Source organism: Medicago sativa, chromosome 6, assembly GCF_051527215.1.
Source record: "Medicago sativa cultivar Bolivia chromosome 6, Bolivia_mono, whole genome shotgun sequence".
NCBI lineage: Eukaryota > Viridiplantae > Streptophyta > Magnoliopsida > Fabales > Fabaceae > Medicago > Medicago sativa.
Window position 1 is genome coordinate 63,501,570 of NC_140754.1, and position 72,089 is coordinate 63,573,658.

At 33.1% G+C, this 72,089-nt stretch overlaps 4 protein-coding genes and 4 pseudogenes across 5 annotated transcripts; 2 read left to right on the plus strand and 6 right to left on the minus strand.

The window, feature by feature from the left end:
* The first annotated feature begins 3,413 nt into the window (after positions 1-3,413).
* LOC146916231 (CEN-like protein 1) lies at positions 3,414-5,634 on the plus strand. The gene is made up of 4 exons (XM_085718346.1): positions 3,414-3,658; positions 4,187-4,248; positions 4,346-4,386; positions 4,776-5,634. The coding sequence occupies exons 1-4, from the start codon at positions 3,461-3,463 to the stop codon at positions 4,991-4,993; spliced, it is 519 nt and encodes a 172-aa protein (XP_085574472.1). The 5' UTR covers positions 3,414-3,460; the 3' UTR covers positions 4,994-5,634.
* Positions 5,635-8,326: 2,692 nt separating this feature from the next.
* Positions 8,327-15,136, minus strand: LOC146916232 (E3 ubiquitin-protein ligase XBAT33-like). 2 transcript variants are annotated; one of them, XM_085718349.1, is made up of 11 exons: positions 14,642-15,136; positions 14,463-14,522; positions 13,455-13,526; positions 12,634-12,818; positions 11,868-12,028; positions 11,717-11,775; positions 11,351-11,397; positions 11,124-11,267; positions 10,237-10,328; positions 8,828-9,384; positions 8,327-8,726 (listed from the first exon to the last, which is right to left on the minus strand). In XM_085718349.1, exons 1-10 carry the CDS (start codon positions 14,816-14,818, stop codon positions 8,840-8,842), a joined length of 1,542 nt encoding a protein of 513 aa, XP_085574475.1. In that variant the 5' UTR covers positions 14,819-15,136; the 3' UTR covers positions 8,327-8,726; positions 8,828-8,839. The 2 variants fall into 2 exon arrangements, with proteins under 2 accessions (XP_085574475.1, XP_085574474.1); XM_085718348.1 differs by having other exon boundaries at positions 8,824-9,384.
* Positions 15,137-27,107: 11,971 nt separating this feature from the next.
* On the minus strand, positions 27,108-29,350 carry RPD1 (Ubiquitin carboxyl-terminal hydrolase family protein). Its single transcript, XM_085718350.1, is given in 2 exon segments — positions 27,108-27,842; positions 27,844-29,350. Coding segments are annotated over 2 exon segments (1,434 nt in total). The 5' UTR covers positions 29,254-29,350; the 3' UTR covers positions 27,108-27,818.
* A 727-nt stretch (positions 29,351-30,077) lies between these two features.
* Positions 30,078-32,839, plus strand: LOC146916234 (uncharacterized). The gene is made up of 3 exons (XM_085721581.1): positions 30,078-30,279; positions 30,600-30,918; positions 31,563-32,839. Exons 1-3 carry the CDS (start codon positions 30,078-30,080, stop codon positions 32,686-32,688), a joined length of 1,647 nt encoding a protein of 548 aa, XP_085577707.1. The 3' UTR covers positions 32,689-32,839.
* Positions 32,840-33,311: 472 nt separating this feature from the next.
* LOC146916235 (small ubiquitin-related modifier 2 pseudogene) lies at positions 33,312-34,861 on the minus strand (annotated as a pseudogene).
* A 5,684-nt stretch (positions 34,862-40,545) lies between these two features.
* On the minus strand, positions 40,546-42,281 carry LOC146916236 (small ubiquitin-related modifier 2 pseudogene; annotated as a pseudogene).
* A 5,674-nt stretch (positions 42,282-47,955) lies between these two features.
* On the minus strand, positions 47,956-49,691 carry LOC146916237 (small ubiquitin-related modifier 2 pseudogene; annotated as a pseudogene).
* Positions 49,692-55,363: 5,672 nt separating this feature from the next.
* LOC146916238 (small ubiquitin-related modifier 2 pseudogene) lies at positions 55,364-57,100 on the minus strand (annotated as a pseudogene).
* Between the last annotated feature and the right edge of the window lie 14,989 nt (positions 57,101-72,089).

The window sequence follows — 72,089 nt, forward strand, 5'->3', positions numbered from 1 at the left end:
GGAGATTTTCATATAAAACTGTTTCGTAATTATTTTACTTTTTTTTTAATTAAAGTGAATCTCAATACTTTAAAATAGAAATATTTATTTTATTTCTTTTTTATTTAATTTCTTAAAATGATTTCCGGTATTAAAGAGTTTTCTCATTATATTCATAATTAATTATTATATTCATAATCTTTATGAGTTTTGTTATTCATTGTCGTCTAATTTAAGAGACTAGTCTCTACAATTGTGTGCAGGCAATGGATGAAAAAAAGAATGATTATAACTTCCAAATTATCGTCAAGACTATTAGTGAATGGTTGGAAACTATCAATGCATCAGAAATGGCTTCAAGACCTTATGAAGGTAAAATAAAATAAAAAATTGAAGTCATGAACAATATTGTTGTTTCTATTAAGACTATGATTTTTTTTAATGGCTCAAAGAGTGATAAGTTAAATATATCTTCATCTTTTTTCAGAATCGGTTGAATATGTTTGTGATTTGATTGAGAGTGGTATGATTTTAATTGATGGACCTGTTCTTGAGAGTCTTGAGGATAGTTCTTTGGAGGATGGATGTATGGAAGAAAATGTGCCAGATTTGATCCCTTTGGACTTGAAATACTCAAATGATCATGGTTCGAGTGCTGGTGTCTTTGGGAAATTTAACTGGTTAACGGTTGACGATTTGGGCAAGGACTTGAAATACTCTGATGATTGTGGTTGCTTTGATGACATTTAAGTTTTGTGTTATGATAACAGTTAAGGTTGTTAAAATTTCAAGTTAACTCTAGAATCGTACAATTCCATAGGTCTAGGTTTTAATTTTGAATTGGTTCGAGTTAACTTCACTCGTAGTGACTTGGTATACTCTAGTAGCTTTTTATTTTCATCTCAATTTTTACATTTGGTTCATTTTTAGCTTGATTTTGTTAGTCTTTTTTTTTTTTTTTACTTGTAATTTACAGAAATTTCAAATTATTTATACATTTATTGTATTATATGTTATGATATTAGGTAAATTAGTACAATCAATTTTACATGGTAAAACGAGTTTGCTTAAGCTCTAAACTTTAACAAATGTGATAACAATGACATATATATCTTCCAGATTTTAATTTTGATGACTCTGGTGCTTAATCTTCTGATGACGATGAGATTGCTAGTTAGATTAAAGAACAATATATAGTGCATTAGTGCCCATAAATTTTGCAGCTGAGTAATTAAAAAAATACTTATAACAAGTTTTGTGGTATTGCGATATTTTTCTTGATCTTCATTACTTAATAAAACTCGTGAGTAGCTTTTTATTTATTTTGTTGCTGGAGAGAATTATTTTTTTTTTTTTTAGGGATGTTGCTGGAGAGAAATATAAAATCAAATTGAGCTAAAAGATAATATACATGAGTCAGCATTAGTTGATACCAGGTGTGATAGTTTTCGTTGATTTTATTTGATCCAAAGACTAATATTTGTTCACTTAAGACTAAAATATGCACTTTTTTCTTCTTCTTCTTAATCTTATGCTATTCAAGATGGCCTCTTGTTTTTTGTAATTATATGTGCAAATTAAAAAAGATAGAACGAAAAACAATTTAAAAATTAATATGACACAGATCATGCCACTTGCAACTTCAAATATTAAGGATAGGAAAATGGCAACAAAATATCCCTTTGATTTTGAGAAGAGAGAAACCAGTAGAACAAATTAAGAAAGAAAAACCACAATAAGATATGGTGCATGATAGTCTTAAGTGGACAAATATTAATCTTCGGATCAAATAAAATCAACGGATAATATTTGGTGTCAACGGATCATGCTCTATATATATATAAACATAAACACACGTAAAATCACTAGAAATATTGCTATCATCATACTCTAATGTTTGCTTCGAAATATAGATATCCCGAAAGAAAAACAAATATAAACATAAACACACGTAAAATCACTAGAAATATTGCTATCATCATACTCTAATGTTTGCTTCGAAATATAGATATCCCGAAAGAAAAACAAAAATTGATTGAAATAGATATTTAGAGTTTTTTTTTTGGATAAATCCGATGACATTCTAACTAGATTGACACCTCCCAAAAACTACCATCGTTTGCGGCCTATTCATAAAAATATTATTAAGAAATCAGAAAAATAATTACAAGAGAAAAGATCAAAGCCTAATCCCTTGGAGATAGAGAAGAGAAAGAAAAAGAAATGAAAAGAAAAGCTGACAAACATAATATGAGAATTACTGAAGAGATATTTAGAGTTCGATTTATGTTGACATTTAATTTATATTGGTATGAGTTTAATGGTGGTGGGTTATCAGTCCAAAACAATTTTGTACGCACAACCAATCAAAACATTTTATTGGTATTTTATATTGTATTTATTTTTATGCTTTTGTGGTGCACTCTCATATCTATTTCTCGCACGCCTTGTTCTTAGGTGCAGAGATTCAATATATTTTGTCTTTTAAAAACACTTTGTTTTTTTTATTAAAAAAAATTAGTGCATTTAATTTATAATAATAATAGAGATACAAAATAGAATCTTAATATGAATACGGAAACTAGCATGACACGGAGCCAACCTTGCTAAACTATGACCGGCTTCGTTGACTTGTCTCCTAATGAACCTAACATCAGAGGTTACTAAATCAGAAGTTATCAGGCGTCTACGATCATTAATCACTACACTATAATTAGTAACATCACTTTTCCTGCCATAGAGACTATTCACCACAGTGTTGGAATCAATCTCAAAGTCCACAATACCTAAATGAGTGAATGAATATTAACCTGGTTTTAGCAAATTTAGCACCTTACCATAAAGTTGAATTCACATTTGCGAAAGATATATTATTTAATAGTGAAGCAAAATTCTTCATTCTCACCTATCCAATACGACATAGACAAGTTGAAGATTCTTCCATTAAAATCATACATAAAAATTGATATGTTATAAACATCAAGCATTCTATTTCCAATATAGTATCTAACTTGTTCCCCTTAACAATGTTGAATAATACAAATTTGATACTTTAAATGGACATCCTTTCCCAAAATAGGAAAAACATGTATGGAATCTTTCTTTATGCTTCTAAAACCAAGCCAAGTTCATTATCCCCCTTATTACTCCCTCCGTCCCGGAATATCTGACCCATTTTCTAAAAAAAAGTGTCCCAAAATAACTGAGTCATTTCAATTTTCAATACAACTTTCATCATTCCCAATACAATATAACTCTAATTAATACTACTTTCATCATTCCCAATACAATATATTCCACTTTCCCCTTTATTTATATATTTTTCTTAATCTGTGTGAAAAACCAAACTGGCTTAGATAAAACGGGACCGAGGGAGTAAAATATTCTTATGTTATTTGTGCTTATAAATTACTTCAAAAACTCACTTCACAAATATACACAAAAAAATTATTATCTTTGCAACATCTCATTGTGAGTTATCATGTCTAGGCCATTGGAACCACTTTCTGTGGGAAGAGTAATAGGAGAAGTTGTTGACATTTTCAATCCAAGTGTAAGAATGAATGTGACATATTCAACCAAGCAAGTTGCAAATGGTCATGAGTTAATGCCTTCCCTTGTTATGAACAAACCAAGGGTTGATATTGGTGGTGATGACATGAGATCTGCTTATACTTTGGTAAGTTACTCACTCATTCATATGTTTCAAAATATAAGGTTTCAATTATTTTGTTTACCATATGTTACATTAGCGAAGTATCTATCGGCTTTGATGATTTGGAAAACCTAACTAACTACCTTTATTAGTATATTTATTTCCAAATCATGTTTTTTATCATTGTTCTTTTCAAATCAGATTGAAGATCAAACTAATGAGACCTTCAAGTAAAAAAACTAAATAAATGAATAAATAAAATATTTTAAAAGTAAAAAAAATAATAACAAAAGGCAAAGATGAGAACCGGTTGAACCAACTGCGGTTTAACCTGGTTAAATCCAGTTCAATGAGAATAAGGTATAATCGTAATCAAATCAAACCGAGGAACTTACTGCTTCCCGCTTAATTGTTTGAACTAACTGGTTCGGTCCGATTTCTAAAACATTTGTTATAGTGGCTAGAACATGAGACATGAATGCATACATATATATATGTTTTTATATATTGATAATAACATAGGATTAATATACCAAATGATGGAACTTGTAGATCATGACAGACCCAGATGCTCCTAGTCCTAGTGATCCACATTTAAGGGAACATCTCCACTGGTTTGTATAATAAAACTCTCTTTTTCATCTCTTTATTTATTTATTTTTTTGTATCAATTTATTCCCTCTTATCAACTTGGTGTTATCAATTTGCCAGGATGGTTACAGATATTCCAGGTACCACAGATGTCTCTTTTGGTTAGTCCCTCTCTCTATCCTAGGATCAATATAACCTTAATTAATTATTCTCTATATTTGTTAATCTAAGGATTATTACTTTTAGATATACTTTTACCACTAAGAACTTGAGGATTTAAACAACTTGAGTTCAATTGGAAAATCAACCATGAGGATTTTAACATTTTCATAATTTATTACATATGTGCATGGATATGAAACTAGTCTCAAAATAATGTGACATAATTAAGTCTTCAATTTATATAATAAAAATCATTGAATTAGAATTGTTCATTTATCAAACCTTTTTACAACCATACATGTAAATTGCATCACACAAAATGTAACTTAATTAAAAGAATGGTAATTATAATTTAATTTTTTAACAAAGGGAATTAACTTTGATGCAGGAAATGAGATTGTGGAGTATGAGAATCCAAAGCCAGTGATTGGAATCCATAGATATGTCTTCATCTTGTTCAAGCAGAGAAGGAGACAAACAGTGAGATCCCCATCTTCTAGAGACAATTTCAACACAAGGAGATTCTCACAGGAGAATAACCTTGGTTTACCTGTTGCTGCAGTTTACTTCAATGCTCAAAGAGAAACTGCAGCAAGAAGAAGGTGATCAATGAAAAAATGGGACATGCACCGTTGGTGTAAACTAATTTTAAACTGACGTCCAATGAGAATCCAACGGATACAAAGTGGAGTTACATTACGTGGCAATAATGTGAGTTCTCGTTGGATGTCGGTGTGAAACTATATTTTACGCCAACAGTGCATCTCTATTAAACTTGTTATCAATTAGTGAAGCTGAAAGGATGTGGTGAATAAAACTTGTTTCGGTTTAATATATTTTCTTAGGGTTTGTCATTGTTGAAATAAGGATATAGATTTTTGTTGAAATCTATACTCCACTCTATTTTTTTGTCTATTTCTTAGGGTTTGCGAAGTGGTTTGAGGTTACGATTGGGACTGCTGCATCAAAGTTTTCGATGTTTATGTATTGTGGTCGCAACTATAATCGCAAATTTATATTCGACGATAAGTTAACTATATGTAATATTAAGAATTGTGACGTGGTTGCGATCGCGATAGTTCACAAGGAACCTTAGAGCTAGCTGGTGTTTAAAATGTGGCACATATTTTTGATGTACTTTGTAGTTTGTACTGCTTGTAAGTTATTGAATTTGTGGACCAAACAATGCCTTAAATTTGTTTATTTCTGGAAATTAGCTTATAAAACAAATCTTCTTGGAAAAGAAACATCAGAATTATTCTATTTTTGTTGCAGATGTTGAAAGCTGGACTTATTTTGTAATGTTTGCTTTTTACTAAGAATAAGAAATAGAGAATACAAGAGATATTCTAACTTATGAAGAAAAAAAATTATAAGTTTTGGTACAAATGATAAAATTAGTACACTAATCTAAGAAAGAGTTTCCGACCTATATTTCCACCTCTATATTCAAATCATTCGCATCAAACTATTTTAATCTTAGCAACCAAGTCTTCACAATCTTGTGATAAGTTTCTATTGCAACCATCTCGAACCGTCACTCCTCGTTCTCCTCTGACGAATACCACAACCCTACTCCATCACGACAGGGTTGCGAAATTGCAAAACCTTGAACAACCTTTGTGGGAGCGGATGAACGAATATAAGATCTAGGATTCTCCTTTTGCTCAAAATGACTCGGAGAAGGGTGAGTTAATGACGATTTCAAAAAGGGAAAGGTATGGTGGCGAATGTCCATTTTTCATTCAATGAGATCGTTAGAATGTCTCAACTTTTTAGCCAAATTCATACTATTAAGTATCAACTAAAATTTTACAATCGAGATAAAAAAACAATCTGATTATAGTATGCACTACATTGAAGAACCGTCTATCAAGAATGAGAAAAAAAGATCGAGGGGGCCTTCATTATGATCCATACCATCTTTGGGTTTAAAGTGTGAGTCATTTTGTCCTACATCGCACGTGAATATGGGTAAATATATAACAGTGGTGACTCATTAATCTAATGTCTTAAGATTTTTGATGGAGATATATGTATAATGTATCCATCTGTTGTGGTCCTGAAGCATTGGGTTTGATGTTTCTCCCGTCGCCTGGCGACTCCCCAACAACTCACACTCAAATAGTGCATCTTCCAATGAAGGAAGTCTCTATCATTCTGGAGACACGTGCCCCAACAAGAGGTTTAAAACTATCGTTGATAACACTCAAAATCATGGTTAATTACGTTAAGCAGATGGTTAAAGAGACACTTGTTATATCCATTAATCATTCGTTGAATGTAATTAACAATAGGAGAATCTTAACCATTTAAATTTTTTGTCAAATTTTCATGTCAAATGTATGCGTCAAAACAACACAACTTTATTAAAATGGAACAATCGTACGTCCAGGTTAAGGAGAATTCCAGATGAATAAAAAAGTGTATTCCTCTGTATTGTGAGTATAAATGGAAATGAAGCACATGTATATGATTGCTGAATTATATTCTGTCTTACATGTCTTCAAAAAGTGTGACTTAGATGTGAATATATTCTGTACAAAATCATAGAAAGAAAAAAAAAAAAAACTAAAGCTAAGGAAGGGACAGAACACAAGCAAAATACCTAATAATGCCCTTAAAGGAAAGGTACGTGTCTACTTTTCCATGGATACAGATAACAAACGTGCCAACATATAATTAGTTGGATTTGATTGCTAATAATTTGTGAGAGCAAAGAATTTTTCCAATCCCTGAGAAATTGGACAATATTGATAGTAAGACTAAGTAACATGTGGGGTAGTATCCAACTAGCCATACATGATTCAGCATAATATACTTCTCCATGGCATAAACATGAACATGCACTCTGATTGATCACAGAAAAAAGTAAGGTAATTTTTTGTTTGGTAGTAGAAAAAAATGAAATTTCTTTAATTTTACTTAGTGTCTATTTGCTACAACGTTTGCAAAACGGTGTTTGATGGAAAAATCACGTTAACGAAAAAACTAGTATTTAGAGCTTCTTAAAATTGCGGCAAAAAGTATTAGGAAGCATGCAAACGTACTCTTGTGTGTTGCAAACGGGAAACCAAACACACACTTATTAGTCTAAATAGCGAAGGACACACACACTCGAGAGTTTTCATTACAAACAACTACAATTGCCACATATAATTAGACCTTCAAATCACACGCAAGAAAATGGAGATGAACTTAACTCATTAGAACGAGTTAAGATCTCCCCATTTCCTCTCTTCATTTATCCTCTCCATTACTATAGTTCTTAAATGTTTGCGAGTGTATAAAAAAATTTGGACTCATTTAATGCACACTTTGCATTTATATTTCCAAAACTATAGCAATGGAGACAGAGGAAAAGGGAGAGGATCTTAATCCCCAATTATATTATAACGATGGAACAAATGGAGACAAAAGAAAATGGAGAGAATCTTAACCCGTTGGTGAATCTCCTTGACCATGCATAAGAGTGTTTCCCCTAATAAAAAATTTATTTCATAAAAAAAATGTTCATTAGCCATGATTCTAAAATGCAGTCCTTAATTGCAGCCACACTATGATCACAAACAACTGCAGTAATCACATTAAAGAGTGCCTCAGGGGCACTCGTTAGCAAGACCCTATTAAAAATCACTACATAATAGCAAGAAATATTGATATATAGGCAAGAAATATCACTGCAATTGAATGGTGGCAGCTACTTTTCTATCTTTCAGTTCATTTTCACAGATTAAAAGGTGTAAAAAGTGAAATAAACTCTGCATGGTTTTATCTTCTATGGTGTTAATTCCATCTTGAACTTAATTAAGTTTCCCACAGCCATTTCCATGCAGACTATAAGCATAAGTTACTGAAGAAACAAGCTAAAACAAATGAAAAAAAAAAAATGTACTACAAAGCTAAAAAATTGTATGGAAAAACTCACGAACACAACAATTTAGTACTCAAATTTGTTCTTTATAAACCTATAAAAATTCATGATAAACAAAATATACAGAACCTCCTACTAATCTGATAAATATGCTAAAACAGAAAGGTACTTTAGTTTTTGCACTCACCCAGTCACCACCTAAAACCTATCTTTTATATTGCAAAATGAAATCCAATTGCAATAACAACTAATTTTACAATTTCTCTCTAAATATCATAACTGATAAATAAAAAAGAGGAATGCTGAAACGCAAGAATATTATCTTTCACCAAGTATGCAGACTTTGCAGTAAAACAGAAGCAAAGAAGCTTGGTTTCTTCTTGGTATATGCATCCACTAGATTTCACTATTTGAGGTTGCATAATAAGACAACTGTGGACTTCACTGTTGATCTAAGACGGTAAACTGCATCCACACATGATGAGAAGAGTTAAATATGTTTGAAGTCATAATTTTATAAGTGCCTAAAAACATATTTAACCATAAGAGAACGATCATATACTTGCCTATTGAATCAATCATGCATTTATTTCTGAATTACATTGGTTCTCCCTGCTGCAACTTCTTCTACCCCAAAACATACTTGAACATGTTGTTTTCACCAGTTTTGGTCCTTCCATTTTATCCTGATCTGTTGCCGAAGCTTGTGAGTCACGAGGTGATTCGTCTTGTGTTTCATCTTCACCGGGTTCAAATGGCGGACAAGGACCATCATTGCAAGTACATAGAGGAATTGCTACAGATGGAAATGGTGTACAGGTGACAGGGCAAAGCATCTCGGAAGAAACAGAAGCAACCCGGTTTTTTCGAATTTCCGATGTATTATGAGAAAGAGAGGATTGATCTATGTCACGTGGATGCTGTATGCATGGTGTACACATGCTGAGAGACGCGTGCAATTTATTTTCTTTTGGTTGGAAACTTGGTAACTTGACGAAAGAGATAATTCCATGTCGACAAAGGGGACAAGGGACAGAACCAGGAGGGCCATGCATTTCAGAAGAAACGTTGGCTGTAGAGCAAAGATAGAGTGCACATCTTACACAAAGCTCATGCATGCATCCTGCATGGAAAAAGTCTTGAGATCAGTTACACTAAGCATGATGTTTAAATGTAAGACAAATGACTGTTAGCATTTAGGTAGATAAGTCGGCGCATGACATAAAAAATATGAATTTAGGTCTATGTTTGGTACATATTAAAAGTAGAACATATAATAGGATATAAGCTTTATAAAAAATAAAAAATAAAACTAAGGTGGAACAAATAAAAACTAATATATAACATGGTCTCCCATTCCGTTAGGTCCATGTGTAAAATATTAGCTTAGCATCTCATAAAATACGTTTTCCGTTTAGTTTAATAATTCTTCAAATTTGGATTGGACCTAACTCAATGTCTCCCTATTACAAACCGGCTTGTAAGGTGAGGAACGTCTCCCACTCATAAACTCATTTACAAGTCATATTTCATCAAATGCGGGACTCTTAATACTCCCTCAAATTAAAGACTAGACATCTAGAGTGTAACCTGATAGTGGATGACTAGACATCTACAGTGGATAAGCTTTGATATCATCTTAAAATTTAAACTAGGCCTAACTCGTCCTTTCAAAACCAGATTTACCCTGTTTTCATAAGCTCATTTTTAGAAGTCTCCCACTAATAAACTCAGTTTTAAGTCATATCTAATCCAATGTGGGACACTTTAACAATAATATCAAAAACTCAGCTTCCCGTTCTCAAAGAGAATGAGAACCCTCCTATCTCTCTCTCAAAACATGGGATTATAACATTATGGGATGATATATCTGACAACGCATTTTACTCATTTTAAGAGAACTGCAGTTCATTGAATATTTTCATGTAGATAAGCAACAAAATATACAGATATTCAAAAGTTTAGAATCCAGTACCTTCTGCGGCCACTGTACATGGCCTCTCCAGGCAGACAGCACAGAAGTCGATCTCATTAGCTGAGGTTGTAGGAGAATGCAATCCACATTCCCTGCAGTAATCCAAATCAATCTTATTTCCATTTGCATCAGGAGAAGATAACAGAAATATTTAGGATCAGACAACATCAAGAATCATATAACAGGGAAAATAATTGTGCTTCGAGAATCATATAATAGGATTACACAAATTCTATGATTTTCCGGAACTCTAGACGTTCCCAATAATATTTCTGGAACGTAATCTGAGAAGATCGCATATCCTAAATGAAGTTTTTTTTTTTTTAGACTTCTAACTCTATCTCAGCATTTCTTCCTAACCAAAAACAAATCCCTTATCATTTCTATTGTGTGCCAGTTTCACCGGTTCTCATCTTCAACATTGCTCCCTGGTGCAGTGCTGGTGCTTTCTCTTCCTTGGTTCATTGTTATACAACAACTAAAGGCTAGTTTGGAAGAAATGACTTGTAGATATAAGTTTTAGGGGGTTTTAACCCAAAAAGTGGGTTTCAGAGACAGGCGTGAAACCTGGGCTATGAACTACAGCTGCTACGTACACAAAGTGGGAGTGCAAAATCACAAAAATCACATTTTTAAGGTATTGAGTGGCAAACCGATTCTGCACAGGTACAGACTCGGGTGTAGCCACCAAGATCAGAAAATTGTACGATCCTACATGCTGGATCCCGATTTTGACTACCATGATGCACGTCTATTTTTCACATCATCCCAAAACTATTTCGTTGTTTTTTTTTATGATAATTACAGTTCCCAATATTTTGCAACATTATTTCGATAGCTATTCCCGTTTGTAATTTTTATTATAGATTTATTGACTATAAAAATACCTGGCTATGTTGAGCACACTCATGAGGGGCAAAGACAAATAATTTGAAGTAGGGAATGATGATATGATGGTATCAGAACTCGGTGCCAGTAATGGTTCAAGCCAGTGACGCCCCCACATCCTAGCAACATCAAGTGGAAGCCACCTGAGGGGAAAAATTAAATTCGTATCATTTATGTTATAGAGCTAGAAAAAAATCTGCTTCAATTTCCATTCACAATATCTTACCCATTGCAGTTCAAAGCCATCCGAGTTGCACCTTTTGAAAGCAGGATCTGAGAAAATAAGAGCATCGTTAAAAGATTTGGGGCCTGTTTGGATTAGGTTATTTGAGCTTATCTACTAATATAAACACTTATGAAACTATTTGGGAATTGGGAGAACTAATGGAAACAGTTTATGACATGTCTATAAGCAGTTTTCAGCTTATTTCCACAGGCTCTTTAGGATAGCTTATGAAAACATCTTATAACTTATATGATTCAGTTTGACTTTATTTTATCTTTAGCTATAGGAATAGTTTATGCATAAGCACTTATGCTGAAAGTGCTTAATTAGGCTAATATAAGAGGAAAACCTTAAAGAAACTCTTACCTGACAGCATTTTAAATTTCCGCCACAAGCAGCATAATGCAATGGAGTGCTTCCAGCACCTATATTAATCATAGCACATCGGTAATTTTCTGGTAGGAGGGAAGAAAAAAAAAAAACACATGCTTATCATCATCTTCAACAAAAGATTTACCTATTAAATCCATTGATGTTCCATAATGATATGTTGCAGCTGATGCATTTGCATTAAGATCAAGTAGCAGTTGTACACAATCGAAATACCCGTTCAATGCAGCCATATGAAGTGCAGTAATACCTGCATCTGCTGTCTTGTTTACAAACTTGGACAATTCACTGCACCGGCATGAAGTAAATAAATAGCAAGAATATAATATCGAAACACTATTCACTGCACCAGCATGAAGTAAATAAATAGCAAGAAATTATTGAAACACTATTTATAGTCAACATGGTTTTAAATTGTTGTCCGTAACCGCAATAGTGTCTGTAGTATAAAATACTTTGAGAACTCTAACTGCAATTTTAACTGCATCGGTCATATTTCTCCGTATTTCGCTGAAACATAAAAGTTCACAGCATAACCGCAACCACAATTTAAAACCATGATAGTCGGGCTTTAAATCATTAATATAAACTAAATCTAAAAGAAGATCAATGTAATGAAGACTCGAAGAAAAATTAAGCATGGCTTTTGCAAATAGTATTTTTATCAAATAATTGTTACTTGTTACTGTAGTAACTAAATGTGTGAATGCATATGCGTAAAAATGTAGAAGAAAAAAACATGAATGTACTAAATGTTAAGTTTATTGAAATGAAAATAAAGATCATTTTATGATAAGCATGTCAAAAACAGTGAAAGTATATAAGTCATACAACACTATCAGCTAAACATAAAATATAGGATGAAATTTACACGATGAAGAGGAATGGCAGACCTTTGTTCGTTTTTTCTTTTTGTATTTGATCCATCACCAACATCAGCATCCAGACGAGCATGTAGAGTTTCATAAGGAGCACTCGGGACCAAGTCAGCCACCACAAGTCTAATGCATCTTACATGCCCACTAACAGCTGCAAAGTGAAGAGCTGTCCTCCCACTTAGATAATCTGCTTTCATAACCTGTAATTTAATCTAGTTATTTTTGACACACGGTCATCACAATACGCCCTATCTCAACTCAATCAAAATTGAACCCAATCGATACGAATTTCTAGTGTGTGTGTGTGTGTGTGTGTGTGTCTATTTTGGACATGAATCTCATCTTGAATCAGATTCATTACAATGAAAACACGATTCACTTTGATGAATTTTCATACATTCTAATGAATCACTATTCACTACCAAAACTTGGTGTGGCCAGCCTTTTATTTGTCAGATTTCTATATACAGTCACTTTTCTTTTGTCCTTTACTTTATGACTTGAACCGTGAATAATTTTGAGATTTGTAGATGAAATCAGCTTATAATTTTTCTGTGTCAAGTAGTTTTACTTAATAATAGAATTTTATTGGTAATTTATCTTACGATTCACAATAAGATTCAATTCACGATTCAGAAAATAGGTAATCCAATTCACAATTTGAATCTTGATTTGATAACCATGATTCTCAGAATGAAATTTTGACCATGTAAATATGAAAATATACTTAAACACGAAAATCCAAATCCCACCCAACACATGCTTTCAACCTTCAACTTGTATTGTTCATCAGATATTATAACTGAAAGACTGAGAAAAGGGACGGTAATACTCACATTACATCTGTAGAGCATAAGGGTTTGTACAACTTCCCAATGACCATGTCTACAAGCTTGCATCAAAGCTGTCTATAAATAAAGGATCAAATTAAACCGAAATTAAAATCTCATTTAGCAAATCATATTCTTAGGCAATCATATATATGTAACAAAAAGGAGATTAAGCATTGAAAGAATTTTTTTGAAACCTTCACATTATCATGCTGACATGTTTTGAACAAGAACCAGATCCACTGATCTGTCAAGAATCATAATGCACACACCAATATGATACTCTAAGACAAGGTAGGAAAAAATTCTCTTAAAAATGTAACTAGCCAATTTTAGGACCAAGACAATGGATATATTTCCAAAAAGTCGAAAACTAAGTGATAAGGGTTTTGTGAAATCTTCTAGTTGAACAGTAATCACAATTGATCGCCATTATCCCTTTAATTGCAAGAACTAGGGATAAGAAATGACACGGCGTTACTCCATTTTTCAACACTGGAATTCACCAACCAGTATTAATCATATCCAGGTTAAAATAAAGGTCTCCGACCACGACTTATGCCACAATATAATGGTTTTTTTACGTTGCCAAGACTGCAATGCAATCGGGATTAGGGCCACATCAAACTACAATTCTCCGCAATATCAAAGATCGTGACGACCGACTTTCAAACCGTTATCATATCATGAAAATTAGTCAAATCAAACTCAATAACAATAAAACTTAAATCAATCAAACCACCATATATAAAAGAAAACCGAGATATGATGGAAATTAGTCCAAAATATAATGGTTTTAATGTAGCCAAAACCGCAATGCGACCTGGATTGGAGCCGCATCGGCTGCATTTGCCTACAACTCTCCTCAATATCAAAGATCGTGACGACCAACTTGAAACCATAATCATATCATGAAAATCAATCAAATCAAACACAATAACCATAAAACTTAAATCAATCAAACCACCATATATAAAATCAAACAAAAAGTGCCACAAAAAATTAAAATTTTACCTGCCCACAATAGTTCCTTGAATTCACATCAGCTCCTTTTTCAAGCAACAATGCCACAATCTAACAAACACACCAAAACATTAAAGAATCAAAAAGGGTGTTAATCAAAATGGTAAAATTAAAAACATAAACTTTAAGACATGAAAAGACAAAGAAATCAAAAGGGTATATTCAAAAACCTCATTATGACCCTTAGAAGCTGCAAAATGAAGAGGTGAATTAAGACCACCAAAAGTTGAGTATTTTGCAAGACAGGGATTGAATTCCAAAAGCATCTTTGCTTCAACCAAATCACCATCTCTTGCTGCAGATACCAACCTCTCACCAGAAGCTGAACAACCAAAAGAATTTCCCATCTTTCTGATGAAAAAATCTTCTATGCAAAACAATAGGGTCAATAAATATGCAAAAAAAATTAATGGGGTGTTTTTAATTTGAATAAAAATGAAAACTTTATAAGCAAAAAAGTTAATGGGGTGTTTTTGATTTGATGAAAAATGAAAAGTTTGATGTGTGAGAGTGATGTGGCAACACAGAAAGAAACAGAGACAGTTGTGTCTTTTACTGATGGATACAAAAAATGAAGGTGAAACTGAAAGGTTTGGAACTTGGAAATTGGAATGTGTGGGTTATTGTTTGTTAATGGTGTTTTTTGTGTGAAGGAAAAAAACAAAGAGGGAAAGAGAATGAAGGTTCACTTTACCTTCTTTTCTTCTGTTTCTGTGTTCTTTGACTTTCTTGTACTATTGTGTTTCAATTTGGCCTCTGCTTTTGTAAATTATGCTTAAATTTTCATTGATTCTATTAATATTTCAAAATAATCTCTGTAATGGTTTTCAATTGAATCTTTGTCTTTATGTAAGAAACTTTTGACAAAAACAAACAGTATTTTGAAATATGGGTTAATGGTGTTTTATCCTCCTGTAAAGGTTTTACATTCTGTAAAATAATTTTTTTTATTACCCCCGTAAAATATTTTTGTTTTGATTTCCCCCCTAATAGGTCATTCAAAAACCTGAATTTCTGAAGAAAAAAAATAAAAAAATTGGTTTTTGAATGACCTATTAGGGGGGGCAAATCAAAACAAAAATATTTTACAAAGGGGTAAATCAAAAAAAAAAATATTTTACAAGGTGTAAAACCGGAAATGACTATATTACAGGGGGTAAAGCACTATTAACCCTTGAAATATTAATAAAGTCGGGAACTAATTTGAGAGTGACTTACAAATACAAAAGACTAATTTGGTGGTTTACTCTTTTTCTTCTCTCTTTGTTTTAAATGGACGATTATGCAATTAGACGATGAAATTGAACTTTGAATTAGTCGATTTTTGAATTGGATATATTTTGTTAAAACAAAAGTCTGTGTTTTCTTTGTTTTAAAATGAGTGATTTTGTTTGACTATAAATATTATTTGTTTAACATATTTTGAGAATATTTTGTATTAATATAGAAAGACAAATGGTAGTATATAAGATGTTGGATTGGTATTGATGATTATTGTTAAAATATCAACTTTTTGTAATTTTTTCTATAAATAGTTAAAGATAATAAAGGTTAAAATTGAGTATTAGCGTATGTAAAACAATCAACAAGGTCGTTTTGGAACGGAGAAAATATTTGGTTGGATTTTGTTTTAGGTCACACTAACACGTGTTTTAAAGACATCGATTAATGAAATTAAAAGTAAAGCTTTTCATTGGAAATATCGATTTTGGAAATATCACTATTTTAACTTTAAAAAAGTTGAATACACATTTTCCAAAATTATTGGTTTTTTTTAGGTAATGTACATTATTGCATTTCTTTTCGAACATTCATTACTCCCTCCGTCCCATAATACTTGACACAGTTGACCTTATTACGCATGCCAATGCAGAACTTTGAGCTTAAATATCTTGAATAATATATTTGAAAAAATTATGAAAATTTGATATTTCGAAAATACTCATCGAGACGAATCTAACGACATCTTATATGATATTATTTATCTTTGTATATTAGTAGAAAAATACGGTCAAAGTAAGTTAGATCAAAATTGCACATTTTCAAATGGGTCATCTATTGCGGGACGGAGGGAGTAGTATTTTCATTTTTATTTATATGAAGAAAAAAAAATTACTCCCTCCGTTTCTAATTATAAGCAAATTTAACTTTTTAGTTTTATTCAATTAATGATGTATGTGGTTCATATTGTGGACCACATACATCATTAATTGGATGAACCTAAAAAGTTAAATTTGTTTATAATTAGAAACGGAGGGAGTAAGTGATACTCCCTCCGTCCCTGTATATAAGCTCTCAATGACTTTTTTCATATTTCTTAAGAAAAATTGTTAGTGCAATTAATGTGTCTATTTTGTGTGTTAATATTATTAAATTGTCCTTTGTTTGTATATGTATTTAATTTGACTTTTCATATTTCAAGACATGTTAATAGTATTAATCAGGAGTATGCTTAGGAAAATGATAATAAATACATCTATTAATTTGTAAAGGGGTTTATATACTTTTCGGACATTCATTTGCACTTTTATTTTTATTCATAATAAATGAAAATTTTAACAAGTGCATTTACCATATTGTTTAAGGAGTCAAAATAATAAACTTTTTCATAGAAAATTGTATATTTATATCAATGGCAAATGTTTGACTTGTATTTGCAATAAAAAAAAAATATCCTTTTATAAATTCTTTAAATAGATCTCTTAAAGCATTTGTTAGTGTGACCAGGACCATAGGGATAAAATAATGGTGTTTCAAGATAAAGCTTCAATGGTATTTGCTAGACTCGAAGTCCAAAACATGTACTTTTATACTTAGAGTTGTTTTTGTTTTTTTTTTTTTAACTAAAATTAATATTCATTCAAATATACATTGGAAATTAATACAAATTCAACATCGTTAAAAATGAAAAGCCTAAATCTGTGAATAAACTTACAACAAGATAAAAACATGAAACAACACAATGTTCACAAATAATGTCATAACGTCAAAGATACCAACGACCTTACTTGAACAAGATATGTTCTAACAGGAAAGTGCTCGCAAAACACATGTCTTTGAATATGCAATTTTGACATTGAAGTTGTTGATTGAAATTGTAATTGATTGAGGTTGATTTGATAATCTAAACCAAACAAACATTGCAATAGGACGGGAAATTTAGCAACTCCCCACCAAAATGGCGACCAACATAATGTCGCACTCAAACGACAAAATCACTAGAGAAAAAAAAAAGAGAATAGATGATGTATGTGAAAATTAGTTATTTAGATTACAATAATAGAAAAATAAACATGTAAAAGGGTTATTTCAGATCGAAACAAGACCTCAAAAGAGAAGCAGATAGGTGTACTAAAAGATTTGTATTTGAAAAATACTTTAGGTGCAAGCTCACCGGTAAAAACCTAGTCATGTAACATCGAGGTATCGAGTTTAGAATGTTTTAATGGCAGTTGTAAAATGGTCATTAGTGTCATTTTATTTAAAAAATAATTCTTCTTTTTTTTGTTTAAAGAACAATGCTTATATAAAATTGAAATAAACAATAAATTTGATTTAAACAAAAACAGGGTAAAAAAAAAAATCTCAAATTCAATAGAATGATAAAAGCTTTTTTTTTTCTTCCTTTTTTCAAATTATTAAAACGAAACTAATTTAAAACTTCATTTCAACGTACAACATGATCTCATGATCTCCCTGAAAAAAAAAAAAAGAAGTTATGATCTTAGAAGCATACCAAACCTTGCTCAAAAGTTTAGATTTCAAATGGCAGATTTAAAATCTTCCTGGTGACTATTATAAAATGGGCAATATATATATATATATATATATATATATTCAAAAAATATGATTAGCCTAGCTTAATAAAATTTAATAATTCAAAAAATATATATATTCAAATCAAATATGTTAAAATCAAGCTTATGTTATCACAATTATGTTTTTGTCAACTGAATCCAAAAATGAAATTATGATTAACCAAATATGTTTAAATTTTACAAAACAGTTAAAAAAGTTAAATTCAAATATATTGAAATCAAATTTGTTAAAATAATACAATTATTGTTTTTTCAACTGAATCCAAAAATGAAATAAATATTACCTATTTTTTGTCTTTTACAAAATATAGCAATTTTTACAAAACTTGAATACATTTATGTTATTCCGGAGGTAATTTCAACAAAGGATTTTGTTTTTTCTATTGTTTGAAATATAACACTTATTTAAACAAATTTCCATATTGAATTAAATTCTATTAATATATATATATGTGTGTGTGTGTGTGTGTGTGTCAATTTAAGGAAAAAGAAAATTAAAACCTTATAAATCATGAAGGATGCACACCGATTTTGTTTTTGGGTTACACATGCACAATCTTGTTTTGTTAAAAGTATGAAAGATAATTATCTATAAATTGTCACAAAATTGTATAAATATCATTTCACTTTTTTTCTTTGTTTTATTATCTTTTTGGTACAAAAGAGAGATCATGTTGTTTTTTTTTTTTTTTTGAGGGAAAGAGAGATCATGTTGTTGTTCTTAATTATATTTAAAGTAGGATCATTCGTTATCAAAAAAGAAAAACAAGATTCAATCATTCTGCTTAAATATTTTGCATTCACAAATCACATGGATGATAGACCATGAGTATCATGAATCATGCTCACCTTTTTTTCCCACCTCAATATAATATATGGAGTATTACTTTAATTTTCTTCACAAAGATATAATTGGCTTCGATTTTACACCCCAAATAAAAAATGGGTTAAATATGTTTTTGGTCCCTATAAAATTGCGACCTTCTAAGTTTAGTCCTTACATAATTTTAATAGCTTTTTTAATCCCTACAAAAAAAAATTTACTTATAATTTTAGTCCCTGCTAAAATAAATTTTGTTTAATTATCCTTAAACTCTTAAATTTTTTAACGATTCTTTTTATACAAGTTTAGAACACTATGAAAGGTTCATTTACTAAAATCTATAATTTTTTAACATGAAATAAATTAAATATGAATTTTTTAAAACGACAAAAGTTTAAGATATAAGTACCAAAAATATGGACGTAGAAATCAAATTTTTGCGATATTTTTTTCGGAGGACCTTTTAATAACGTTCTTAACACGCCTGTAAAAAATTGTTGAAAAACTTAAGAGTTTAAGCATAAATTAAACAAATTTGGATTGAGTAAGGACTAGTATTGAGTGCAGAAATTTTTTGTAGGGATTAAAAATGCTATTAAAATTAAGTAAGGACTAAACTTACAAGGTCGCAATTTTGTAGGGACCAAAAACATAATTAACCCATAAAAAATTCATATACGTCCAAACATATTGTACGTGGTGGCCTTAATTAAATTAATATAGATTCGATTGCTTTCGTTTTTTTTACAAATAAAAATAGATTTCATTGCTAATTAACATGGTTGGAACTTGGAACTCATTTGGAGTTGATCTAAAGGTTGATTTGAGATCTTGGAGTGTGTTTCAATTAAAGTTTTAGGTTGGATTCTCCTGATGTTGATTTCGGTAAACTAAGTTCAGCTATGCTCTTGCTTTAAATGAGGGTCCTACCAGGGCCGGCCCACTGGCCGTCGAGGCTGGGCTACGCCACTGGGCCTCCCAATTTTTGGGGCCCATAATATTTTTTTTTATATATAAGACCAAAACAAAATCCATTATATATCAATAAAGAGAATAAATAGACAGTTTCGCAACACTGGTTCGGTGGTAAAGCCTCATGCATTTTTCTTCATTAATGTCTGCGGTTCAACACTTGCTAGTCTTATTTTTCTTATTTTTTTTTAAACAATTAATTTTCTCTACTATTCCTTACTTTTTTTTGGGGCCATGCTTTTATTTTAAAAAAAGCCTTTCATGTTTTTTTCTTGGGTTACCAAGCCTTGCATCTTTAAGTATCAGTAAAATTTTGATGTTATTTTTAGTTTACATAAAAAAATTGTTTTTTTCTTGCGGCTTTTATCAGTGGGCCAACTTCTAAAATTAAAACGGGGCCTTCAAAATTGTTAAGACGGCCCTGGGTCCTACAAATGGACGGTGAGATTTATCCCTTCATATTAGTCGATTTTTAAATCGAATACCGAGTTTTAAAAAAAAAAAAAAATTTAACATGGTTGGAAGCTAGTCAATTATACTAAGTTTTTCAAAGGACATTATTTTCCTCAAGCTTCATCTTGAATCCCTATTGGTTCAAATCTCACAAGCATGGGAAAACAACCTAACTATAGAAAGAGGAAGGTCCTTAATTAAGATTCGTTAGAGATTGAGACAAGAAGAAGCCACCAAATATTTTATGATGAATAGCTCATAGCTTGTTTTTAACACAAGTTGCAAAGTTCCTTAAAAAAAACACAAGTTGCATAGTGTAAAAGTCAAACTGCATGTGATCATTTTATATTCGTTATATATTTTTTTGCAATGTCACTAAGTCAAGCACTAATTAAAAAAATGGTTGGGATAAGTCACTAATCTGCCAAAAACTACCTTATACTATTATAGTATCAAGCTATACATTCAATTAGTACTGCAATTTCTTCAACTACTCCATCTTCATTGCAAGTTATTGGTTCTGAGTAAATTTGTAGCTACTTCGGATATTACGTGTATGGTTGCTAAGAGCATTATTAATAGTGGAGCTTTGCCAAATAATTTTGACCAGTCATAACTTGACCAATTCGAGTTGAGGTAATCATTTGGATTGGAGTTTAAAGCTTAATGTTGCATTTGACCACGTTGTCGAACTTGAAAATTAGCTAAGTGATCGACTGATAGCTCTCAATTGCAATTCTCTTTGTGCTTTAAGTAATTTTCCTGATGAAAGAAATTTGTCCCTCAGCTATGAGTTTGTTAAACTCCTACATATTAAGTACGAGATTGTTTTTTTTTTAGCTACCATTCTAAAAAAATGAATAAGTAAAATGTAAAACACGAATTGTCTATTGTGGTGTCAAATGATCACTACTTTGTGTGGGATGAAAATAAGCTTGAAATGTACAAGTGTGGTGTTTATATGGAAAAACTAAACTAGTGTGGTGTTTATATGGAAAAACTAGCTATATTGGCCAAAATATCGTGGTCCACCAACCTTGCTTGGCTATTTTCACGAGTAGTCAAGGCCGGCCCAAAGCCCGTCGAGGCTGGGCTATGACACTGGGCCTCGAATTTTTGGGGGCCCAAAATACTTTTTTTTTTTTTTGTTTTGAAGGACACTCAAATAATTGTTAAATAGAAAGAAAGCGAAAATATTTCAAATAATTCAATGTACTTCAGTGGTGCGGATGTGAGTTTGTGAGCGAAGGGACTTCGGTTCAAGTCCTACCAGACCAGTGTGCATTTTTTTTATAATTTTTCTTTTTAATTTCAAGTCCTACCAGAGTGCATTTTTTTATAATTTTTCTTTTTAGTGTCTTATTTATTTTTTTGGGGCCCAAAATTAAAATTTGTGAACATCCCTCACTAGATTAAAACCGGGCCTACGAATTTGTTGAGACGGCCCTGCGAGTAGTGCTTGATTCTTCTTCTTCATGTTGGTGGGAATATGTGGCACCCTAGGTTTGACCCGTTTTTCCCTCTTTCACGACATTTTATGTTTCTTCTAGCCGCGCGTGCACCCCCTATGGAATGTGCCTCTGCGTAAGTAGTTGCTCCGATTACAATATAAACATGGACAACGAGTAAAACCTAAAGTTTTTTTTTGAAAGGAATAAAACAAAAAGTTGTCAAGTTTCACTTTAACTGCTTCTAACACCTCCACAACCTTCCTAAACTTCTATGAACTTGATAAAGACTTGCCTATCTCATATTGAGTTGTTTTATACACCCTGCGGTCACTATTATAAGCAAAAGTTTACATTTCACATTCATTCAATTAATGATGTATATGGTATTTATTATAGACCACATACAACATTTAATGAATGAGTCTAAAATGTTAACTTTTGCTTATATTAGTGACCGGATAGTGTATTCGATTAGACTTCCTTCGAGTAAAAGGAACTTAGTTACTATTAAATGTAAACCGACTACAATTACTTTTTGACAACAAAACTACTATCCTTCAAACATATAATTTCTTCGTCATTTTAACAACTAAGTAGTCTTCATGAAAAAAAAAATAATATAGTTTCTTCTTGTTAAAATACTATTCTCCGGTAACAAAAAAATAATATTAATACATTTTTTTGAAAGAGAAAATATTAATACATTTATATGGATATTTATGAAAAATGGTATTTTAGTAATTTTATTAATTTACTAACAAATATGGATATTTATGTATATATAGATACATCATTTATTTATTTTGACAAAATATATCATTTATTGTATCCTCGACTATCGGTTAAACTACCTGCATTCTATCCATCACGGATTTAATATGTCGAGTCGAACTATTTTTTTTTTTGAAGGAAAGGTTGCTTATAGCATTTCATTAAAAATAATCGTTTCAATACAATTTGGGATTACATAATAAGTGGTGGGACTAGCTAAGGAAACGACTTCTCTTGCGAGAGCATGAGCAGCCGAATTCGTTTGTCGCCTAACAAACTCTACCCGGGAGTTTTGGAAAGAAAGAGAGAACAACTCTCTACAAGCCGCAATGATGCTTCCAAATTCTGTAACATCGCTATGGTGTGAATGGAATGCATCCCGTGTAACCTTGGAGTCAAGCTCAAAATCAATAGAATCAAAACGCATGTCTTACAGCCATTGTAGAGCGTGAAACAGCCCCACAGCTTCACCAACTGCTACGGGATAAAGATGATTGAAATGTAACGTCTTAGCTAGCACAAAGGTTCCGGCCTCATCTCGAAGGCAGACACCAATGCCTGTCCGCTGAAATTGATCCAAAAAGGCCGCGTAAATATTGCATTTATATCTCCTAGGACTCGGTGGCAGCCATTGAAGCGTGACAACACCTGTTTGAGGGTGGTGTTGATGCGTGACTTGCAGCAGATGCGTGGCATTCTGCCCCTGCTGTCCATGTGTGTGCAGCAACATGTTTGAAGGCATAGAGTTCGCATTCTCCCAGTCTGCAATCAGCGAACAGGCCCTGTCCACAACAGCAACACTTACCTCATCAGAATCCTCCCAAACTTTCAGGTTGCGGTGCTTCCATATGCTCCAACAAAATGCAGCAAAACGTTGTTGATGGCTCGTGGACAAATTGTGCAGCAGATAGAATATTGCTTCGACTGCAGAATTATTATGAACTGCTGCGTTTTGAACTTCGTACGATATCCCAGCTGAGAGCCAAACCTGTATAGCAAAAGAACATTCAAAGAAAATGTGATTTAAGTCCTCATGATTCGAACTGCAGCTAACACATCGCGTCGGGCATGTTACACCCTTGTCTTGCAACCGAACTCTAGTAGGAAGACAGCCGATGCACATGCGCCACATCAAGTGTTTGACTTTTGCTGGCACCTTCAGACGCCAGATATCTTTCCAATTGCCCGGTCGACGAAGATGAGTGACATCAATCAATTCCTCCACACATAATCTGTACGCACTTCGAACAGAGTAGCAGCCATTCCGTTCTGCTTTCCAAACCAAATGATCCGTCTGAACTTGTTCGAAAAGAAGGGTATTTAGAATACTATCAGCAACATCATGAGTGAAAACCTGTTGAACCAGAGGCGTATTCCACTCTTTCCTGTTTGCAGACATCAAACTCTGAACCGTAAATCCTTGAACAAAATGACCTCCCACAATGTTCTCATCAATACACGCACCATTAGACAACCAGGGCGCTCCAAGAATAGGAATCATCTCACCAGAGCCTATGCTACATCGTGCTCCACCACGAACAATGAATCGGGCACGAAGAATGCTGCGCCATACATAGCTCGGATTATGGCCAATGGATGCATTGAGAAAGGATTTCGTTGGAAAGTACTTAGCCTTGAAAATACGAGATACAAGAGTATTAGGTTCCGTGAGAAACTTCCAACCTTGCTTACCTAACATCGATAGATTGAAAGCTGAGAGGTCCTTAAACCCCATGCCACCATGTGTTTTATGCATTGATAACTTTTCCCAACTCAGCCAATTAATACCTCGGTGATTAGTTCGAACTATTTTATGATCCTTTAGTTAGTATGCTTTCATAAAATATAATGAAAAGATTCAATTCTTGTTCATTGAAAAAAAATAGGTCAAATTTTGCTTATATTTTGTTACACTTAATTAATAGTTTGTTTATCTGAATAAACGTTTTTAGGACCCGACATTAAAATGTGAGCAACTTTAAAATGAAATATGAGTAACATGATAAATCAAAGGTAAATATTATAAGTACGTAATAATAAATTATAACTTTGTTATAATATACTATCTCTTAAGTTTCTTACTTTAGATTTGTAAAAAAAAAAAAAAAAAAAAATTCTTACTTTAGACTTTCCTCATTTTTAAGGCTGACCTAAACCACGTAAGATAAATCAAATGTAGGCTAGACCTAATATACTTTGTCCCATGGTTCAATATCTTTCCACAGATTAATTAATCTTAATAATTTAAATCCTGAATCCTACGTGTCATGTAAGCATGCAATGCAACCAGTTTTAATGAATTAAAATTATGTTAAGTACGAATTCATTAGAAAACAATGTTTGTTTGACCTAATCACAGAAGTTAAGGATAAGGATGGGTAGGAAAACACATTGGTGTATTGTTTGATATATGTACTAGTCATTAAATTATTATTTTTTTGTCCAGGTTCGAACCCCAGAACTTGCATATATTATCCATTGTCTTTACGAACTGAGCTAAGCTCGTGACAGTCATTCAATTATCTAATGACATGTTATTTCTTTATAATTTATTTCAAAATAAAACTGAAATTTAACCGAGTTTTGTCTACACGATAGTGGTATCCAACCAAACTTCAGGATACATGCGAATTTACCTTATTTAAAATGCAAGTGAGAAAATTGTGTTTTATACCGTCAAATAAAAAGAGACAATAGTTGTAAATTGAAAAGGCAATAAAATAATGTAAACTTCATATCCAACATCCAATATAATATATAATTCTACATAATCAACATCAAGTGCTTATCAAAGTCCAACAAATAAATTCAAATTGGTTAGAGGACTAGGACAAAGTGATCATTTGTCACTTTTTTTAATTTTTTTTTTTAACAACTGATGACTTACATTCTATGTTGAGTGCCTCAGTTGATTAGTGATTGTTCAAATTATTCAAATTGGGTCGGAGTCTCAATTCATAATTTCTTCTCTACAATTTACAGACGATACATTAATCTTGAGTGAGAAAAAGTGGCGAGGTTGTCAATCAAGGATCACATGCTTTGTTGCATTCTCTAAAGTGCAGCAAAAAGAAGAGGTTGTAAGAAATTCTTCTACAAAAATGAAGGGATTTTCTTTATCAGCTGGAGCATCTCCTTCAGTTAATAATGATAATTGGAAAAATTGGATGATACTTCATGTTAATTTTGAGGTGGCGGTAGAGGATGCTTGTGGCGTAGGCAAGTCCAATGAGGTGAAGTTTAAGGGGATAACTCTTAACATGTTTAATGTTTATCAAAATTTGAAGGTAGAGGTCAGTAGAGAGAGGAGGAAGGTAGGTCATGGGAGCCCCTAATATAATCCCTAGACAATTTCTTTTTCCATCCTATGTCATTTTCGTGCGTCCTGTATTTTTTTCAAAAATGCCCCTGTGATTTTCAGATTTAGAATCCGAGCTGAGTTTTTCCTTTGTTATAGGGTGAAAAAACAAGTTTTTGACCAATTCGGATTTTATAATCCGAAAACATCAAAAAATAGGGCGCGTTCCTTATTTTTTCAAATTATAGAATCCGAACACCACCTAAACACCCTTTTTAAGGGAAAAACAGTTCAAATTATATAATCCGAACTGTATCAGCACAAATTCTAAGGACAATATTTTTTTGAACAATTCCAAAGACAATATTAATCTTCCTAACTCTCATCATTCTAAAATCTGAAAATCACAGGGGCATTTTTGGAAAAAAAACAAAGGGCGCGCGAGAATGATATAGGGTGGAAAAAGTAATCGTGTAATCCCTATCTAATAGTAAACTAACAAGTACAGATTACCTGCAACAATGGATCGAATTTGTAATATTTCCAATGCCCAGAAATTTTAAGATCTTTTATGCCTCCAAAAAATATATATAGCATCTTTCTCTCTACAACTGAAACCATTCTTAGTACCATAATACCAACGAATAAAAACATCCGAATAAAGAAATAATACAAAGAATAAGAACAATAAGAAAATGCAGAGACAATAAAAAGGAAAGAAATTATATTCAATGGCCATGTGTGTCATCTCCATCGATCACACACAGGCCACAGCTACAACAGCGCCACCACCACAAGTGTTATCACATGCCAAGTAGTTTTGGTTGGAACACCGAATGATTATACGTAGAAGTTTTATGGTTCAGTTCCTGCAACTAACATTCACGACCCTTCTAACAAACTAACTACTAATATTCACCTTACAAGTTAAAAACCTTTCGATGTTTCGACTTGATTTTTTCACTTATACTATCAGCCCTATATTTTGACATGAGAAATTCCAAACTAAGGATCAAAATTCAGCCATTCAAGAATTTGGTGACAAACACAGACAGAAAACTAGAGGATTTTGTTTTGGATACCAAATTAATAATGAAAATCCAGCAAAAAATATATACAGTACATACATCATAGGGTATCCAATACAGTTTCTTGAAGGAAAATTTCCTCCTGTAGTAAAAATTAGTATCAAAATTGAATAGTACAGTGATTTAATGAAGTGACTGATATGTAAGAAAATCCAGATGAGTTGCCTTACTTGATTAGAGTTGAATATCCTAGTGTGAGGCCCTTGATTTTCTAACAGTGTTAGCGCTTCAAGAATAAAGATATTATTTGTTTACACGGTGTTTTCTTCTACAAAAAATGGTTCCAGTATGTTCAGATAAAGCGATGGAGGCAAAGGAGTTCATGACTGAATTGAAACCTTCACTTCCAAGTTACTACTTTACTCTGGAAATAATAAGGCAACAAAACGTTTCTATTCTACGTTGAAAATCTAAGTTCACGTCAGATATCACCCTCAATATAATCTTCAAGGAAAACCACTCGCATTTTTTCAGAGTTAACCTTGCAGTGTACTCCCCAAATCCACAGTCGACACAACGGCCAATCAATCACATCAAAAATCTCATTTCAGTTAAGTGGCAGTAGAAACAAGAACCTGCTGCATTCAAAGTCGATTCCCATTGTGAAAATTCCCATGGAGAGAGTCGATTCCCTTGGAAAAACTCCTAGATCCAAAATATTCCGGCAACACTCTCACTCAAGAGATTTCCTTTTCATTTGACACACTATCATCAAAATCATCATCCTCATTTGCAGAATCAACATCAGAACCAATATCTGATGACAAACCATCTTCTTCATCATCACCTTGCTCTACACGATCTCCACCCTTAAAATCTTCACAAGCATCCTCAACATACGCTCTTGTTACTTTCCCCATTTCATCATCTAACTTGCTCCTCCTATACCCAACCAATTCCCTGTCAACCCTAGCTTTCCGGGGACTTAACAACACAAGCTCGGCAAGCTTCCTTCGTGCCAAATACAAATCATTAGGCTCAACCAACTCACCTTTCCTATAAGCCTCCCTAAGAAAAACAGTATGAAGCTTCCCATGATTCCCTCTGGTAGAAACATAGAAAATCCCCTGATGTTGAAGCAAAAAGTCCTTCAACTTCTTCGGCAAGTTCATCGCCATCCGAAAATGCGCAATCCTCTCCAACGTAATCTTCTTCTCAACAGTCAATGACAACAATTCATGAATCGTGGCAACAGCCCTTTTCTCCATTCTCTTCTGCGCCTCAATCGACCTCAAATCATACCCCGAAACATCCTCATAAGGTGACCAATAAGGTAACCTCTGCCATTTCCACATTGCAATCCTAAAATACTTACTAATCTTAAATCCCGGTGGAAAATCAATCAAAAACGAAAACCTAATATCTTCAGCTTCACTACCTCTCTCTCTATAAACTCTCTCCCTAGCATCTTCAATTGCACATGTAGCTAACTTAGGATCAAATTCAACAAGCTCAATATACTTATTCCTAGTTTCTTTAGCATCAACTAATCGAAAAAACTCCGGATACCTCAAAACAACCGAATACTCAAAATCATCCGGTAAACCCAACGCAGACCGCGCAATCCTCACATGCTCGAGGCGTAATCTAAGCCCATTCGACATCATAATCATCTTCCGGAGACACGTGACAGCGCGTTCAACCTGATCAGCAAGTGCCAGCCGCTCCTGTTCAATCTGGAGAATCGCCTTTCGGGTTAACCTGCAAAAGAGTATCCTCTGAACCGGGTGCTCGAAGATTTCAAAAACATGGGGGAATTTGAGTATAAACGCGCTGGCTTCATGGCGCGTGAAGCCAATTCGATGAGCTTGGGTTTCGAGACGAGGAATTGGGATTGATTGATTGGGTTCAGAAAGGATCAAGTTCTGAAATTTGAGAACTTTTCGGGTTTTCTTCTCGATTTCCATGTAATTGTCGTAACCATGGTCACGAATTCGTTGCTGTTTTTTGGGGATTGAGGTGGATTGTGAAAATTCTCTGATTGAATTGAAATTGAAATTGAAATTGAAATTGAAATTGGGATTGGGATTGGGATTGTGTTGATGGTGATGAATCAATTGGGGATTTTGTTTGAAGAAATTTGAGATTCGAAAAACGAAGATTCGCATTTTCAGGGTTTTGGGGATTTAGGGTTTATGTGAAGATTTCGGCTATGGAAGATGTGAAGTGAGGTTGGAGAGTAGTGTTGGAACGGAAAGAGGTGTTTGGTGAAATAGTTAGAAGTAAAAGGGGTTTAATGAAAATATTTTAAGTTTGGGGGTAGATTGTAAATAATCTAGATATATGAAAATAATGGGATTTATTTCTTAGAAAAGAGTTTTTTTTTATACGGAAATGATATTTGAACAATCACTTTATAACAACTTTTGTGACAATTTTCTTTCTCGCCCTCACATTATATTTTTATTGTCTTTTTCTATTACTTTGATTTTTGTGCTAATACATACTTTTCTTTATTAAAATATGGTTGTCCATTTGGTTGTCAAACAAATAGATGTTCAAATAACATTACTTTTTTTTAATAATATTTTTAACGTGTTTGTAAAAAATCATTCAAAACTTTTGAAGTTTAAGCATAATTAAAAAAAATTTAATTTAATAATGACTAAAATTGTGTGATGCAAAATTTTATTAGGACTAAAACATTCTAATTTTTTTATCGGAATTAAAAACAAAATTTGTTATATTTATATGGATACAAAATTTATTTAACCTTTAATTAAAGTTGGAAAAAGTAATCATGAGTAAAAAGTATTTTTGAAAAAAAAATGAGCGCTCTGGAGATTAGGAGAGTGAGAGATGGCGGTGGTTCTAGGCCTGGCCAGGGGCAACCGCGCCGGCACCTTTCGTCGGAAGTGAGGCACATCGGGGGGGATCGGGGTCCAAGCAGGGTGCCACCGAATGGGGGAATTAGGGAGATTGGTTTGATGTGATGCCGAGATGTCGGAAAGCGCAGGAACAGGGTGATCGAGGACAGGACAGACGACTTGGGAATCAGCAGCGCAGAGGAGGGAGTGATCAGAGGTATGGCAAGGCTAGGGTTTCAGCGGCAGGAGAAGTGCAACAACAGGACAAGCGTTTGGCTTCAGTGGTGGTCCGCGACCAGCAACATGTAAAACCGTCACCAAACGCGGGTTACCCTAGCTGGAAAACGAACTGTTGTTGGGGATGTTGAGGTGCGCAGACATGGTTTTGATGACGGTGGTATAGAGACAGAAGATGGGGGCGCAAGGAAGTTTGTGACCTTCTATTTCACAAACTTTTCGAAACGTGCCAATTACTGGTTTTTACGTAACGGATTCGAGGTGTGTGGGATTTTGGATGACATATATGTGGCTCCGAGGTGTAATGCGAGGGCTCAAGCATACGGTTTTGTGCGGTTCCTCAAGGTTCGGGACATTGACAAACTGGTTCAAGCATTGAACAATATTTGGTTTGGTGACTTTCGTATCAGAAAAATATTCTGTTTGTTCTGTTTATGATATGTTGACTACAAGTGGTAATTCTACTGTTGATGAGGCTTCAAATTTGGTGTGGCACAAACATGTTCTGCTAAAGGTTTTTATTCTTGCTTGGAGGCTTCTTCAGAATCGGTTGCCAACTAAGACTAACTTGTTGGTTCATGGAATCATGGTTCAGGATGCGCATCTGTGTGTGTCTGGATGTGGGGAGGTGGAGACAGTTCAACATTTATTTGTTTCCTGCCCTATATTTAGAGACTTATGGCAGTATGTTCGAGCATGGATTGGAGTCACTGGGGTCGACCCTTTTGGGTATAGGGTAGTTGTTTTTGTTCTTTTGTTTTTGAGCCTTTGACTGAACTCTATTGTAATTATGCTTGATTCCTTCTAGCACTCCTTGTGCGGAAGGAACGAAGCTTTTGTTGTTAATATATGTTTCATTTTGCCTCTTCAAAAAAAAAGTTGGAAAAAAATCAGAATAATCAATTGCACAAAACTCAACCTTAATTAAATTTCATTTCTCATCATTACAAAGTCGGATAATTTTTTCGATGAAAACTACTATACTGCAAACCATACAAAGAAAAAAATTTGAGAAGATACAAATTAATAGTATATGTTTGATTGGAAAACAATTTGTATATTTCTTCAGATTTTATGTCATAATATTATAGTGCTACAATATATGTAAAAAGTAACTTCACCAAATAACACATGAATTAAAAAAATATAGTTAATTTTGTATAAGACTTGTAAACAGTTAAAAGTATAATGCAAAAACCAAAGTTAATATTTCATTAATATAGTAAAACAACATATAAAATGGATCAAGGTTTTCTCTAAAAAAAAAATGGATCAAGGTTTAACTAGGTTGATTAGTATTATGAGACAAATTAATGTAGTGTTAATAAACACTCAATTCAATCAATCATAGTATTAACATATTTTATTATTAGTATATGGGCAGCAGGTTCTTGGAATCTCAAACCAGGTATTCTTCGTCTCTCTAAATGGTCTTCAGATTTTAGCATTCGCAATCATAATCAAACTCATGTGCAAGTCTGGATTAGATTGATAGATCTCCCTCAAGAGTATTGGAGACATACAACTTTGTTTGAAATTGCTAATGGGGTAGGAACCCCTATAACTTTAGATAATGCGACTAAGAATCACACTTTTGGCCATTTTGCAAGGATCTTGGTTGATCTTGACCTCTCTAAAAGAATTTTTAATGAAATCATGGTTGAACGTGAAAGGTTTTCCTTTTATGTTGAAATTCAATATGAACGGCTTCCTGATTACTGTAACAATTATGCTACAATCGGTCATTCCATTGGTCAATGCAAGTGGTTGCATAACAATTATAATGCCTCCAACGAAGTTGTTAATAAACAAAAAGAGAATGCTCATAAGGGTGAGGCTTCTGATATTGTGAAACACCCCATTCCTCAAGAGGCTGGACAACATGAGGTTGAAAAAACTGATGCTATTGGGCAATCTTCAGGAGGCAGCAAAATCATTATAGATGAGGATCCACTTATTATTGATATTATAAGGTCTAGAGAGATGACAACTACAATACATGTAGGAGATGCTATTAAGTTTGTGGAAGAGACATCTTCCATTTCTGTTGAAACTCCTCATGTGCATTTTGTGCAGGTGGAAGACACCTTAGCTCTGACTAAGACACATAATGGGAACAAACAGAGCAATTCTTTTGCTGATATGCGTATCACTGGCCCTTGGTGTGATGCGGTGACTGATATGGATTACGGTAATGATCATAATCTCGATAACTTTGAGCAGGAATTGGGAACAAATAATTCTGTAGTTGGGACAGACCTTAACTTGTCAAACTTTAGTGCAAATGTTATTCATGATATGCAAGTTTTAGGACTTGTTCCTACTGTGGCTCAACAAACTATGGATTTTTTGAGTGATTCTTGGACTAACATGGGTCAGAAAGATGACCAACCTTTTCAACTTGTGGTCCCAAGAAAGAAGAAGAGCAAGAAGCAGCAGTCTAAAGCAAGCAAAGGTTTCAAGGTTGGTTCTTCTAGCCGTTCGCAATCGCATTACTAGCTCTTTTGCGGGTCTCTTTCCTCTTGTTTTTTGGATTTTCTTTTTCGTTTCCGCTTTTAATTTTCTTGAGGGTTTTGGTTTTGTCCCCCCTCACTCTTTGTACTTCTTCTTTTTTATATATGATTAGGGTTCTGCAGCAGGAGACCCCTCTGCACCCCTTCTTTTGCTTAAAAAAAATATATTTTATTATTGAATTAATCTTTCAAAAATTAAGTTGTTATTTTTATATTATCATATTATAGCGTGCTGATAAAAACTATTTTGGGTTTTTATTTTTGTTAGGGTTCAATTTGAATGTTTACTTCAAAGACAAACTTGGTAAACAATTCTCACAAGACGCAAAATTATACACACTGTTATTTCTAAACAATTCTCATGTGTGTTGTGTTAACAGAAAAGACAAAGCTATCTCAAGACAAAATTATAAGTTCAAAAAGGTCAAAATATAAATATAATACTCCATGTTTTATAGAGGATGTCACGAGCATATCAAATTACTCAAGAAAAGTCAACAATAAAGATGTGTATCACAACTTTCACATTTTAAAACCATAAGGTACATACACCCAAATAAATACTCCTTATTGATGCATTAAAGTTTTCAAAAGAAACAATAGAATATCTTAAACTAATGGGGCTCCACCAGTTTGGTGCAACATGGCATCGATCTCATCAGCATCCTCCATTTCTAGCTGAAAAGTTATACATAAAAATTTTAATGCTATAATTTCGGTTTGTTATGTATTTCTAGCGTAAAAAAATATAGTAAAGTAGAGAGAAATACCTCATCAGGAGTTTGTTCAGCCCTGATTTTGCGGCCATCAAATAGGAAAACAATCACGTTTATGTCCACAGATACACGATGACAATAGGAACTCATCAAACTCTTCAGTTGGACGTTTTTCTTTATTTTAAAGACTATATCACTCCCATCCTACAATCATATAAAAATTACTCTTATACCATGGACTCACTCAGGTGTAACCAAATATGATATAGTCCGTATAAAGTACAACATCAAATAAGTCATATGACTATCATATCACATTTAAAATCATCATATCAAGAAAATGACACAGTGTTGTCTATTAGAGACACAATATTAGAATGTTGAAATGTTATTTTGAGATTTTAAGCATACATATTGTTAACCAATGTTACTTAAAAAATGTTAAAAGTGCAAAAGATGTCAGGTGACATAACAATGATATTAAATAAATATGACTTTTAAAGGGAAGAGGTTGGAGTGGTGAAGGGCACAAAAGTAAGGCAAGACAGATGATATAAACAACTATTTTTGGTTGCAATAACCTAAATCATTAATTGTCATACAAAAAACAAATAATTTACACTTACATATACAAAATATTGTAACTACGATTAGAATAAAGTTGCTAAAGTCTCAACAAAAACATGTCTATCTCCAGAATGGAGAGTAACCCAATTTTTAATTGATGAACAAGGCCTCTAAATTGTTTATGATGACCACGTTGTTACCTTACGAATAGTTTAGACAATATAAAGAAAATCTAATTAATTAATGAATTGTCTAACCAACTACTTATGTTGTTTCCCAATTACTATTCTTCCACTGCACCCTTGCATTGAAATTTTATTTTTTATCCCTATCCTAAGAACACTATCATTATCCTAATTATAGCCTAAAAAAACCAAATGATGAAGGTGAACTCCTCTCCATGTCAAAAATTGAAGTGAAAAAATTGGCACATGCAAATTAATCGATAGATCAAAGAACCGTGAACTTGTAATAATTATCCAATTTGAGGTTTTCTTGGGGCTTGGCCTAATTATCTGATTGTGCATTGAATTTTAAAACTTAAAAAAAACTGAAACTACAAAAAAATTATAAACCCCTAACTTTTTTTAACTTATATTCTCATACTCAAATACAATACTCTTCTATATCTAACAAAAAACATTAAATATACATAAATTTCCAGGATTACGCTAGTGAGAGGAATCAAAACAATAATGAAAACAAAAAGGAACAAAAATTCATAAATCGTAAAATTAAACACAAAATTAATATACACAAAGAAAAGGAAAAACGAACCTGGCCTTTGACCTTCAATTCGATATGTGAGGAGATCTCGGGTTTCTTGTCTTCCTCAACATTAGAAGCAGAAGTTATAGTGGAAGCTGCGCAAGACATCGTTCTTTGTATTTTGCGTTTTCTTCTCTGAAAAATTAGGGCTATATTCGAATATGAGTTCATCTTATTTCAATTGGTACTTTTATTATGTTTAATTAATGGGCTAACTTTGTATATCGGACTGGAGCATACCAGTTTATAAATAAATGTTCGACTCAATCAAAAACAAATGTGGAGAGAATCCTATTTGCACTCTAATTGGTAAATATACACCCTATCCCCCTATATTCCATTTTTTTTATTAATATACCACCTTCTAAAATATTGATTTTATTATATGAAAGAGTTTTAGGATATATGTTATCATTTTAAAACAGTTTATAAACTAGTGTTTGATTAGAGTTTTTTTGGCCATTTTACCACACTCATGTATGTGTATTTTAATTTTTATTGTTAAAACTGAACATAACAGAGATTTCTTATTGATAGTCAGTGCAAAATATGTTTACAGTGTACGAGCTCTTCCTTTAACTCAATATGAAAATATGAGAAATAAATTTCCAAACTATAAAAATGGGTAGCTTATAGGATGGACAATCTAAGATGTGGTTTATGGGTGTACAACAAGTATTTATCCTTAGATTTATTATTAAAATATTTGAAAAGTTCAGATTAAAATTTGGTAACGATTCAACACATCAACAAAATTGTAATTAACTTTTTTTTTTTGTCCATATCTCTTTCATGCCACCCCACCACCACCACCACCACCAAGAGAATAATCTAATTTGAATATTAAGAAATGTCAAAAATCTACTTACAAGAAAATATGGTTCGGCTATGGTGGGACGAAAGGGGAGAAGCGTGGAAGTGGAGGAGTAGTTTGTTTGCTTGGGAAGAGAAGAGTGTTAGGGGATGTTGTTCTTTGCTTCATAACATTGTTTTGCAGGCTTACATTCTTGACAATTGGAAGTGGTTACTTGATCATATCAAAGGCTACTCTGTTAGTTGGGTATATCATCTCTTTACGGCTGCAGAAAACCCTATTGACAAAGGGTTGGTCAATAATGTTTGGCATAAACAGGTTCCGTTAAAGGTCTCCTTGTTTTCTTGGTGTCTTCTCCGCAACACTACCAACTAAAGGCATTCTGGTGCGAATAAGGGTTCTTCAAGTTGGAGATAATATTTGTGTTGGTGGGTGAGGCTCATTGGTGACATCTGATCATCTATTTTTAGGCTGTAATTTCTTTGGTGGGTTATGGCCCCTAGTGTGGAAGTGGTTACACATTTACTTGTTTGATTATGGTGCTCTTTGAGATTTTTTTGTTGTTGTTTGGTCAGTTAGCAGGTTTACAACGATCATCTCATTCTTTCATGAAGTTGATTTGGCCTGTATGTGTTTGAGGAAGGAACCACTATAAATTGCTTTGTGTCTTTCCTCTCTCTCTCTCTCTCTCTCTCTCTCTCTCTCTCTCTCTCTCTCTCTACTTATCCGCTGCATTTAGACTCTGAACATCACTTCAGAAGCTGAACTCTATCAGGTTCTAAATAGTGACTTCAGTTTTAGGAGAAGAAAAAGAAACCACAATTCACCCCCCCCTCTCTTCCCTGTGTTTTTCTCACCTTCGTATACTTCCCGATACGTATCAGGAGAGTATCCGAAAATTTAATTTAATTTTTAAAAAGAACAATTATCCGATACTTTTATGATATACTGGGATATGAAGGATAGGCGGTGGAAACCCGAAATGTGAGGGCTACCTGATGTTTCTATTATATTTGGTATATGATGTTTTCTATTTAAGATATATCATATATGTAACTAACTAATTCTTGCTTGCTTTATTATCAATATTACTTACATTTATATTTCTATTGTTGTCGTCGTTTGTTTTGTGTCTCTTTCATGTGTGTCTTTGGGATGGTTGTCAACATTTGGATCAACTTGTTTCTCTCTTATGTGATCAAATAATTCATAAAATGATTGTAGCATGAAAGTGAAATTTCAAAGATTCAAAACATTTTTTTGCTATAGAAAAGAACATATTCAGTTTATATTGACTTTCTTTTCTTGCTATGATCAATAGGTATTTGGTTGTGTGGAAGAACCTGAACGGTAAGGATACCCGACCTCGGGAGGAAGAAGATGAGTGTGATATGCTTTTCTCTTAAGATTCCCCACATTAACAATTAAACGAATAAATGAGAGCCATTCAGATCAAAACAAAGAAATGTTAGGATTTGGTGCCAACGTGTGTGTGTGGGGGGGGGGGGGGGGGGGTGTTTAATTAGATATGATGTATCCTTCAAAAAAAAAATTAGATATGATGTATATTGGATTTATTTCCTAATCTTTAAAGTGCTATCACCCTTAGGAATGTTCAATTAATTTCAAGTAAAACTGGATTTTTTCAAGATCATGGACTAAATTGAAGTTATTGAACCGGTGCAAGTGTTCCTTAAATCGGTTCAAAATATCAAGTCATGAAAAAAATGTTGAGTGCCATCGTTAAACTTAAACCGGTGCAGGCCGACCTTACTTGGAATGGTACAAGTTGTCTTGGCTTTGAAATTTTTCTTGTCCATATTGAAACTTGAACGATACGAGTTCTGCTCAAACCGGTTTAAGATGCAACATTTTCATAAAATTGTGAAAAACTTTTCTAAAATTTTATTGGAAATTTTTCTCACTCTAATCTTATTTTAAACACATAAATAATCATTCATGTATCCTTTTCAACATAAGAAAGTTCATAAACATATAAACCTTTCTTTCATCATATTTTCACTCTAAACACACAATTTTCAAACACATAACAAATTGAAAATGGATGTTAGATTAGATTGGTAGATGAAGTCCAATTTAAGAAATTATAATCTGATAAATTAGGTTGAGAGAACTTGGGGAATTGTCAACAAAACCTAGGTTTTTCCTCGCAAAATTTGAGAATTGATTTTGGAGGTTTTGTCACGAATTAGGTTAACGAATTCAGACATAGCGAAAACTTTGAAAATTTGAGCCTTACAAATGAGTATCACGCAGAGCATCGTCGAGAAATTCGGGTCTTGATCTTTGGAGAAGATCAATGGAAGAAGAAGAATCTCATCTTCGTATATAATGGACTGTATCTACAATTGATTTTTAGTTTATTGTTTATTTTTCTTCTTGTAATCAAATACTTTGCAAAAGTAATTTAATATCTCAATTCCAATTTTTTTAATTGGTGGCAGACGTAAACCAAAGAAAGCAGGGGCGGATTCACCATCCAGCTAGTCCGAGCACACGCCCGGGCTCAACTCAAACTTTCTTTGTATTGCTACAAGAAATTTGACTTCCAGTGACAGACAAAATCCGTCACTATAGAGAAAATTTTCGTAGCTAAATCTGTCTGTCATTGCCAAATGGTTGTCATTGCATGTTTTACACCTTTACCTACGGACAAAACGTAGGTAATTCTAAGGAGACCATTTTAAAAACATTATGGACTTCTATTTACGGTTTTGGCTATCATTAAAACTTATCATTGTTTTATTTTATTTATTATATTTTCTATTTAACTATAAATTCTAAAAATGAATAATTCATAAAATTGCCACTAAAATTAGTTTAATCAATATAATAAAATATTATAATCAATATCATTGGAATTTGAAATTGATTACTATAATCAATTTTTTGAATAAATTCTTGAAGTGACTTACCTAGAATAATTCTCCCTAACTGTGAACTATTATATCATTCACCCAAACCAATACTCACAAAAATACTCAATACTAACATAAATCAAAATCTATATACACTCCGTTGTTCATTTAATTTTTGGTAACAAAATTTGAATCACTATTCATAATAGCTTATTAGACAAAATGACATAATATCAAGTTACAACTTACACTCACTTCATACCTAAAAAAACTTGCAATCACTTCTTCAACAGGGCATAATAAATCATATTTTAACTTCTAATTTGTGGATCTTCAACAATAACGGCACCAAAACTATTACCAACATCAATAAAAGTTAGAAGTCCACCCCTTATCAAACCCTGTAAATAAGCTAGTAAAATAATCTTATAAGCCCGTGAGAAATAATTGTTACCAACAAGATCAACGATGTGTGGTTCAATGACTTGATGATATGTCACACCGGGCGGGAGATATTCAAATCACTTGATTATGTTGATATTATTCGAACATTCATCGCAAAGAGGTCTCGGAAAGGGCATTTGCCTCCTAATTTTATTTTGCTCATTATTGACAGGTTATGTTTCATCTTTCTTGTTTCAAATTGTACTTTTATCGGCAAAATGACGAGCCTATTTTATTTCGATTTATGACTATTTATATATTACGTCACATTTGAATTTGCGATCAAAATTTTTCCCATGTTCGATAAAATTCTTGGTTCCGCCAATGAAAGAGAGGATGAATGAGAAACTTCCTAAACAAATCATTGTGTTCATCTTCTTCTCTTTATCACTTTTAATTTTGGTTTGTTATAGTTGTGTAAAAATTATTTTGCAAAAACAGACAATTTTATAGGCTGCGTTAAGTTTCATAAACTTGTGTTAAGTGATTTGAGCCACAAACACAAAGATTTAATCTTTAGATGAAATTTCTATCCAAATACTTTGCATAAATAAAGTGATAAGATTTCTATACTTGTAACTTATGGAGAAATTGAATCTTTGAAGGTTGAATCACACATGGGTCAAATTTCACACAAGGTGTTTGTGAAATTGACTAAACCATATCTTTTGTCTTTTAGGCTCTGTTTGGATTAGTGGTCTGGGATGGAATGGAATGGAATGGGATGGAATGGAATGATATTCCATTGTTTGGATTTTTTAAAAATGGGATGGAACGGGATGGAACATGATGTGATCTATACCATTCCATTCCATCATCTCCTCTTATTTTTCTTCCCCTCCAATTTGGGAGGTATTGGATGGAATCACTCATTGTAATTAGTTTATCACTAACATATCCTTTCAATTTTTCACATCACACATTTCTCTTTCGTTGCTCTCTATCATCTTTCCATTGACCTGCACATAACACCCTCGTATCATTGAATTACCTTTATTAATTTACAGCACTGGAATTTTTAGGATAATATTAAGGGGATTTTATTTGATGACACTAAACAACCTGCATAAAAACAAAATATTTTTCAATTTCTACTTTTTCGTTTGTTAAAAACCTATGCATGTAAATTGATAGATAAAAGAATACAAGGTTATTAGTTGCTTTTATAATTAAGCAAGTTAAATTACTTTTTATTGATAAAAAATAATTTATATATAATATTAATGTTTTTATGTTGTATTTATCAATTTAAAATAAGGGTAAAATAAAAAATAAACAAGTTATATAATTCACTATATTCTCTCAATTTTAATGTTAATTCACTATATTTTTGTTAGGATTCAATTTGAGGTAAACAATTCTCACAAGACACAAAATTATACACATTATTATTTCTAAACAATTCTAACGTGTGTTGTGTTAACAGAAAAGACAAGGCTATCTCAAGACAAAATTATAAGTTCAAAAAGGTCAAAATATAAATATAATACTCCATGTTTTATAGAGGATGTCACGAGCATATCAGACTATTCAAGAAAAGTCTACAATAAAGATGTCTATCACAACTTTCACGTTTTAAAACCATAAGGTACATACACCCAAATAAATCCTCCTCATTGATGCATTAAAGTTTTCACTAGAAACAATAGAATATCTTAAACTAATGGGGCTCCACCAGTTTGATGCAACATGGCATCGATCTCATCAGCATCCTCCATTTCTAGCTGAAAAGTTATGCATAAAAATTTTAATGCTATAATTTCGGTTTGTTATGTATTTCTAGCGTAAAAAAATAGTCAAGTAGAGAGAAATACCTCATCAGGAGTTTGTTCAGCACTGATTTTGCGGCCATCAAATAGGAAAACAATCACGTTTATGTCCACAGATACTCGATGACAATAGGAACTCATCAAACTCTTCAGTTGGACGTTTTTCTTTATGTTAAAGACTATTTCATTCCCATCCTACAATCATATAAAAATTACTCTTATACCATGGACTCACTCAGGTGTAACCAAATATGATATAGTCCGTATAAAGTACAACATCAAATAAGTCATATGACTATCATATTACATTTAAAATCATCATATCAAGGAAATGGCACAGTGTTGTCTATTAGAGACACAATATTAGAATGTTGAAATGTTATTTTGAGATTTTAAGCATACATATTGTTAACCAATGTTACTTAAAAAATGTTAAAAGTGCAAAAGATGTCAGGTGACATAACAATGATATTAAATAAATATGACTTTTAAAGGGAAGAGGTTGGAGTGGTGAAGGGCACAAAAGTAAGGCAAGACAGATGATATAAACAACTATTTTTGGTTGCAATAACCTAAATCACTAATTGTCATACAAAAAACAAATAAGGGTAGTGTAAACTTGTGCCCTCAGGGCACATGTTAAGAATCTAAAAATGGAATTAAATAATAAATTTTGTCTTGAAAAGATAAAATTTCAAATTTCAAGAATATTGAATGCACAATTTCCAACAAAATATTTCTATCTTTGGCTACTTAACTTGTGCCTTGAGGGCACAAGATAACATTTCCCATATTTTAAACTTACATGTACAAAATATTGTAACTACGATTAGAATAAAGTTGCTAAAGTCTCAACAAAAACATGTCTATCTCCAGAATGGAGAGTAACCCAATTTTTAATGGTTGAACAAGGCCTCTAAATTGTTTATGATGACCACGTTGTTACCTTACGAATAGTTTAGACAGTATAAAGAAAATCTAATTAATTAATGAATTGTCTAACCAACTACTTATGTTGTTTCCCAATTATTTTTTTACTATTCTTTCACTGCACCCTTGCATTGAAATTTTATTTTTTATCCCTATCCTAAGAACACTATCATTATCCTAATTATAGCCTAAAAAAACCAAATGATAAAGATAAACTCCTCTCCATCTCAAAAATTGAAGTGAAAAAATTGACACATGCAAATGAATCGATAGATCAAAGAACCGTGAACTTGTAATAATTATCCAATTTGAGGTTTTCTTAGGGCTTTCGCCTAATTATCTGATTGTGCATTGAATTTTAAAACTTAAAAAAAAACTGAAACTACAAAAAAATTATAAACCCCTAACTTATATTCTCATACTCAAATACAATACTCTTCTATATCTAACAAAAAACATTAAATATACATAAATTTCCAGGATTATGCTAGTGAGAGGAATCAAAACAATAATGAAAACAAAAAGGAACAAAAAATCATAAATCGTAAAATTAAACACAAAATTAATATACACAAAGAAAAGGAAAAACGAACCTGGCCTTTGACCTTCAATTCGATGTGTGAGGAGATCTCGGGTTTCTTTTCTTCCTCAACATTAGAAGCAGAAGTTATATTAGAAGCTGCGCAAGACATCGTTCTTTGTATTTTGCGTTTTCTTCTCTGAAAAATTAGGGCTATATTCGAATATGAGTTCATCTTATTTCAATTGGTACTTTTTATTATGTTTAATTAATGGGCTAACTTTGTATATCGGACTGGAGCATACCAGTTTATAAATAAATGTTCGACTCAATCAAAAACAAATGTGGAGAGAATCCTATTTGCACTCTAATTGGTAAATATACACCCTATCCCCCTATATTCCATTTTTTTTATTAATATACCACATTCTAAAATATTGATTTTATTATATGAAAGAGTTTTAGGATATATGTTATCATTTTAAAACAGTTTATAAACTAGTGTTTGATTAGAGTTTTTTTGGCCATTTTACCACACTCATGTATGTGTATTTTAATTTTTATTGTTAAAACTGAACATAACAGAGATTTCTTATTGATAGTCAGTGCAAAATATGTTTACAGTGTACGAGCTCTTCCTTTAACTCAATATGAAAATATGAGAAATAAATTTCCAAACTATAAAAATGGGTAGCTTATAGGATGGACAATCTAAGATGTGGTTTATGGGTGTACAACAAGTATTTATCCTTAGATTTATTATTAAAATATTTGAAAAGTTCAGATTAAAATTTGGTAACGATTCAACACATCAACAAAATTGTAATTAACTTTTTTTTTTGTCCATATCTCTTTCATGCCACCCCACCACCACCACCACCACCAAGAGAATAATCTAATTTGAATATTAAGAAATGTCAAAAATCTACTTACAAGAAAATATGGTTCGGCTATGGTGGGACGAAAGGGGAGAAGCGTGGAAGTGGAGGAGTAGTTTGTTTGCTTGGGAAGAGAAGAGTGTTAGGGGATGTTGTTCTTTGCTTCATAACATTGTTTTGCAGGCTTACATTCTTGACAATTGGAAGTGGTTACTTGATCATATCAAAGGCTACTCTGTTAGTTGGGTATATCATCTCTTTACGGCTGCAGAAAACCCTATTGACAAAGGGTTGGTCAATAATGTTTGGCATAAACAGGTTCCGTTAAAGGTCTCCTTGTTTTCTTGGTGTCTTCTCCGCAACACTACCAACTAAAGGCATTCTGGTGCGAATAAAGGTTCTTCAAGTTGGAGATAATATTTGTGTTGGTGGGTGAGGCTCATTGGTGACATCTGATCATCTATTTTTAGGCTGTAATTTCTTTGGTGGGTTATGGCCCCTAGTGTGGAAGTGGTTACACATTTACTTGTTTGATTATGGTGCTCTTTGAGATTTTTTTGTTGTTGTTTGGTCAGTTAGCAGGTTTACAACGATCATCTCATTCTTTCATGAAGTTGATTTGGCCTGTATGTGTTTGAGGAAGGAACCACTATAAATTGCTTTGTGTCTTCCTCTCTCTCTCTCTCTCTCTCTCTCTCTCTCTCTCTCTCTCTCTCTACTTATCCGCTGCATTTAGACTCTGAACATCACTTCAGAAGCTGAACTCTATCAGGTTCTAAATAGTGACTTCAGTTTTAGGAGAAGAAAAAGAAACCACAATTCACCCCCCCCTCTCTTCCCTGTGTTTTTCTCACCTTCGTATACTTCCCGATACGTATCAGGAGAGTATCCGAAAATTTAATTTAATTTTTAAAAAGAACAATTATCCGATACTTTTATGATATACTGGGATATGAAGGATAGGCGGTGGAAACCCGAAATGTGAGGGCTACCTGATGTTTCTATTATATTTGGTATATGATGTTTTCTATTTAAGATATATCATATATGTAACTAACTAATTCTTGCTTGCTTTATTATCAATATTACTTACATTTATATTTCTATTGTTGTCGTCGTTTGTTTTGTGTCTCTTTCATGTGTGTCTTTGGGATGGTTGTCAACATTTGGATCAACTTGTTTCTCTCTTATGTGATCAAATAATTCATAAAATGATTGTAGCATGAAAGTGAAATTTCAAAGATTCAAAACATTTTTTTGCTATAGAAAAGAACATATTCAGTTTATATTGACTTTCTTTTCTTGCTATGATCAATAGGTATTTGGTTGTGTGGAAGAACCTGAACGGTAAGGATACCCGACCTCGGGAGGAAGAAGATGAGTGTGATATGCTTTTCTCTTAAGATTCCCCACATTAACAATTAAACGAATAAATGAGAGCCATTCAGATCAAAACAAAGAAATGTTAGGATTTGGTGCCAACGTGTGTGTGTGTGTGTGTGTGGGGGGGGGGGGGGGGTGTTTAATTAGATATGATGTATCCTTCAAAAAAAAAATTAGATATGATGTATATTGGATTTATTTCCTAATCTTTAAAGTGCTATCACCCGTAGGAATGTTCAATTAATTTCAAGTAAAACTGGATTTTTTCGAGATCATGGACTAAATTGAAGTTATTGAACCGGTGCAAGTGTTCCATAAATCGGTTCAAAATATCAAGTCATGAAAAAAATGTTGAGTGCCATCGTTAAACTTAAACCGGTGCAGGCCGACCTTACTTGGAATGGTACAAGTTGTCTTGGCTTTGAAATTTTTCTTGTCCATATTGAAACTTGAACGATACGAGTTCTGCTCAAACCGGTTTAAGATGCAACATTTTCATAAAATTGTGAAAAACTTTTCTAAAATTTTATTGGAAATTTTTCTCACTCTAATCTTATTTTAAACACATAAATAATCATTCATGTATCCTTTTCAACATAAGAAAGTTCATAAACATATAAACCTTTCTTTCATCATATTTTCACTCTAAACACACAATTTTCAAACACATAACAAATTGAAAATGGATGTTAGATTAGATTGGTAGATGAAGTCCAATTTAAGAAATTATAATCTGATAAATTAGGTTGAGAGAACTTGGGGAATTGTCAACAAAACCTAGGTTTTTCCTCGCAAAATTTGAGAATTGATTTTGGAGGTTTTGTCACGAATTAGGTTAACGAATTCAGACATAGCGAAAACTTTGAAAATTTGAGCCTTACAAATGAGTATCACGCAGAGCATCGTCGAGAAATTCGGGTCTTGATCTTTGGAGAAGATCAATGGAAGAAGAAGAATCTCATCTTCGTATATAATGGACTGTATCTACAATTGATTTTTAGTTTATTGTTTATTTTTCTTCTTGTAATCAAATACTTTGCAAAAGTAATTTAATATCTCAATTCCAATTTTTTTAATTGGTGGCAGACGTAAACCAAAGAAAGCAGGGGCGGATTCACCATCCAGCTAGTCCGAGCACACGCCCGGGCTCAACTCAAACTTTCTTTGTATTGCTACAAGAAATTTGACTTATAGTGACAGACAAAATCCGTCACTATAGAGAAAATTTTCGTAGCTAAATCTGTCTGTCATTGCCAAATGGTTGTCATTGCATGTTTTACACCTTTACCTACGGACAAAACGTAGGTAATTCTAAGGAGACCATTTTAAAAACATTATGGACTTCTATTTACGGTTTTGGCTATCATTAAAACTTATCATTGTTTTATTTTATTTATTATATTTTCTATTTAACTATAAATTCTAAAAATGAATAATTCATAAAATTGCCACTAAAATTAGTTTAATCAATATAATAAAATATTATAATCAATATCATTGGAATTTGAAATTGATTACTATAATCAATTTTTTGAATAAATTCTTGAAGTGACTTACCTAGAATAATTCTCCCTAACTGTGAACTATTATATCATTCACCCAAACCAATACTCACAAAAATACTCAATACTAACATAAATCAAAATCTATATACACTCCGTTGTTCATTTAATTTTTGGTAACAAAATTTGAATCACTATTCATAATAGCTTATTAGACAAAATGACATAATATCAAGTTACAACTTACACTCACTTCATACCTAAAAAAACTTGCAATCACTTCTTCAACAGGGCATAATAAATCATATTTTAACTTCTAATTTGTGGATCTTCAACAATAACGGCACCAAAACTATTACCAACATCAATAAAAGTTAGAAGTCCACCCCTTATCAAACCCTGTAAATAAGCTAGTAAAATAATCTTATAAGCCCGTGAGAAATAATTGTTACCAACAAGATCAACGATGTGTGGTTCAATGACTTGATGATATGTCACACCGGACGGGAGATATTCAAATCACTTGATTATGTTGATATTATTCGAACATTCATCGCAAAGAGGTCTCGGAAAGGGCATTTGCCTCCTAATTTTATTTTGCTCATTATTGACAGGTTATGTTTCATCTTTCTTGTTTCAAATTGTACTTTTATCGGCAAAATGACGAGCCTATTTTATTTCGATTTATGACTATTTATATATTACGTCACATTTGAATTTGCGATCAAAATTTTTCCCATGTTCGATAAAATTCTTGGTTCCGCCAATGAAAGAGAGGATGAATGAGAAACTTCCTAAACAAATCATTGTGTTCATCTTCTTCTCTTTATCACTTTTAATTTTGGTTTGTTATAGTTGTGTAAAAATTATTTTGCAAAAACAGACAATTTTATAGGCTGCGTTAAGTTTCATAAACTTGTGTTAAGTGATTTGAGCCACAAACACAAAGATTTAATCTTTAGATGAAATTTCTATCCAAATACTTTGCATAAATAAAGTGATAAGATTTCTATACTTGTAACTTATGGAGAAATTGAATCTTTGAAGGTTGAATCACACATGGGTCAAATTTCACACAAGGTGTTTGTGAAATTGACTAAACCATATCTTTTGTCTTTTAGGCTCTGTTTGGATTAGTGGTCTGGGATGGAATGGAATGGAATGGGATGGAATGGATTTGGATTTTTTAAAAATGGGATGGAACGGGATGGAACATGATGTGATCTATACCATTCCATTCCATCATCTCCTCTTATTTTTCTTCCCCTCCAATTTGGGAGGTATTGGATGGAATCACTCATTGTAATTAGTTTATCACTAACATATCCTTTCAATTTTTCACATCACACATTTCTCTTTCGTTGCTCTCTATCATCTTTCCATTGACCTGCACATAACACCCTCGTATCATTGAATTACCTTTATTAATTTACAGCACTGGAATTTTTAGGATAATATTAAGGGGATTTTATTTGATGACACTAAACAACCTGCATAAAAACAAAATATTTTTCAATTTCTACTTTTTCGTTTGTTAAAAACCTATGCATGTAAATTGATAGATAAAAGAATACAAGGTTATTAGTTGCTTTTATAATTAAGCAAGTTAAATTACTTTTTATTGATAAAAAATAATTTATATATAATATTAATGTTTTTATGTTGTATTTATCAATTTAAAATAAGGGTAAAATAAAAAATAAACAAGTTATATAATTCACTATATTCTCTCAATTTTAATGTTAATTCACTATATTTTTGTTAGGATTCAATTTGAGGTAAACAATTCTCACAAGACACAAAATTATACACATTATTATTTCTAAACAATTCTAACGTGTGTTGTGTTAACAGAAAAGACAAGGCTATCTCAAGACAAAATTATAAGTTCAAAAAGGTCAAAATATAAATATAATACTCCATGTTTTATAGAGGATGTCACGAGCATATCAGACTATTCAAGAAAAGTCTACAATAAAGATGTCTATCACAACTTTCACGTTTTAAAACCATAAGGTACATACACCCAAATAAATCCTCCTCATTGATGCATTAAAGTTTTCACTAGAAACAATAGAATATCTTAAACTAATGGGGCTCCACCAGTTTGATGCAACATGGCATCGATCTCATCAGCATCCTCCATTTCTAGCTGAAAAGTTATGCATAAAAATTTTAATGCTATAATTTCGGTTTGTTATGTATTTCTAGCGTAAAAAAATAGTCAAGTAGAGAGAAATACCTCATCAGGAGTTTGTTCAGCACTGATTTTGCGGCCATCAAATAGGAAAACAATCACGTTTATGTCCACAGATACTCGATGACAATAGGAACTCATCAAACTCTTCAGTTGGACGTTTTTCTTTATGTTAAAGACTATTTCATTCCCATCCTACAATCATATAAAAATTACTCTTATACCATGGACTCACTCAGGTGTAACCAAATATGATATAGTCCGTATAAAGTACAACATCAAATAAGTCATATGACTATCATATTACATTTAAAATCATCATATCAAGGAAATGGCACAGTGTTGTCTATTAGAGACACAATATTAGAATGTTGAAATGTTATTTTGAGATTTTAAGCATACATATTGTTAACCAATGTTACTTAAAAAATGTTAAAAGTGCAAAAGATGTCAGGTGACATAACAATGATATTAAATAAATATGACTTTTAAAGGGAAGAGGTTGGAGTGGTGAAGGGCACAAAAGTAAGGCAAGACAGATGATATAAACAACTATTTTTGGTTGCAATAACCTAAATCACTAATTGTCATACAAAAAACAAATAAGGGTAGTGTAAACTTGTGCCCTCAGGGCACATGTTAAGAATCTAAAAATGGAATTAAATAATAAATTTTGTCTTGAAAAGATAAAATTTCAAATTTCAAGAATATTGAATGCACAATTTCCAACAAAATATTTCTATCTTTGGCTACTTAACTTGTGCCTTGAGGGCACAAGATAACATTTCCCATATTTTAAACTTACATGTACAAAATATTGTAACTACGATTAGAATAAAGTTGCTAAAGTCTCAACAAAAACATGTCTATCTTCAGAATGGAGAGTAACCCAATTTTTAATGGTTGAACAAGGCCTCTAAATTGTTTATGATGACCACGTTGTTACCTTACGAATAGTTTAGACAGTATAAAGAAAATCTAATTAATTAATGAATTGTCTAACCAACTACTTATGTTGTTTCCCAATTATTTTTTTACTATTCTTTCACTGCACCCTTGCATTGAAATTTTATTTTTTATCCCTATCCTAAGAACACTATCATTATCCTAATTATAGCCTAAAAAAACCAAATGATAAAGATAAACTCCTCTCCATCTCAAAAATTGAAGTGAAAAAATTGACACATGCAAATGAATCGATAGATCAAAGAACCGTGAACTTGTAATAATTATCCAATTTGAGGTTTTCTTAGGGCTTTCGCCTAATTATCTGATTGTGCATTGAATTTTAAAACTTAAAAAAAAACTGAAACTACAAAAAAATTATAAACCCCTAACTTATATTCTCATACTCAAATACAATACTCTTCTATATCTAACAAAAAACATTAAATATACATAAATTTCCAGGATTATGCTAGTGAGAGGAATCAAAACAATAATGAAAACAAAAAGGAACAAAAAATCATAAATCGTAAAATTAAACACAAAATTAATATACACAAAGAAAAGGAAAAACGAACCTGGCCTTTGACCTTCAATTCGATGTGTGAGGAGATCTCGGGTTTCTTTTCTTCCTCAACATTAGAAGCAGAAGTTATATTAGAAGCTGCGCAAGACATCGTTCTTTGTATTTTGCGTTTTCTTCTCTGAAAAATTAGGGCTATATTCGAATATGAGTTCATCTTATTTCAATTGGTACTTTTTATTATGTTTAATTAATGGGCTAACTTTGTATATCGGACTGGAGCATACCAGTTTATAAATAAATGTTCGACTCAATCAAAAACAAATGTGGAGAGAATCCTATTTGCACTCTAATTGGTAAATATACACCCTATCCCCCTATATTCCATTTTTTTTATTAATATACCACCTTCTAAAATATTGATTTTATTATATGAAAGAGTTTTAGGATATATGTTATCATTTTAAAACAGTTTATAAACTAGTGTTTGATTAGAGTTTTTTTGGCCATTTTACCACACTCATGTATGTGTATTTTAATTTTTATTGTTAAAACTGAACATAACAGAGATTTCTTATTGATAGTCAGTGCAAAATATGTTTACAGTGTACGAGCTCTTCCTTTAACTCAATATGAAAATATGAGAAATAAATTTCCAAACTATAAAAATGGGTAGCTTATAGGATGGACAATCTAAGATGTGGTTTATGGGTGTACAACAAGTATTTATCCTTAGATTTATTATTAAAATATTTGAAAAGTTCAGATTAAAATTTGGTAACGATTCAACACATCAACAAAATTGTAATTAACTTTTTTTTTTGTCCATATCTCTTTCATGCCACCCCACCACCACCACCACCACCAAGAGAATAATCTAATTTGAATATTAAGAAATGTCAAAAATCTACTTACAAGAAAATATGGTTCGGCTATGGTGGGACGAAAGGGGAGAAGCGTGGAAGTGGAGGAGTAGTTTGTTTGCTTGGGAAGAGAAGAGTGTTAGGGGATGTTGTTCTTTGCTTCATAACATTGTTTTGCAGGCTTACATTCTTGACAATTGGAAGTGGTTACTTGATCATATCAAAGGCTACTCTGTTAGTTGGGTATATCATCTCTTTACGGCTGCAGAAAACCCTATTGACAAAGGGTTGGTCAATAATGTTTGGCATAAACAGGTTCCGTTAAAGGTCTCCTTGTTTTCTTGGTGTCTTCTCCGCAACACTACCAACTAAAGGCATTCTGGTGCGAATAAGGGTTCTTCAATTTGGAGATAATATTTGTGTTGGTGGGTGAGGCTCATTGGTGACATCTGATCATCTATTTTTAGGCTGTAATTTCTTTGGTGGGTTATGGCCCCTAGTGTGGAAGTGGTTACACATTTACTTGTTTGATTATGGTGCTCTTTGAGATTTTTTTGTTGTTGTTTGGTCAGTTAGCAGGTTTACAACGATCATCTCATTCTTTCATGAAGTTGATTTGGCCTGTATGTGTTTGAGGAAGGAACCACTATAAATTGCTTTGTGTCTTTCCTCTCTCTCTCTCTCTCTCTCTCTCTCTCTCTACTTATCCGCTGCATTTAGACTCTGAACATCACTTCAGAAGCTGAACTCTATCAGGTTCTAAATAGTGACTTCAGTTTTAGGAGAAGAAAAAGAAACCACAATTCACCCCCCCCCCCCCCTCTCTTCCTTGTGTTTTTCTCACCTTCGTATACTTCCCGATACGTATCAGGAGAGTATCCGAAAATTTAATTTAATTTTTAAAAAGAACAATTATCCGATACTTTTATGATATACTGGGATATGAAGGATAGGCGGTGGAAACCCGAAATGTGAGGGCTACCTGATGTTTCTATTATATTTGGTATATGATGTTTTCTATTTAAGATATATCATATATGTAACTAACTAATTCTTGCTTGCTTTATTATCAATATTACTTACATTTATATTTCTATTGTTGTCGTCGTTTGTTTTGTGTCTCTTTCATGTGTGTCTTTGGGATGGTTGTCAACATTTGGATCAACTTGTTTCTCTCTTATGTGATCAAATAATTCATAAAATGATTGTAGCATGAAAGTGAAATTTCAAAGATTCAAAACATTTTTTTGCTATAGAAAAGAACATATTCAGTTTATATTGACTTTCTTTTCTTGCTATGATCAATAGGTATTTGGTTGTGTGGAAGAACCTGAACGGTAAGGATACCCGACCTCGGGAGGAAGAAGATGAGTGTGATATGCTTTTCTCTTAAGATTCCCCACATTAACAATTAAATGAATAAATGAGAGCCATTCAGATCAAAACAAAGAAATGTTAGGATTTGGTGCCAACGTGTGTGTGTGTGTGTGGGGGGGGGGGTGTTTAATTAGATATGATGTATCCTTCAAAAAAAAAATTAGATATGATGTATATTGGATTTATTTCCTAATCTTTAAAGTGCTATCACCCTTAGGAATGTTCAATTAATTTCAAGTAAAACTGGATTTTTTCGAGATCATGGACTAAATTGAAGTTATTGAACCGGTGCAAGTGTTCCTTAAATCGGTTCAAAATATCAAGTCATGAAAAAAATGTTGAGTGCCATCGTTAAACTTAAACCGGTGCAGGCCGACCCTACTTGGAATGGTACAAGTTGTCTTGGCTTTGAAATTTTTCTTGTCCATATTGAAACTTGAACGATACGAGTTCTGCTCAAACCGGTTTAAGATGCAACATTTTCATAAAATTGTGAAAAACTTTTCTAAAATTTTATTGGAAATTTTTCTCACTCTAATCTTATTTTAAACACATAAATAATCATTCATGTATCCTTTTCAACATAAGAAAGTTCATAAACATATAAACCTTTCTTTCATCATATTTTCACTCTAAACACACAATTTTCAAACACATAACAAATTGAAAATGGATGTTAGATTAGATTGGTAGATGAAGTCCAATTTAAGAAATTATAATCTGATAAATTAGGTTGAGAGAACTTGGGGAATTGTCAACAAAACCTAGGTTTTTCCTCGCAAAATTTGAGAATTGATTTTGGAGGTTTTGTCACGAATTAGGTTAACGAATTCAGACATAGCGAAAACTTTGAAAATTTGAGCCTTACAAATGAGTATCACGCAGAGCATCGTCGAGAAATTCGGGTCTTGATCTTTGGAGAAGATCAATGGAAGAAGAAGAATCTCATCTTCGTATATAATGGACTGTATCTACAATTGATTTTTAGTTTATTGTTTATTTTTCTTCTTGTAATCAAATACTTTGCAAAAGTAATTTAATATCTCAATTCCAATTTTTTTAATTGGTGGCAAACGTAAACCAAAGAAAGCAGGGGCGGATTCACCATCCAGCTAGTCCGAGCACACGCCCGGGCTCAACTCAAACTTTCTTTGTATTGCTACAAGAAATTTGACTTATAGTGACAGACAAAATCCGTCACTATAGAGAAAATTTTCGTAGCTAAATCTGTCTGTCATTGCCAAATGGTTGTCATTGCATGTTTTACACCTTTACCTACGGACAAAACGTAGGTAATTCTAAGGAGACCATTTTAAAAACATTATGGACTTCTATTTACGGTTTTGGCTATCATTAAAACTTATCATTGTTTTATTTTATTTATTATATTTTCTATTTAACTATAAATTCTAAAAATGAATAATTCATAAAATTGCCACTAAAATTAGTTTAATCAATATAATAAAATATTATAATCAATATCATTGGAATTTGAAATTGATTACTATAATCAATTTTTTGAATAAATTCTTGAAGTGACTTACCTAGAATAATTCTCCCTAACTGTGAACTATTATATCATTCACCCAAACCAATACTCACAAAAATACTCAATACTAACATAAATCAAAATCTATATACACTCCGTTGTTCATTTAATTTTTGGTAACAAAATTTGAATCACTATTCATAATAGCTTATTAGACAAAATGACATAATATCAAGTTACAACTTACACTCACTTCATACCTAAAAAAACTTGCAATCACTTCTTCAACAGGGCATAATAAATCATATTTTAACTTCTAATTTGTGGATCTTCAACAATAACGGCACCAAAACTATTACCAACATCAATAAAAGTTAGAAGTCCACCCCTTATCAAACCCTGTAAATAAGCTAGTAAAATAATCTTATAAGCCCGTGAGAAATAATTGTTACCAACAAGATCAACGATGTGTGGTTCAATGACTTGATGATATGTCACACCGGGCGGGAGATATTCAAATCACTTGATTATGTTGATATTATTCGAACATTCATCGCAAAGAGGTCTCGGAAAGGGCATTTGCCTCCTAATTTTATTTTGCTCATTATTGACAGGTTATGTTTCATCTTTCTTGTTTCAAATTGTACTTTTATCGGCAAAATGACGAGCCTATTTTATTTCGATTTATGACTATTTATATATTACGTCACATTTGAATTTGCGATCAAAATTTTTCCCATGTTCGATAAAATTCTTGGTTCCGCCAATGAAAGAGAGGATGAATGAGAAACTTCCTAAACAAATCATTGTGTTCATCTTCTTCTCTTTATCACTTTTAATTTTGGTTTGTTATAGTTGTGTAAAAATTATTTTGCAAAAACAGACAATTTTATAGGCTGCGTTAAGTTTCATAAACTTGTGTTAAGTGATTTGAGCCACAAACACAAAGATTTAATCTTTAGATGAAATTTCTATCCAAATACTTTGCATAAATAAAGTGATAAGATTTCTATACTTGTAACTTATGGAGAAATTGAATCTTTGAAGGTTGAATCACACATGGGTCAAATTTCACACAAGGTGTTTGTGAAATTGACTAAACCATATCTTTTGTCTTTTAGGCTCTGTTTGGATTAGTGGTCTGGGATGGAATGGAATGGAATGGGATGGAATGGAATGATATTCCATTGTTTGGATTTTTTAAAAATGGGATGGAACGGGATGGAACATGATGTGATCTATACCATTCCATTCCATCATCTCCTCTTATTTTTCTTCCCCTCCAATTTGGGAGGTATTGGATGGAATCACTCATTGTAATTAGTTTATCACTAACATATCCTTTCAATTTTTCACATCACACATTTCTCTTTCGTTGCTCTCTATCATCTTTCCATTGACCTGCACATAACACCCTCGTATCATTGAATTACCTTTATTAATTTACAGCACTGGAATTTTTAGGATAATACTAAGGGGATTTTATTTGATGACACTAAACAACCTGCATAAAAACAAAATATTTTTCAATTTCTACTTTTTCGTTTGTTAAAAACCTATGCATGTAAATTGATAGATAAAAGAATACAAGGTTATTAGTTGCTTTTATAATTAAGCAAGTTAAATTACTTTTTATTGATAAAAAATAATTTATATATAATATTAATGTTTTTATGTTGTATTTATCAATTTAAAATAAGGGTAAAATAAAAAATAAACAAGTTATATAATTCACTATATTCTCTCAATTTTAATGTTAATTCACTATATTTTTGTTAGGATTCAATTTGAGGTAAACAATTCTCACAAGACACAAAATTATACACATTATTATTTCTAAACAATTCTAACGTGTGTTGTGTTAACAGAAAAGACAAGGCTATCTCAAGACAAAATTATAAGTTCAAAAAGGTCAAAATATAAATATAATACTCCATGTTTTATAGAGGATGTCACGAGCATATCAGACTATTCAAGAAAAGTCTACAATAAAGATGTCTATCACAACTTTCACGTTTTAAAACCATAAGGTACATACACCCAAATAAATCCTCCTCATTGATGCATTAAAGTTTTCACTAGAAACAATAGAATATCTTAAACTAATGGGGCTCCACCAGTTTGATGCAACATGGCATCGATCTCATCAGCATCCTCCATTTCTAGCTGAAAAGTTATGCATAAAAATTTTAATGCTATAATTTCGGTTTGTTATGTATTTCTAGCGTAAAAAAATAGTCAAGTAGAGAGAAATACCTCATCAGGAGTTTGTTCAGCACTGATTTTGCGGCCATCAAATAGGAAAACAATCACGTTTATGTCCACAGATACTCGATGACAATAGGAACTCATCAAACTCTTCAGTTGGACGTTTTTCTTTATGTTAAAGACTATTTCATTCCCATCCTACAATCATATAAAAATTACTCTTATACCATGGACTCACTCAGGTGTAACCAAATATGATATAGTCCGTATAAAGTACAACATCAAATAAGTCATATGACTATCATATTACATTTAAAATCATCATATCAAGGAAATGGCACAGTGTTGTCTATTAGAGACACAATATTAGAATGTTGAAATGTTATTTTGAGATTTTAAGCATACATATTGTTAACCAATGTTACTTAAAAAATGTTAAAAGTGCAAAAGATGTCAGGTGACATAACAATGATATTAAATAAATATGACTTTTAAAGGGAAGAGGTTGGAGTGGTGAAGGGCACAAAAGTAAGGCAAGACAGATGATATAAACAACTATTTTTGGTTGCAATAACCTAAATCACTAATTGTCATACAAAAAACAAATAAGGGTAGTGTAAACTTGTGCCCTCAGGGCACATGTTAAGAATCTAAAAATGGAATTAAATAATAAATTTTGTCTTGAAAAGATAAAATTTCAAATTTCAAGAATATTGAATGCACAATTTCCAACAAAATATTTCTATCTTTGGCTACTTAACTTGTGCCTTGAGGGCACAAGATAACATTTCCCATATTTTAAACTTACATGTACAAAATATTGTAACTACGATTAGAATAAAGTTGCTAAAGTCTCAACAAAAACATGTCTATCTCCAGAATGGAGAGTAACCCAATTTTTAATGGTTGAACAAGGCCTCTAAATTGTTTATGATGACCACGTTGTTACCTTACGAATAGTTTAGACAGTATAAAGAAAATCTAATTAATTAATGAATTGTCTAACCAACTACTTATGTTGTTTCCCAATTATTTTTTTACTATTCTTTCACTGCACCCTTGCATTGAAATTTTATTTTTTATCCCTATCCTAAGAACACTATCATTATCCTAATTATAGCCTAAAAAAACCAAATGATAAAGATAAACTCCTCTCCATCTCAAAAATTGAAGTGAAAAAATTGACACATGCAAATGAATCGATAGATCAAAGAACCGTGAACTTGTAATAATTATCCAATTTGAGGTTTTCTTAGGGCTTTCGCCTAATTATCTGATTGTGCATTGAATTTTAAAACTTAAAAAAAAAACTGAAACTACAAAAAAATTATAAACCCCTAACTTATATTCTCATACTCAAATACAATACTCTTCTATATCTAACAAAAAACATTAAATATACATAAATTTCCAGGATTATGCTAGTGAGAGGAATCAAAACAATAATGAAAACAAAAAGGAACAAAAAATCATAAATCGTAAAATTAAACACAAAATTAATATACACAAAGAAAAGGAAAAACGAACCTGGCCTTTGACCTTCAATTCGATGTGTGAGGAGATCTCGGGTTTCTTTTCTTCCTCAACATTAGAAGCAGAAGTTATATTAGAAGCTGCGCAAGACATCGTTCTTTGTATTTTGCGTTTTCTTCTCTGAAAAATTAGGGCTATATTCGAATATGAGTTCATCTTATTTCAATTGGTACTTTTTATTATGTTTAATTAATGGGCTAACTTTGTATATCGGACTGGAGCATACCAGTTTATAAATAAATGTTCGACTCAACCAAAAACAAATGTGGAGAGAATCCTATTTGCACTCTAATTGGTAAATATACACCCTATCTCCCTATATTCCATTTTTTTTATTAATATACCTCCTTCTAATATATTGATTTTATTATATGAAAGAGTTTTAGGATATATGTTATCATTTTAAAACAGTTTATAAACTAGTGTTTGATTAGAGTTTTTTTTTGCCATATTACCATACTCATGTATGTGTATTTTAATTTTTATTGTTAAAACTGAACATAACGGAGATTTCTTATTGATAGTCAGTGCAAAATATGGTTACACTGTACGAGCTCTTCCTTTAACTCAATATGAAAATATGAGAAAAAAATTTCCAAACTATAAAAATGGGTAGCTTATAGGATGGACAATCTAAGATGTGGTTTATGGGTGTACAACAAGTATCAATCCTTAGATTTATTATTAAAATATTTGAAAAGTTCAGATTAAAATTTGGTAACGATTCAACACATCACAAAATTGTAATTAATTTTTTTTTGTCCATATCTCTTTCATGCCATCCCACCACCACCAGGAGAATAATCTAATTTGAATATTAAGAAATGTCAAAAAGCTACTTAGAAGAAAATATGGTTCGGCTAGGGTGGGACGAAGGGGGAGAAGCGTGGAAGTGGAGGAGTAGTTTGTTTGCGTGGGAAGAGAAGAGTGTTAGGGGATGTTGTTCTTGGCTTCATAACATTGTTTTGTAGGCTTACGTTCTTGATAATTGGAAGTGGTTACTTGATCATATCAAAGGCTACTCTGTTAGTTGGGTATATCATCTCTTTACGGCTGCAGAAAACCCTATTGACAAAGGGTTGGTCGATAATGTTTGGCATAAACAGGTTCCGTTAATGGTCTCTTTGTTTGCTTGGTGTCTTCTCCGCAACACTATCAACTAAATGCAATCTGGTGCGAATAAGGGTTCTTCAAGTTGGAGATAATATTTGTGTTGGTGGGTGAGGCTCATTGGTGACATTTGATCATCTATTTTTAGACTGTAATTTCTTTGGCGGGTTATGGACCCTAGTGTGGAAGTGGTTACACATTTACTTGTTTGATTATGGTGCTCTTTGAAATTTTTTTGTTGTTGTTTGGTCAGTTAGCAGGTTTACAACGATCATCTCATTCTTTCATGAAGTTGATTTGGCTTGTATGTGTTTGAGGAAGGAACCATTATAAATTGCTTTGTGTCTTTCCTCTCTCTCTCTCTCTCTACTTATCCGCTGCATTTAGACTCTGAACATCACTTCAGAAGCTGAACTCTATCAGGTTCTGAATAATGACTTCAGTTTTAGGAGAAGAAAAAGAAACCACAATTCAACCCCCCTCCTCTTGTGTTTTTCACACCTTTAGATACTTCCCGATATGTATCAGGAGAGTATCCGAAAATTAAATTTTATTTTTTTAAAAAACAATTATCCGATACTTTTCAGATATACTGGGATATGAAGGATAGGCGGTGGAAACCCGAAATGTGAGGGCTACCTGATGTTTCTATTATATTTGGTATATATGTAATTGACTAAGTAATGATGTTTTCTATTTAGGATATATCATATATGTAACTAACTAATTCTTGCTTGCTTTATTATCAATATTTACATTTATATTTCTATTGTTGTCGTCGTTTGTTTTTGTGTCTCTTTCATGTGTGTCTTTGGGATGGTTGTCAACATTTGGATCAACTTGTTTCTCTCTAATGTGATCAAATAATTCATAAAATGATTGTAGCATGAAAGTGAAATTTCAAAGATTCAAAACGTTTTTTTTGCTATAGAAAAGAACATATTCAGTTTATATTGACTCTGTTTTCTTGCTATGATCAATAGGTATTTGGTTGTGTGGAAGAACCTGAACGGTAAGGATACCCGACCTCGGGAGGAAGAAGATGAGTGTGATATGCTTTTCTCTTTGGTGTCAACATATATATATATATAGTTGTGTGTGTGTGGGTGTTTAATTAGATTTGATGTATATTGGACTTATTTCCTAATCTTTAAAGTGCTATCACCCTTATGTTCAATTATCCAACCAAACTTGAAAGCCAAATAAATTTCAAGTAAAACTGGATTTTTTGGAGATTATGGACTAAATTGAAGTTTTTGAACCATTGCAAGTGTTCCTTATATCGGTTCAAAATATCAAGTCATGAAAAAATGTTGAGTACCATCGTTAAACTTAAACCGGTGCAGGCCTTATTTGAAATGGTACAAGCTGTCTTGGCTCTGAAATTTTTCTTGTCCAGATTGAAACTTGAAACGATATGAGTTCTGCTCAAACCGGTTTAAGATGCAACATTTTCATAAATATATGTAAAACTTTTCTAAAATTTTATTGGGAATTTTTCTCACTCTTATCTTATATTAAACACATAAATAATCATTCATGTATCCTTTTCAACATAAGAAAGTTCATAAACATATAAACCTTTCTTTCATCATATTTTCACTCTAAACACACAATTTTCAAACACATAACAAATTGAAAATGGATGTTAGATTAGATTGGTAGATGAAGTCCAATTTAGGAAATTATAATCCGATATATTAGGTTGAGAGAACTTAGGGAATTGTCAACAAAACCTAGGTTTTTCCTCGCAAAATTTGAGAATTCATTTTGGAGGTTTTGTCACGAATTAGGTCAACGAATTCAGACGTAGCGAAAACTTTGAAAATGTGAGCCTTACAAATGAGTATCAAGCAGAGCATCGTCAAGAAATTCGGGTCTTGATCTTTGGTGAAGATCAATGGAAGATGAAGAATCTCATCTTTGTATACAAGGGACTGTATCTACAATTGATTTTGAGTTTATTGTTTATTTTTCTTCTTGTAATCAAATACTTTGCAAAAGTAATTTAATATCTCAATTCCAATTTTTTTGATTGGTGGCAGACGTAAACCAAAGAAAGTAGGGGCGGATTCACTGTAACACCCACGACGTGGCTTTCGATATCCCGCCAGTTGGATACGAAAGGTTCCCGCCAGTTGGAACGGGCACTATCCGTAAGGATGACCCCACGTTAATAAGAGGAACCGAATCACATCGGAATGAGAGGGATCCGGAGGCCGTGTAGGTATGGGACTACATGGTTGAAGGAAGGCTTATAAGAATTGTTAGGTACTACCCATATCAACAAGATGCATCTTCTTTTCGGTAGCTCATTCCATAAGAACTCCACAGTTAAGCGTGCTTGGCTTGGAGTAGTACTAGGATGGGTGACCTACCGGGAAGTTTCCCGGTAAGCGTGCGAGTGAGGACAAAACACGCTGAAAAGACTCGTGTTGGTTTGTGGGGTTAGTCGGCAATCCTAAAAAGCAATCTGGGATGTTACAAATGGTATCAGAGCAGACCTCTCCCAGTACGGTGTGGTTCGGGGACGAACCAGGCGGAAGCTGGTGGGCATGTAACACCCACGACGTGGCTTTCGATATCCCGCCAGTTGGATACGAAAGGTTCCCGCCAGTTGGAACAGGCACGATCCGTAAGGATGACCCCACATTAATAAGAGGAACCGAATCACATCGGAATGAGAGGGATCCGGAGGCCGTGTAGGTATGGGACTACATGGTTGAAGGAAGGCTTATAAGAATTGTTAGGTACTACCCATATCAACAAGATGCATCTTCGTTTCTCGCATGCTATGCTTTGCTTAATCTTACCAATGCTAGCTCGTTAATTTTCTTCCTGGAGAAAACTTCATAAATTTGCAAACGGATCATTGGTGTTGATGTTTCTGTATTATATGTATAAAATATTGAATTTTGGGTCCCGGTTGTTACCATAAAATTCATGGAACAAGTTGATAACACAAAATGCCATCAAATCTTGTTCCAAATGTTTTAAATTATTTTACATAAATCGTAACCAACCGGTACTTACAGAATTCCATTTAAAAAAATCATGAACACCAATTCCAATCACCCATATGCGTATATCTTTTCTCAAATCTTATAAACCTTACAAACATTTAAATTCGTCAAAATAACGAGCCTTGGTAAATTAATTAAGAAAATCATAGATTCGAGGGGTAATTAATACTCCACTAAACCTGAGAATCTTGTGATCAAACATAACTCTTAACCACTTTACTCCTTACTTCCTGTCTTCACGTCCATAACGTCCTTCCTTATACTGGGTCCTCTAAGCTCTTGGTTTAAACTCTTTTAAACTCTTGACACATTAATCTCCAAAGTCACCTTAAACTGAATCGATTCCGTTAATGGTTGTTCATGCTCTTTTTCCTTTAAAAACTTTAGAATGTAATGTGCATTCATTACTTAATGTTATAAAAGTGTTATTGCAAAAAGGTTGTGAAGACAACTCTCCAATAATCACTGCGGACACTAGAGATGAACTGACAGTTTCGAAAAACTGTAAATTTCGCCCCATATTCGCTATCAGCGAAATCATCTAAAGTAATTTCGCTATTAGCGAAAATTTCGCTATTGGCGAGTTTCTTCATCTCAGTTCTCCAAGAATATATATATATATATATATATATATATATTTGTACAAAATCTTATTTCTCAAGCAATCCAATGCACATTATCCATTCTTAACATCACTAAAACATTCATATCATATGCACAACAATCATCATCATCATTCGATTCTATTCTCGGCACATCAGAAATTATTGCCTTAATCCTGATATCATAAATTATCCCCATAAAATCTTAACTTAATCTGCTGCGAACGGTTTGACTTGTTTCTCTATCGACTCGCTCAACATTCCAACATTAAAGCCTTATTCTATCTGGCATTCACATCTTTGGCTTCATTCACCTACCCTTAACCCTGAGAACTTCCAAATTTCATCAACATACGTCAACTTCTTCTTATTTTACAACCTCGTACTTACATTCCAGAAATATTTATTTTCTTTCTATAACACAGTCCTGCTCCAACAACAACTCTTACCGGAACTTCCGGTCACTCTTAGACATTTCCAAATTCTTCACTTACGGGTATACAAAATATCTTTAACAACTTCCCAAACGTTGTCGGATCAACCCATCTTGACATAACCTTGCATTCCCGGAGAAATCATACTTAAACGGATTAGCCCACCGGCCACCATTTGGGACGATCAGACTCTTACTATTCTTAACCTGAGCACACGCCCAGGCTCAACCCATATTTTCTTTGTATTGCTACAAGAAATTTGACTTATAGTGACAGACAAAATTCGTCACTCTAGAGAAAATTTTCGTAGATAAATCTGTCTGTCATTGTCAAATGTGCATGTTTTCCACCTTTACACAAAATGTAGGTAATTCTAAGGAGACCATTTTAAAAACATTATGAACTTCTATCTACGGTTTTGGCTAACATTAAAACTTATCATTGTTTTATTTTATTTATTATATTTTCTATTTTACTATAAATTCTAAAAATGAATAATTCATAAAATTACCACTAAAATTAGTTTAATCAATATAATAAAATATTATAATCAATATCATTGGAATTTGAAATTGATTACTATAATCAATTTTTAGAATAAATTCTTGAAGTGAGTTACCTAGAATAATTCTCCCTAACTATGAACTATTATGCCATTCATCCAAACCAATACTCACAAAAATACTCAATACTAACATAAATCAAAATCTATATAGACTCCATTGTTCATTTAATTTTTGGTAACTAAATTTGAATCACTATTCATAATAGCTTATTAGATAAAATGACATAATATCAAGTTACAACTTACACTCACTTCATACCTAAAAAAACTTACAATCACTTCTACAACAGGGCGTAATAAATCAGATTTTAACTTCTAATTTGTGGATCTTCAACAATAGCGGGTGCACCAAAGCTATTACCAACATCAACAAAAGTTGGAAGTCCACCAGTTATCAAACCCTGTCAATAAGCTAATAATAATCTTATAAGCCTGTGAGAAATAATTGTTACCAACAAAATCAACAATGTGTGGTTCAATGACTTGATGATATGTTACACCGGGCGGGAGATATTCAAGTCACTTGATTATGTTGATATTATTCGTACATTTACCGCAAAGAGGTCTCGGAAAGGGCATTTGCCTCATAATTTTATTTAGCACATTATTGACAGGTTATGTTTCATCTCTATTGTTTCAAATTGTACTTTTATCGACAAAATGACGAGCCTGTTTTATTTCAATTTATGATTATTTATATATTATGGTTCGATAAAATTTCTGGCTCCGCCACTAAAAGAGAGGATGAATGAGAAACTTCCTAAACAAATCATTGTGTTCATCTTCTTCTCTTTTATCTCTTTTAATTTTGGTTTGTTATAGTTGTGTAAACATTATTTTGCAAAACCAGACAATTTTATAGGTTGCGTTAAGTTTCATAAACTTGTGTTAAGTGATTTGACCCACAAAGATTTAATCTTTAGATGAAATTTCTCTCCAAATACTTTGCATAGATAAAGGGATAAAGTTTCTATACTTGTAACTTGTGGAGAAATTGAATCTTTGAAGGTTGAATCACACGTGGTTCAAATTTTACATAAGGTGTTTGTGAAATTGACTAAACCAGATCTTTTGTTTTTTAATGTTGTATTGGATAACGAGTGACTTGCACATATAACCGTCAATTAATTGTTGCTGTAAAAACTTGATTCATATAATCAAACGTGAAACAAATTAACATTCTCAAGTTAATTTGTATATATTTTGATCATATTTCTTAACTCGGTAATTAGTCCGCACTCCTTTTATCGTTTCATCGCGAACGGTTCTTTTAATAGAATTCGGTATAGGCGTTGTCAATGTGGAACTTTTCCACCATAAAAATATTTTTAAAATTTATGAATTTTAAGGGAACGATATATTCACACCCTGCACCCCATCCTACTATAAATCGAGGCCATTACGTCTAATACAATGTTCAGACATTTTGCTCGAAAAGGAATTTACTTTGAACAAAGAGATTCAGAATTAAAAAATGAAAACTATATTCTAAAATAACAAATTTCTAAATCATTTGTACCTTGTGTATGCAACTCTGAAAAGTGTGAAGGCGCTTTTCAAGAGTTTCTAGATAATGGAATAAAGAGAATGTATATAGATTTCGTGATCTATAGAGTTAGCAAGAACAAAATGAAAGTCATTTGATTCACAAAGGATGAACGTGTTCCAAAAGTTCATAATCTAGATGCATCAGAATTTGTCATTTGTTACTTTTGTTTAAGGAAAGGGCATGACAACAAGTCTTGCTTAATGTTTAAAACATCTAAGTTGGAAACATTGAGCAACAATAACCCCTTTATATCTAACTCAATGTGTTGGAACAAAATGTGTTTAACAATGAACCTTAAAGAGTTTTGATGATAACAAGGTATTAAAAATTGTAAATTGGACTAGCTAATATTTGTTCAAGTGTACAGGACCATAATTAAAATAGATACATCATCATTGGTTCTGAATGAGCAAATAAAGAGCAAAGGAAACAACAAAATTTGAAGCTTGGACGCTCCTGAAGGCAACTTGCTACAGAAGAGAAAAAGCGCTCCTGAAGTTAAGTCGCTTCTGAAGTAAGAATAGTGCTCCTAAAGAATAGTGCTCCTGAAGACAAGAGGTCCAGAAGCCATATCATCAGAAGCTGCATCATCAGAAGCTGCATCATCAGAAGCTGCAGAAGCTGCCTCATCAGAAGCCATTTCACCAGAAGCTGAAGATCAACTGGATTTGCGAAGATTCAAGGATTGAAGAATCATCACTGCAAAAGCTGACTATTGGATTCGAAAACACAACAAAGGATTAGTGGAATTTTGCAACGGTCATTTCAAAAGTGTTTGAAGGCATGTGCTTGCAATTTGGACGAAAGCGTTGACATTTGTACGAATTGTACAACCACGTTCTCCACTATTCTGTTTTGTGTCCACGCTACAAGACAAGAAAACAGCTCCAGAATACGGCTTCGCCTGCATAGATGTTCCTTTGGATAAGGAATGGATTTCAAATTGGTTCTTCATAGGACAATAAACAAATCAGGCAAAAGATCAAAGGTGAAAGATCAAGCTTCAACAACGACTCTTTGATGTGCTGGCAATTTCACAACGTCTCTTTCACACCTCTATATAAAGGAGTGAAGACCTAGAGATTTGGCAATGCTGAACAACAGACTCTCAATATTTTTACAAGTGCCAAACCTCTGCTGAAATTGTTCTGCATTCACTTAGAATTTCTGTGTCTCAAAGTCATATCTTAGAAATTCTTAAGTCCATTGAGTCTGTATCTGATTTGTATTGTGAGCACCTCTGATTATATATCAAGTGTTCAACCTTAAACAATTTTCTGTGTAATTTTGTTTAGTTAGAAGTCTCTTGCAGTTGTGCTTGAGCAGGAAGTCTCTTGATTGTGTTCTTGAGCAAAGGAAGTCTCTTGCCTGTGTGCTTGAGCAAAGGAAGTCTCTTGCTTGTGTGCTTGAGCAATTGTAATCAGATATTACTCTTAGTGAAATCTCCTTGGAAGTGCAAGGGGGACTGGACTACTTCCGGATTGTGGAAGGAACCAGTATAATTGCTTTGTGTCGTTCTTCTTCTCTCTCTCTGTTTTATTCCGCTGCATTTAGATTCTGATAATCACTTCAGAAGCTGTCTCACTTAGCTTCTGATCAAGTGTGTTCAGTTTTAGGAGAAACGAAGAATTTTTCAAAACACAATTCAACCCCCCTTCTTGTGTTTTCCTCACCTTCAATTGGTATCTAGAGCCTTGGTCTGTTGTGTAACACTTAACCGTGCAACAGTCAAAGATCTGAGAAAAACATGTCTACTCCTCCTCCTACTGGTTCTGATGATACTAGCTATAAACATGTCTCACATGATTATAGTGATAGTAAGAAATCCAGTGTTGGAAAGATTCCAAAATTCAATGGAGATGCTGAAGAATTTTCTTGGTGGCAGACCAACTTTTACAGTTACATCATGAGCCTAGATGAAGAATTATGGGATATTCTGGAAGATGGTGTTGGAGATTTAGTCCTTGATGAAGAAGGAGCTGCTGTGGATAGAAAGAAACATACTCCTGAGTTGAAGAAACTCTACAAGAAGCATCATATTATCAGAGGAGCTCTTGTCACTGCTATACCCAAAGCAGAGTACATGAAGATGAGTGACAAGTCCACTGCCAAAGCTATGTTTGCTTCTCTCTGTTCAAACTACGAAGGCAGCAAGAAGGTCAAAAAAGCTAAAGCTCTCATGCTTGTACATCAGTACGAGTTATTCAAGATGAAGGATGATGAGACTATTGAGGAGATGTACTCAAGGTTTCAAACCTTAGTCTCTGGGATACAGATTCTGAAGAAGAGCTATGTTGCTTCTGATCATGTAAGCAAGATACTCAGAAGCTTACCTGCCAGATGGAGACCAAAGGTGACTGCCATTGAGGAAGCTAAAGATTTAAACACTTTAAGTGTCGAAGATCTTGTTAGTTCTCTCAAAGTTCATGAGTTAAGTCTTAATGAACATGAGTCTACTAAGAAGAGTAAATCAATAGCTCTTCCATCCAAAGGCAAGTCATCAAAAGCTCTCAAAGTGGTTGAATCTAAAGAAGAAGATCAATCAAGTTCAGATTCTGAACCAGATGCTGCTGAAATGGCCATGCTCTCAAACAGACTTCAATACCTGGCCAAGAAGAACAGAAAGTTTTTAACCAAGAGGAGTAACTCCAGAAGCTCAAGGAAAGAAGATCAGAAGGGATGCTTCAACTGTAAGAAGCCTGGACATTTCATTGCTGAATGCCCTGATCTTCAAAAAGAAAAGTCAAAGGACAAGTCAAAGAGGTCTACATTCAAACCAAGTAAATTCAAGAAGCAGATCAAGCAGAGTTTAATGGCAACCTGGGATGATTTGGGAAGTGAATCTGGATCTGATAAAGAGGAAGCTGATGAAGATGCAAAGGTAGCTGTTGGGTTGGTAGCAACAGCAACTTCAGAAGCTGGATCAGATTCAGACTCAGAAGATGAAAACGAGGTATATTCCAAAATTCCCAGAGATGAACTTGTTGAGTCACTTAAAGAACTTCTTACACATTTTGAAGTAAGAACCAATGAGTTGAAGGATTTAAAAGAAAAATATGCTGATTTGGTGAAACAGCAAAAATCAACTCTATTGGATCTGAAAGCTTCTGAACAAGGACTTAGGGGCTTTGACTTCATGTGTAAAACATATGAAGATCAGCTCAGGTTCTTATGTCAGAAGCTACAAGAAAAGTGTAATGAAAAACCTTTAAGTAACCATGAAATTGCTCTTGAAGATTTTATTATATCTGGCATTGACAGAAGCAGAGTGGCTTCTATGATTTATAGCATTTACAAGAACAATGGCAGAGGAATTGGTTTTCCAGAAGTGAAACTTGAGAAAACCAATCTAAAATCTTGTTGTGAATGCATCAAGGAAGGTCTGAAAACCTTCTTTGTACCTGAAGGTGCTGAGTTGGAAACTGTTGTTCAATCAGAACCTGAAGCTTCTAGTTCTAAGGCTAAGATTACTTCAAAGCCAAAGAACTCTAAGTCAAAGGCTATGATCAAATCTGATTCCAAGACTTCAAAGATCAGGATCCTGAAAAGATCAGAACCTGTACCTCAGAGTCTGGTGAAACCAAAATCTGAGGTTCTGAAGTCTAAGTTTCAGAAGAAGACAGTTACTGCTTCTGAAGTACCAAAACCAAAGGTAATGGTTAATCAGAAGCAACCCAACTCACAGCACAAGGTACAAGGAGCGAAGAGTAAAGCCTTAAGCACTAACCTTCCAGGACCCATAAGACAATGGGTACCTAAATCTGAAAATGTCAATGATGCAGGTATGTCTAAGAGCAGCACCAAAGCAAAGATCATGGTACCTAGACAGCGGTTGCTCAAGACACATGACAGGAGAAAAGTCCAGTTTCCTCAGCCTAACAATGAAAGAGGGAGGAAATATGAAATTTGGAGGCAACCAGTCAGGCAAGATCATAGGTACATGAACTATTGGTAATTCCTCTACCTCAATTAATAATGTATGGTTGGTAGATGGACTTGAACATAACCTTTTGAGCATTAGTCAATTTTGTGACAATGGTTATGATGTGCTTTTTGAGAAAACCAACTGTACAGTAATCAACAAGGAAGACAAATCCATTGTGTTCAAGGGAAAGAGAGTTGATAATGTTTATAAAATCAATTTTTCTGAACTGGCTGATCAGAAGGTGATTTGCCTTCTATCAGTGAATGATAAGAAATGGATGTGGCACAGAAGGTTGGGACATGCTAACTGGAGGTTAATCTCTAAGCTTAGTAAGTTACAACTTGTCAAAGGGCTACCAGACATTGACTATCATTCAGATGCACTCTGTGGTGCATGTCAGAGAGGGAAAATTGTGAAATCATCTTTTAAAACCAAAGACATTGTTTCAACCTCAAGACCCTTAGAACTACTTCACATTGATTTATTTGGACCAGTGAGTACTGCATCCTTGTATGGAAGTAAATATGGATTAGTCATTGTTGATGATTACAGCAGATGGACTTGGGTGAAATTCCTGAAAAGTAAGGATCATGCATATGAGGTATTCAGTAACTTCTGCACACAAATTCAAACTGAAAAAGAGTCAAAGATTTTAAAAATCAGAAGTGATCATGGTGGAGAATTTGAAAATGAGCCATTTGAAGCTTTTTGTGAAAAACATGGAATTATCCATGAATTCTCTTCTCCTAGAACTCCACAACAAAATGGGGTTGTAGAGAGAAAGAATAGAACTTTACAAGAAATGGCCGGAACCATGATCCATGAAAACAATTTGGCTAAACATTTTTGGGCAGAAGCAGTGAATACAACATGTTATGTTCAAAACAGGATCTATATTAGACCTATTTTGGAGAAAACAGCATATGAACTCTTTAAAGGAAGAAAACTCAATATCTCTTACTTTCATCAATTTGGATGTACATGTTACATTCTGAACAACAAGCTCTACCTAAAGAAATTTGATGCCAAGGCCCAAAGAGGAATCTTCTTAGGTTACTCTGAAAGGTCAAAGGCATACAGAGTGTATAATTCAGAGACACTCTGTGTTGAAGAATCTATGCACGTTAAATTTGATGACAAGGAGCTTGAAGATAAAACTTCAAAGCAAGATGAAAGTTTTGCATAGATACAGGTTCCTGAAGCTACTCTAGAACCTGATCAAATAGCTGAATCTAAAGATAGTCCAGAAGCTGAACCCACATCAGAAGCGCAAGATGAAACTGCTTCTGATGAAGCACAAGATGGCTCACATCAAGAAGATCCTCCCAGAAACACATTCAAACACAAGTCTTCACATCCTGAGGAGCTAATCATTGGAAACAAAGATAGTCCAAGAAGAACAAGATCACATTTCAGACAAGAAGAGTCAATGATTGGACTAATCTCAATGATTGAACCTACAACAGTTGATGAAACACTTTCAGATGATGGATGGATCTTAGCTATGCAAGAAGAGTTGAATCAATTTCAAAGAAATGATGTGTGGGATCTGGTACCCAAACCTCAACACAAGAACATTATTGGAACAAAATGGGTATTCAGAAACAAGTTGAATGAGCAAGGAGAAGTAACAAGAAACAAAGCCAGACTTGTTGCACAAGGGTATAGTCAACAAGAAGGCATTGATTACACTGAAACATTTGCTCCAGTTGCAAGATTGGAAGCAATCAGGTTACTTCTTTCCTATGCAGTTAATCATGGCATAATATTATATCAAATGGATGTCAAGAGTGCATTTCTCAATGGTGTCATAGAAGAAGAAGCGTATGTCAAGCAACCTCCTGGATTTGAGGATATTAAATATCCTGACCATGTGTTTAAACTGAAGAAATCACTATATGGCTTGAAACAAGCTCCCAGAGCTTGGTATGATAGACTAAGTAATTTCTTAATCAAAAATAATTTTAAAAGAGGACAGGTTGATACAACACTCATCAGAAGGACCCTTGGGAAAGATATTCTTGTTCTGCAAATATATGTTGATGATATAATATTTGGTTCTACTAATGCATCTCTTTGCAAGGAATTTTCTAAGTTAATGCAGGATGAATTTGAAATGAGCATGATGGGAGAGCTGAAGTTCTTCCTTGGCATTCAAATCAATCAATGCAAAGATGGAGTCTATGTTCATCAATCAAAGTACACAAAGGAGCTTCTGAAGAAGTTCAAGCTTGAAGATTGTAAAGTAATGAACACTCCAATGCACCCTACGTGCACCTTAAGCAAAGAAGATGAAGGAGCTAAAGTTGATCAGAAGCTGTATAGAGGTATGATTGGTTCTTTGTTATACCTTACTGCATCTAGGCCAGATATTTTATTCAGTGTATGCTTGTGTGCAAGATTCCAATCAGATCCTAGAGAATCTCATATGACTGCTGTCAAGAGAATCTTCAGGTATTTGAAAGGAACAACTAATCTTGGACTCCTTTATAGGAAATCCTTAGATTATAAGCTAATTGGATTCTGCTATGCTGATTATGCTGGTGATAGGATTGAAAGAAAGTCAACCAGTGGCAATTGTCAATTTCTGGGTGATAATCTTATATCCTGGGCTAGCAAAAGACAAACAACTATTGCTATGTCTACAGCAGAAGCAGAATACATTTCAGCTGCAAGTTGTTGTACACAACTACTTTGGATGAAACATCAGTTGGAAGACTATCAGATAATTGCTAACAGTATTCCCATTTATTGTGATAATACTGCTGTTATTTGTTTGTCTAAAAATCCAATTTTGCATTCAAGAGCTAAGCATAGTGAAATCAAACACCATTTTATCAGAGACTATGTTCAAAAAGGAATTTTAGATATACAATTCATTGACACTGAAAATCAATGGGCTGATATATTTACTAAGCCTTTAACTGTTGAAAGATTTGATTTTATAAAGAAAAATTTGAACATGCACTACGTGTCTGATTAAAGTTTGCTTGCTCATGAATAGGATTTTAGGTTCTGAAGTTAGTTCAGAAGCAGTAGTCCATCAGAAGCTCGTTATTGAGATTCTGAGGAAAATTCGCTTATGATGATGACGTCAGCATCTGAAGTCCAGAAGCTGGATTTTTTTGCTTCTGAATAGTTGAATTAGTGGAAACGTTAGGAGTTACTTTTTAAGGTAACTTCTGGCCCACTAACTTGGTAGTTACTCTGAGAACTTCTAACGTGGCCTGTTTGTATTGGTGTATAACTAAAAGGGCAATGATGATTTAATAGCTTTGAAAATACTTTTCACGCGCCCCCAATTTTGTCATTAATGTTATGTTTGTTTGTCTCTTTTGAATTGCAATCGTTTTACTTTTAACACTTTGTCAATTCACACACTACTCACTCACAACAAACACATTTGCTCTCAAACCTGTTAGTGCGAAGTAAGCGCATTCTCTCGACTCTAGAACCCTAAAATCTTCATCTTCTTCAAATCTTCTTCAAACATCATCAAATGGCATCATTAAGTTCGCAACGAGAAGGTTCAGTATCTACTTCACGGATGGTCCCTGAATATGACTACAGAGGAAGAAGCGTGAAATTGGAAGAATGGGATTTACAAGTTCAGATAGAGAATCCAGTGGATTTTGATTCTCTGGCCTTTCATAAGTGTTGGATCAGAAGCTACTATGAAGAGCAAGGACTCATGCATTACTTCAAAATGTTGAATGGACCAACATATGAAGCTCTGGTTAGACACTTCTGGGTAAGAGCAAAATTTTACAACAGAGCGGCATCCCTAGCTGAGGAAAGTCAAATGGTGTTGATGTATCCTGAATTAGAAGGGAAGACAAGAGAAGAAATGGGTCTTGCGCCGTTTGTTGAAGAT

What these genes read in the sequence shown, in the direction of transcription:
- LOC146916231 (XM_085718346.1), top strand. Translation starts at nt 3,461, where the DNA reads ATGTCTAGGCCATTGGAACCACTTTCTGTGGGAAGAGTAATAGGAGAA. An exon ending in TGAGATCTGCTTATACTTTG is followed by an intron (nt 3,659 to 4,186) that starts GTAAGTTACTCA and finishes TGGAACTTGTAG; the next exon opens with ATCATGACAGACCCAGATGC. An exon ending in TACCACAGATGTCTCTTTTG is followed by an intron (nt 4,387 to 4,775) that starts GTTAGTCCCTCT and finishes ACTTTGATGCAG; the next exon opens with GAAATGAGATTGTGGAGTAT.
- LOC146916232 (XM_085718349.1), bottom strand. Translation starts at nt 14,818, where the DNA reads ATGGGAAATTCTTTTGGTTGTTCAGCTTCTGGTGAGAGGTTGGTATCT. An exon ending in CTTCTAAGGGTCATAATGAG is followed by an intron (nt 14,523 to 14,641) that starts GTTTTTGAATAT and finishes TGTGTTTGTTAG; the next exon opens with ATTGTGGCATTGTTGCTTGA. An exon ending in TTATGCTCTACAGATGTAAT is followed by an intron (nt 12,819 to 13,454) that starts GTGAGTATTACC and finishes ATTAAATTACAG; the next exon opens with GTTATGAAAGCAGATTATCT.
- LOC146916234 (XM_085721581.1), top strand. Translation starts at nt 30,078, where the DNA reads ATGCCGAGATGTCGGAAAGCGCAGGAACAGGGTGATCGAGGACAGGAC. An exon ending in AAAACCGTCACCAAACGCGG is followed by an intron (nt 30,280 to 30,599) that starts GTTACCCTAGCT and finishes CTTTCGTATCAG; the next exon opens with AAAAATATTCTGTTTGTTCT. An exon ending in ACTGGGGTCGACCCTTTTGG is followed by an intron (nt 30,919 to 31,562) that starts GTATAGGGTAGT and finishes TTTTATTATTAG; the next exon opens with TATATGGGCAGCAGGTTCTT.